This window comes from Cetorhinus maximus, chromosome 16, assembly GCF_964194155.1.
Source record: "Cetorhinus maximus chromosome 16, sCetMax3.hap1.1, whole genome shotgun sequence".
Lineage (NCBI taxonomy): Eukaryota > Metazoa > Chordata > Chondrichthyes > Lamniformes > Cetorhinidae > Cetorhinus > Cetorhinus maximus.
The window spans coordinates 98,214,089-98,286,177 of NC_135894.1; the positions used below are offsets into that span (position 1 = coordinate 98,214,089).

The 72,089-nt window shown below is 45.3% G+C and overlaps 2 protein-coding genes across 2 annotated transcripts; one reads left to right on the top strand and one right to left on the bottom strand.

Moving 5' to 3' along the window:
* The first annotated feature begins 22,742 nt into the window (after positions 1-22,742).
* On the top strand, positions 22,743-42,961 carry hspa13 (heat shock protein 70 family, member 13). The gene is made up of 5 exons (XM_078560397.1): positions 22,743-22,814; positions 29,378-29,718; positions 32,803-33,016; positions 38,260-38,427; positions 41,748-42,961. The coding sequence occupies exons 1-5, from the start codon at positions 22,790-22,792 to the stop codon at positions 42,335-42,337; spliced, it is 1,338 nt and encodes a 445-aa protein (XP_078416523.1). The 5' UTR covers positions 22,743-22,789; the 3' UTR covers positions 42,338-42,961.
* Positions 42,962-49,042: 6,081 nt separating this feature from the next.
* Positions 49,043-54,492, bottom strand: LOC144692000 (lysozyme C, milk isozyme-like). Its single transcript, XM_078560563.1, has 4 exons — positions 54,287-54,492; positions 51,552-51,728; positions 50,008-50,089; positions 49,043-49,221 (listed from the first exon to the last, which is right to left on the bottom strand). The coding sequence occupies exons 1-4, from the start codon at positions 54,414-54,416 to the stop codon at positions 49,155-49,157; spliced, it is 456 nt and encodes a 151-aa protein (XP_078416689.1). The 5' UTR covers positions 54,417-54,492; the 3' UTR covers positions 49,043-49,154.
* Between the last annotated feature and the right edge of the window lie 17,597 nt (positions 54,493-72,089).

Consider the following 72,089-nt stretch of genomic DNA (forward strand, 5'->3'; position numbering starts at 1 on the left):
ATGTAGGCCTTTACAGTGACACCCACATCCCACGGATGAATTAAAAAAATTCACATTGTGTCTTTCACAACTGCAGAACATCCCAAAAGCAGCAGTCGATCTATGTACAGCAAGACCACACATACTGCAATGTGACAATTAGACATAACCGACTGGATACCATGTTTTTAGTGATTTTGTTTGAGGAATATATATTGACCAGGGCACCTGGGAGCTCTTCTATGGAATAGTAGCCTTGGGGTTTTCTACGTCCATTGAGAGGACAGACAGGGCCTCAGTTTAACGCCTCATTCAAAAGACAACACCTGCAATACTGCATCACTCACTCACTACTGGACTAGAAGTGTCAGTCCAGGTTAAGTGGTCAATTATCTTCAGTGAAACTTGAGCTCACAACCTCCTGAATCACAGTGAGTACTAGCCACTGAGCCATGACACTCACACAAAGGCTGTGCTACTTGCTGTGATTTCGGTGATGAGACCACATTGGTGACTGTACTTTCGACCCATAGCTTCACCATTTAGAATTCTATCCTGAAGCCTCTCCATCTCCCTCTCACCCCTTAAATTTTTCTTTAAACCGACCCTGCTTAGGGTCCTCCACTGTCGCTGAATTATTAGTCCAGTACTGGATGGCAAAAATTTCTTCCAATTGAATATTGTTTTCAGTCCCTGTTCCAAACATCATTCCCTAGCTACTGACCCCATCCATCTCCCTGACAACAGACTGAGATTAAGCCAATCTGTTCTCTACCTTGGTTTCGCATTTGGCCCTGGCATGAACTTCCAACCTCATATTCAACTTCTGCTGAAACCCTAATTCGTGCCTTCGCTACTATTCCAATGCGCTCCTGGCTCTCCTCCCACATTCTACCTTCTGCAAACTTGAGGTCATCCAAACTTGAGGTCATCCAATTCCCATTCCCCTATCACCCCTGTACTTGTTGACCTATATTGGCTCCCAGTCAAGCAACATCTTGATTTTAAAATTCTCATCCTTGTTTTCAAATCTCCCCCTCACTTTACCCCTCCCTACCTCTGTAATCTCTTCCAGACCCACAACCCTCCAAGATATCTGCGCTCCTCTAATTCTGGCCTCTTGTGTATTCCCAATTATTAATTGCTCCGGCATTGGTGGCCATGCCTTCAGTTGTCTAGACCCTAAGCTCTGGAATTCCACCCCCTATACCCCTCCGCCTCTCTACCTCACTTTCCTCCTTTAGGACACTCCATAAAGCCTACCTCTTTGACCAAGCCTTTGGTCATCTGTCCTAATATCTCCTTATTGGACTCAGAGTCATACTTTGCTTTATAATGCTCCTACAAAGCACCTTGGGGTGTTTAGGACATTAAAGTTGCTATATAAATGTAAGTTGCTGCTATTGAAAAAGCCTATTTGTTTGACTAAGTCTTTGGTCGCCCCTGCCTGAACATTTCTTTCTTTAACTTGATGTCCACTTTTGCAAGTTAAAGCCACTGAGAAGCCCTTGGGATGCTTTTTTCTCTATCCGAGACATGGGACGAAGGCTAGTAGGTGGCTAGGAAAGCTCCAGCCTTTCAATAAATCTGTCGGGCATGGTTACCAGGCCACTCTCATCTCATCTCACTCCCATTTGGGTTGATTGGCTTGTGATGGGACTTCCACCCCGATCCGAGGGGAAGTCCCACCTCTGGGAGCTGCCAGCAAATCTTAGTCCAGAAGTGCCATCGGAAGCGGTGACCACTCCCACTGGATTCGCAAGGTTGGGGCCCAGCGTCTAATCACTCGCACATTCCAGCTCTCTAACAGGCAACCTCTGCTTGCAGGCTTTTCTTTGCCTCCAACTGCTAGCTTCATGGAGTTACCTATGAGCCATCAACACGATTCTACTCTGGCTACTCTGAGAACAACACCACTTCCCCTGGGCCTCCCTGAGCCCCCAGGTCTCAGCACCACGGAGCTACCGACGGCTCCTGGGGCTTCTCTGATCCCCAGTCCCCTCGGCAGCACAGAGTTAACAGCAGCACTTCAGCAGTGTGGACCCCACCTTCGTTTGCTCCCGACTAACATGACCCTTGAACTGGTCGGTCCTGTTAATATCTCCCACCAGGGTTCCACCCCCTGTTCTGAGGCAGGGGCACATGTAACCATCCTTGTTACATTCTGTTCCTTCGGTGCAAAATTAACAGGGCTCCACATCAAAAACACACGCAAGGCAAAAAATATAGATTTTACCAAAATACCAAAGAGGATCAGGGAGTTTTCCAGGGATCTCAGTCAACGTCCTCTCTCAACCAATACTAACAAAACTACAGAATAACATTTCCAGCATCTTCAATATTTTGCCTTTTTTGTTTCATTGTTTAATTCATTGCCCCTTCTGGTCAAGGCCTGGCCTTCACTCAGTGCGATCCACTCTTCTTCCTGGTGGGGCTTTTGTTTATATCTTTTACCCTGTTGCAACAACAACTTGCACTTATAAAGTGCCTTTAATGTAGTAAAATGTCCCAAGTTGCTTCATAGGAACGTCATCAAATAGAATTTGGAGATATTAGCACAAGAGACCAAAAGCTTGGTCAAGGGGATAGGTTTTAAGGCAGAAAGGGAGGTAGGGGGGGGTGGAGAAGTGCAGGGAGGCAATTCCATGTGGCCGTAGGCTCAGACGCCAATGATCAGAATTTGAGGAGGGCAGATATCTCGGATCGTTGTAGTGACGGAGGAGGTTACAGAGATAGGGAGGAGGTGAGGCCTTGGAGGGGTTCGAACCAAGGATGAGAATTTTAAAATTGATGTAATGCCAGACCGGGAGCCAATGGAGGTCATCAACCACAGGGGATGCTGAGGGAGCTGGACTGGTGCAAGTTAGAATATTGGTAGCACAGTTTTGGATGAGCTGTAGTTTATGGAGTGCACAAGATGGGAGGATGACCAGCAGAGCATTAAGCATTGAAATAGTCAAGTTTTCAGGTAGCAAGGTTATGGATGCTACTTACTTAAAAGCTGTTCTAACATCCTGAAGTTCTGATAATATCATTAACCTAAAGTATTAACTGCTTCTCCCTCCACGAATTCTGACTGACTTGTTGAGTGTTTTTTTAGGATTTACTGTTTCATTAGGGATTTCTGGCATCCGCCATATTTCACTTTTGTTTTGAATCAAATGCCATTTGTGGGATCTTGCTGTGTGTGGGAATGGGCTGTTGCCTTTGCTCACGTAACAAGAGTCTTTGCATTACAAAACAATTCACAGAATCATGGAACGATATGATGCAGAATTAGTCATTTGGTCCATCATGCCTGTTCTATCTCTTTGAAAAGACCTACCCAATACCCCTGTTCTTTCCTCATTGCCCTGCAATTTTTCCTTTTCAATTCTCTTTCAAAAGTGTCAGGATTACGTTACATGTGCATGTAGGATATTAATCTCTAATTTCAGCAGCTGGCCAAGTATATTTTGAGCTACTTTAAAAGGGCTTTTAAAGACACTGACTTAAGATGGCTGCCACAGGTCATTTGACATATCTGGCATTCAAGTTGGTCAGTTTCAGGAAGTTTCCAATGTGGGTTACAATTAGGACATGCCAAGGCAAACCTCCTATGGAATTTCACACCTGCTGATGTCAAGAGTTACTTCAAAGATGAACTGAAATTTGTAATTGGCTCTCACCATTTAAACTTCTATGAAACTACCTTTCAGGCAGAGACTGAAAGTCTACCTGAACAATGGCTGTAAAGAAGCTGTTGATATGTTCTTCCTAGCTCATCACAGGGAAGAATGGTCTATTCAGAAGTGATGGCTGGGACATTAAAGAAATTAATCATCTAGTCCATAACACAATAACCAACGTCTGTCCAGGCATGAGCCAATCAATTACCTTCCCTGGAATACCCAACTCATTGTGGGGAGAGAGGTCATGTGGCTAGAACAACCATTTTATCTTTTATTACAGCACCCTGCTCGCTTTTAGACAGTCATGAAGTCAGCAATGGAGCAGTAACACCATCTTTCTCTCTCCCCTATTCTCAAGTTCGGAGCCCTACCTCTGTTACATTTTTGGAACACATCACAGAGACGGAGAATTCCAATTGAAAGGAACCTCAGACGCAATAGCATCCACTTTTGGAAAATGCGGATAACAGTTGAAGAGACACTTTCCCCAGAAACTGCAGTTTACATCGGCCTCAACCTCAGTGGAATTTCAAGACCAGCTTGTGCCTCAGCCACGAGCAACAGCGAAGGACTCGGAACAGTGGCCTCTTTCCTTTACCTTTTATCATTGAATCTTAATTTGGCCAAGTGTGTGTGTGTGTGCATGTGTGTGCGTGTGTGTGTTTGTGTGTGTGTGCGTGTGTGTTTGTGTGTGTGTGTTTGTGTGTGTGTTTGTGTGTGTGTGCGTGTGTGTTTGTGTGTGTGTGTGTGTGTGTTTGTGCATGTGTGTGTGTGTTTGTGTGTGTGTGCGTGTGTGTTTGTGCGTGTGTGTGTGTGTTTGTGTGTGTGTGCGTGTGTGTGTGTGTTTGTGTGTGTGCGTGTGTGTTTGTGTGTGGTTGTGTGTGTGTGCGTGTGTGTGCGTGTGTGTGTGTTTGTGTGTGTGCATGTGTGTGTTTGTGTGTGTGTGCGTGTGCGTGTGTGTGTGTGTGTTTGTGTTTGTGTGTGTGTGCATGTGTGTGTGTGTATGTGTGTGTGTGTGTCTTGATGTGTTTTAGCACAATAAAAACTCACCTCTTTGCGTTTAAATTCAAGAAAACCTGCCGGACTGAGTTCTTTGTGATCAGTACATAAATGGTTAAGTACAGACACTCAAGGAGGGGGTTAAGAAAGGCTGAGTCCTGACATCCAGTCCTCACTGGTCATAACAAAAGTTATATTTGAATCTGCCTCCAACACCCTTTCAGGCAGTGCATTCCAGATCACAATAACTCACTGTGTTAAAAATAAAATTACTCACCATTTGCCCCCACCCCCCAGCCCCAAACTGGATTTTTAGTCCAATTATCTTAAATGTGTTTCTTCTAGTTACTGACCCTCTTGCCAATGGAAACAATTTTTCATTATTTGCTCCATCAAATTCCTCATAAATTTGAACATCTCTATTAAATCTCCCCTTAACCTTCCCTTCCCCGAGGAGAACAATAGCTTCTCCACTTAACCAAAGTCCCACATCCCCGGTAAAAGGTGGGGGAAGAAATAAATACAATAACTATCACTAGAGAAAAAAATATTAGGGAAACTAATGGGGCAAAAGGCTGATGAGTCCCCTGGACCTGATGGGTTGCATCCTGGGATATTAAAGGAAGTAGCTACAGAGATAGTGGATGCACTGGTTGTAATCTTCCAAGAATCCTTAGATTCTGGAAAAGTCCCAGAGGATTGGAAAACTGCCAATGTAACACCCTTATTCAAAAAGGGAGGGAGACAAAAAACAGGTAACTATTAGCCACTTAGATTAGCATCTGTCATTGGGAAAATATTAGAGTCTATTATAAAGGATGTAATAGCAGAGCATTTAGGATTACATAATCTTATCAAGCAGAGTCAGCATGGCTTCATGTAGGGGAAATTATGCCTAACAAATTTATTAGAATTCTTTGAGCAGGTAACAAGAAGGATAGATAAAGGGGAACCAGTAGATGTAATATATTTGGATTTCCAAAAGGCATTCGATAAGGTACCACACATAAGGCAACTTAATAAGATAAGAGCCCATGGTGTTGGGGGTAGTATATTAGCATGGATAGAGGATTGGCTAACTAATAGAAGGCAGAGAGTTGGGATAAGGGGGTGTTTTCGGGATGGGAACCTGTAACTTTAGTGGAGTGCCACAAGGATCAATGCAGGGGCCACAATTATTTACAATATATATTAATGACTTGGATGAGGGAAATGAATGTACCATCGCCAAGTTTGTGGATGACACAAAAATAGGTGGGAAGGCAAATGTGATGATGACACAAAGAGTCTACAGAGGGATATAGACAGGTTAAGTGAGTGGGCAAAAACGTGGCAGATGGAATATAATGTGGGAAAGTGTGAGGTTATGGAGTTTAGCAGGAAGAATAGAGGAGCTTAATATTATTTAAATGGAGAAAGACTGAAGAAAGCTGCAGCACAGAGGGATTTGGAGTCCTTGTACATGAATCCCAAAAAGCTAACATACAAGTTCAGCAGGTAATAGGGAAGGCAAATGGAATGTTGGCCTTTATTTCAGAGGGAATGGAGTATAAAAATAGGGAAGTCTTGCTAAAACTATACAAGGCACTAGTTAGACCACACGTAGAATACTGTGAACAGTTTTGGTCCCATAATCTAAGGCAAGATATATTGGCATTGATTGGAGGCAGTCCAGAGAATGTTCACTAAATTGATCCCGGGTATGGAGGGATTTTCTTGAGGAGAGGTTGAATCGGTTGGGCCTGTACTCATTGGAGTTTTAAAAAAATGAGAGGTGACCTTATTGAAACATATAAAGTTCACAGGGGGCTTGACAGGGTAGATGCTGAGAGGTTGTTTCCCCTTGTGGGAGAGTCGTGAACCAGAGGGCATAATCTCAGAGTAAGGGGGCGTCCATTTAAAACAGGGATGAGGAGGAATTTCTTCTCTCTGAGGGTAGTTAATCTGTGGAATTATTTACTGCAGAGGGCTGTGGAGACTGGGTCATTAAGTATATTCAAGGCTGAGATAGACAGATTTTTAATCAGTAAGAGAATCAAGGGTTATGGGGAAAAGGCAAGGAAAGTGGAATTGAGGATTATCAGATCAGCCATGATCTTATTGAATGACGGAGCAGACTCGATGGGCCGAATGGCCTACTTCTGCTCCTACATCTTATGGTCTTATTCTGGTAAATCTCCTCTGCAACCTCTCCAAAGCTTTAACATTCTTCTTAAAGTTTGGTGCTTAGAATTAAGTGGTCACAATTCTGTGGCTGAGGTCTAACCAGTGCCGTTTAATAGGGATATGACTCGAAGGAAAACAATGATAAGTAGAGTGGGCTTGTACAACGATGGTTTTTACCCACATTGCAAATATCAATGAGTCATCTGAGGAAAAGTTAAGTCTATACACACTTAACACAGAAACAGGGAGTTCAATGAACAAAGATAGCTCTCTTGCTCCTCCATGTGGTTACTCAGGAAGATGCATCATTCAAAACTTTGCTCTTGTTGCTTTGGCCGGACACTGGTGCATGGATCGTAGAATGGGGGCAGATAAAATACTTTTCATAAAGCTAGACGGACATAGAGCCAGGCAAAAATCTGTAGGACAGAGATAGTAAGAAATCTATAAGGTACAGAGACAGGGAAGAATCCGTATGATGCAGAGGCAGCCTGGAATATATAGGATTCGGGCACAATCAGGAATCTATGCAATACAGGGACTGTCAGGAATGTGCAGGATACATAGGCAGCCAGGGTACATAAAGCATCAGAAATCTGTAGAATACAAACACGGTCAGGAATCTATAGGATTCAATCAATTATGTAGTAATTATGGTTTTATTTAGTGTGTGTTGTCCCTTTAAGGATAATGCTTGTTAGGAAAGATCCCATGATCTGTAGTAACCAATAGGAGAGTAGCGCGGGCTACCTCAGCAGTGTAGAGATAGAGTTGGAGTCGAAAGAACACATGTAGTTGCTGCTGAGTATTTTGTAAATAAACTTAATGTTTCCGCTTAATAAGTGTCTGCAGTTCAACTTTATTACTAATAGTACAACTCGGCCACCCTACAACAAACTGGCAATGAGGATAAAATAGAATTGAGCAGAAGAAATCAAGTTAAAAAGAAATCAGCACCGAACCTCACCCAGTGATTGTAAGTAGCAAGCTCTGTTAGAATTGAAGAAGTTATCCTCTCTTAAAATGGCACAATTTTGGAGAATTAGTCCTTTTGAACCAGCCACAGATGATTGGTCTCAATACATAAAATGCCTCACATTATTTTTTCAAGCGAATGAGATTATGGGGGAAGAGAAGAGGCAAGCGATCCTCTTGAGTACTTGTGGGAGCAAAACCTACAGCTTGATCCAAAGTTTGATGGCATCCAGTGCCCCAAAGTCAAAGAATTTCAGTAAATTGGTGGACCTCATGAAGGGTCATTTTCAACCCAGTCCTATCTCAAGTATGAGGACAAGTGCTACATGGTTGTTCACAGGAGCCCATATCTGATTAAATGAAACTGTACTTCAACAGAAGACATGAAATAACCAGTCAGGATGGCATCTTATTGTGGGGTGCAAGAGTGATAGTTCCTCCAAAGGGAAGGGAACCAATTTTAGTTGAACTACACAATGCCCATCCAGGAATTTCCTGAATGAAGACCATAGCATGCTGCTATTTATGGTAGCCTGGGATGGATGGCAAAATAGAGAGTATGATAAAGCACTGTGTGCAATGTCGGTAACTGCCAAAGTTGCCAGTGACAGCTCCATTACACGTGTCGGAGTGGCCAGGTAGACCCTGGGTGCGGTTACACAATGACTCTGTTGGACCTTTCCTGGGAACAATGTTTCTGCTCATTGTTGATGCCCATTTAAAATGGTTGGACGTATATGAGGTGAAGTCACCAATGCCGGGTGCTACAATTGAGAAACTACATCAGAGTTTTGCCATTCACCAAATACCAGAAGTAGTTGTTTCCGATAATGGCACGGCATTTACAAATGCTGATTTTCAACGGTTTATTAACCTTAATGGTATCACTCATGTAAAAACTGCACCATACCGCCCTTCCTCAAATGGACCGGCCAAAAGGGCAATTCAAACATTCAAGGCAGGCATGAGAAAGCTAACTGGTGATTCCTTGGCAACCAAGGCTAGCACGCTTTCTTTTTCATTACAGGACTACCCCTCACACAACAACAGGTGTCACACCTGTGGAGTTATTGTTGAAACACCGTCTCAGGACGAGATTGAGATTAATAATGCTGAATTTAGAGGGGAAGGTGGAAAAGAGTCAGGGAAGCCAGAAAACTAGGTATGACTGGCATAGTTGTGAGAGGAAATTTACCGTGGGAGAGATGGTATATGTGAAAAACGTCGGGGAAGGGCCAAAGTGGTTACCGGGTGAAATAAGTGCAGTGACTAGACCTCTATCTTACCACATGGAGGTGGAAGGCCGGATCACCTGTAAACACGCGGACCATTTAAGGATGAGAGAGACAAATCATCAAGATATGGTTCCACCAGTGATCATGACCAGTCTGCGTTCCCTGTTGAGGATACTCAACGCAGGGCTGACATGTCTGATGTTCCTGTAAGAGTTGAGGATACAGAACTGCAAGTGCCCACCAAAGCACCTGGTGTTCAGGCAACTCCGGTAAAGGAGATTCCTGACAAAGAATCTGGAGTTATGGAGCTGCGATGTTCCACATGTACCAGGAAACCACCTGGAAGACTGAACTTGTAATTCCTTACCCAGCGTAAATATTATGTTGTCTTGAAAAAATATAAACTGGCAAATATAAGATATATAGCCGAGCTAATGGTGGGGGGTGGGAATGTAATAATAATGGGTTTTTTTTTTAGTGTGTAATGTACCTTTAAGAATAATACTTGTTAGGAAAGATCACATGATCTGTAGTAACCAATAGGAGAGTAGTGTGGGCTGCCTCAGTAGTGTAGCGATAGAGTTGGAGTTGAAAGCACATGTGTAGTTGCTGCTGAGTATATTGTAAATAAACTTACTGGGCAGGATTTTATGTCCTGTGGGCACCGACCCGATCAGGCGTAAAATAGTGGGCGATGAGGTCGGGCAAGCATCCCAGCGTCATCGCGCACTCGCGCGATATTTCGGTTGGCAGGCGTGCACAAGAGTCGGCAGCGCACCCCCCGGCAATTTAGAGGCCTGTTAAGGCCGTTAATCAATGAATTAAAAGCTCTTTGTCGCTGCCCGTCCAGCCTTATGGTTGGCGGGTGGGCAAATCGGCCTAGCGGCCTTTGGATTTTTTGGGAAACCTCTCATCCATGGCAGGATGAGTCTTCCGACGTTAATTTTTTAAAAATAAAAATGTTTTGACATAATTTTTATTACGTTTTTGTTCGTGTGAGTGAGTCCTATGTGGGGACAATCTTTACTTTTGTCTTTACAATTCTTCATCTCCCTGAGGCCTTCGGGGAGCTTTCAGCGCGCCCTCGCTAGGGCAAGCGCAGGCTTTGGCGCTCGCCCTCCTCCCGCCACCCCCCCCCACACCCCGGCAACGCTGAGCTTCTCACAGCACCTCTCACGCTGGATAATTAGCCATGAATCGGCCAACCAGCGTGAAATCGCGGCGGCGGGGGGGGTGGGGGGGGGGCGTCTATCGGAGGTGGCGGAACGTTTCCCCTGGCCGCTCCCGGGCCCGCTCGCCACGCCCGCCCAATGACCCGAAAACCCCGCCCAATGTTTCCGCTTGAGAAGTGTCTGCAGTTCAGCTCTGCTTGCTAGTAAGTAGTACAACTCAGCCACCCTACAACGGATTGGTTCTCGAAAGATTCAAGAACGAGAGGGCACAGGTTTGCAAGAGAGGCAGAAGGGGTATAAAAAGGAACTTTGTCACGCAGCGAGCGGTTAAGGGATTGGAATGCGCCGCGTGAGGCTGTGGTGGAGGCAGGCTCCACGGAGGCTTTAAAAAGGGAATTAGACTGTTCCCTGAAAAGGAACAATGTTCAGGATTGTCGAGAGAGAGGGCGGGAGGATGGCACAAAGGGAGCTGCTCATTTGGAGAGCCGGTACAGACACGATGGGCTGAATGGCCTCCTTGTGTGCTGTAACAATTCTGTGGTGTTGATGTTGTTGTTGTTGACGTTTCTGATCTGGATCATATGTCATCATTTGATCAAGGGGAGATGGTGCTGCGGTGGTAATGTCCAGAGGCCCAGGTTAATGCTCAGGGGACAGGGGTTCAAATTCCACCACGGGCAGCGAGTGGAATTGAAATTCAATGAACAAATCTGGAGTTAAAAGCTAGTCTCAATTATAGTAACGTAGCTGATATTGTAAAAACCCATCAGGTTCAGTATTGCCCTTTAGCAAAGAAATGGCCCTACTTGTGACGCCAGATCCACTGTGATTGACTCTGAAATGGCCCAGCAAGCCACTCGGTTTTATCAAACTGTTACAAACACCGACAGGAATGAAAGGGGATGGATGAGCCGGTATAGACATGGGCACCGGAAACAACAATGGCAAACCCAGCCCTGTCGACTCTGAAAATTCATCGTTACTAACAGCACGGGTCAAACGTGGGGCAGCCATTCCCACAGGCTAGTCAAGCAACAGCCTGACATAGTCACACTCACAGAATCGTACCTTACAGATAATGTCCCAGACACCACCATCAGCATCCCTGGATCTGTCCTGTCCCACCGGCAGGACAGACCCAGCGGAGGTGGCAGTGCAGTGGGTTACAGTCGGGAGGGAGCATGGACGTGGGAGTCCTCAACATTTGCCCTGGACCCCATGAAGCCTCATGGCATCAGCCAAACATGGGCAAGGAAACCTCCTGCTGCACCATTCGTCCCCCTCCACTAACCACACCCCTCATCCTGCCTCAGCTATAAATCAGTACTCTACATGTTGAACCTGAATCGAAAGGAGCACTGATTGTGGCAAGGACGTAGAATGGGTGGGGGACTTAAACGTCCATCATCAAGAGTGGTTCAGCAGCATCAATACTGACCCAGCTGGCTGGGCCTGAAAGGACTTGGCTGTCAGACTGGGTCTGTGGCAGGTGGTGAGGGAACCAACAAGAGGGAGAAACATACTTGACCTTTTTCTCACCAACCTGCCTGCCACAGATGCATCTGTCCATGACAGTGTCAGTAGGAGTGACCACTGCACAGTCGTTGTGGAGATGAAGTCCTGCCTTCACATTGAGGATACCCTCCATCGTGTTGTGTGGCAGTATCACTGTGCTAAAAGGAGTAGATTTCAGACAGATCCAGCAACTCAAGAGGTTCTGTGCACCATCAGCAGCAGCAGAATTGTGTTTGACCGCAATCTATAACCTCATGACCTGGCATATCCTCTACTCTAGCATTACCATTAAGACGGGGATCAACCCTAGTTCAATGAAGAGTACAGGGAGGCATGCAAGGAGCATTGCTAGGCGTACTTAAAAATGTGTCAATCTGGTGCAGCTACAACACAGGACTACTTGTGTGCCAAACAGCATAAGCAGCAAGTGATAGACAAAGCTAAGCAATCCCACAATCAACGGATCAGATCTAAGCTCTGCAGTGTTGCCACATCCGGTCATGAATGGTGGTGGACAATTAAGCAGCTCAATGGAGGAGGAGGCTGCACAAATATCCCCATCTTCAATGATAGAGGAGCCCAGCACATCAGTGCAAAAGATAAGATTGAAGCATTTGCTACAATCTTCTGCCAGAAGTGCTGAGTGGATGATCCATCTCAGCCTCCTCCGGGGGACCCCAGCATCACAGATGCCAGTCTTCAGCCAATTCGACTCACCCCATGTGATATCAAGAAATGACTGAAGGCACTGGATATTGCAAATGCTATGGGCCCTGACAATATTCCAGCAATAGTCCTGAAGACTTGTGCTCCAGAACTTGCCACACTCCAGCCAAACTTTTTCAGTACAGCTACAACACTGGCATCTACCCGGCTTTGTGGAAAATTGCCCAGGTATGTCCTGTACACAAAAAGCAGGACAAATCCAACCCGGCCAATTCCTGCCCCATCAGTCTGCTCTCAATCATCAGCAAAGTGATGGAAAGGGTCATCGACAGTGATGGGAAGTGGCACTTACTCAGTAATGACCTGCTCACTGATGCTCAGTTTGGGTTCTGCCAGGGCCACTCAGCTCTTGACCTCATTACAGGCTTATTTACGAACATATGCATTAGGAGCAGGAGTAGGCCATTCGGCCCCTCGAGCCTGCTCTTCCATTCAATAAGATCATGGCTGATCTGAATGTCACCTCAACCCCACATTCCTGCCTACCCCCAATAACCTTTCATCCCCCTGTTAATCAAGAATCTATCTAACCTTGCCTTAAAAATATTCAATGACTCTGCTTAAACTGCCTTTTGAGGAAGAGAGTTCCAAAGACTCACTACTCTCTGAGAGAAAACATTTCTCCTCATCTCTTTCTTAAATGAGCAACCCCTTATTTTTAAACAGTGACCCCTCATTCTAGATTCTCCCACAAGACGAAACAATCTTTCCACACCCACCCTGTCAAGACCCCTCAGCATCTTAAAGGTTTCGATCAAGTTGTCTCTTACTCTTCTAAATTCCAGTGGATACAAGCCTAGCCTGTCCAACCTTTTTTCATAAGACAACCTGCCTATCCCTGGTATTAGTCTAGTAAACCTTCTCTGAACTGCTTATAATTCATTTATATCTTTCCTTAAATAAGGAGAGCAGTGCTGTACACAGTACATGAGATGTGGTCTCACCATTGCTCTATACAACTGAAGCATAACCTCCTTACTTTATAAATGATAACATTCTATTAGCTTTCCTAATTGCCTGCATGCTAGCCTTTTGTGATTCATACACTATGATACCCAGATCCCTCTGAATCTCAGAGCTCTGAAATCTCTTAACATTTGGATGATTAGCTTCTTTTTTATTCTTCCAGCCAAAATGGAGAATTTTACATTTGCCCACATTATACTCCATTTGCCAGATCTTTGCCCACTCACTCAACCGACCTATGTCCTTTTGTAGCCTCCTTATGTCCTCTTCGCCATTTACTTTCCTATCTTTCTGTCGCCAGAAAATTTAGTAACCGTACCTTTTGTCCCTTCATCCAAGTCATTTATATTAATTGTAAACAGTTGAGACCCCAGCACTGACCTCTGTGGCACACCACTCGTTACATCCTGCCAACCAGATGCCAACTCTCTGCTTCCTGTTAGCTAAACAATCTTCTATCCATGCTAATATGTTGTCCCCTACACCATGAACATATATTTTCCACAATAACCTTTTATGTGGCATCTTATCAAATGCTTTCTGGAAATCTAAGTACAGTGCACCCATCGGTTCCCCTTTATCTACAGCACATGTGACTCCTTCAAAGAACTCCAATAAATTGGTTAAACATGATTTCCCTTTCACAAAACCATGTTGACTCTGCCTGATTACTTTGAATTTTTCTAAGTGACCTGCCATAACATATTTAATAATAGCTTTGAACCTTTTCCCTTTGACAGATGATAGGCTAACTATAGTTTCCTGCTTTCTGTCTCCCTCCCTTTTTGAATAAAAGAGTTACATTTGATATTTTCCAATCTGATGGAACCTTCCCTGAATCTAGGGAATTCTTGAAATTAAAACTAATGCATCAATTTCTTTCACTAGCCATTTCTTTCAAGACCTTAGGGTGAAGTCCATCCAGGCCCAGGGATTTGTCAACACACAGCCCCAACAATTTGCTCAATGCCACTTCCCTGGTGATTGTAATTTCCCTGAGTTCCTCCCTCCCTTCCATTTCCTGAGTTATAGCTATTTCTGGAACGTTACTTCAGTGAAGACTGATGCAAAATACCTGTGCAATTCATCTGCCATCTCCCTACTTTCCATTATCAGCCTTGGTCCAAACATGGACAAAAGAGCTGAACGTTACCGTTGAGGTCAGAGTGACTGCCCTTGACATCAAGGCAACATTTGACTGAATGTGACATGAAGGAGCCCTGGCAAAACTGAGGTCAATGGGAATCAGGGGGGAAACTCTCCGCTGGTTAGAGTCATACCTAGTATAAAAGAAGATGGTTGTGGTTGTTGGAGGTCAGTCATCTCAGCTCCAGGACATCACTGCAGGATTCCTCAGGGTAGTGACCTCAGCCCAACCATCTTCAGCTGTTTCATCAATGACCTTCCTTCCATCATGAGGTCAGAAGTGGGGATGCTCGCTGATGATTGCACAATGTTCAGCACCATTCACGACTCCTCGGATATTGACGCAGTCCATGTCCATACGTAGTAAGATGTAGACAATATTCAGGCTTTGGCTAATAAGTGGCAAGTTATATCCGTGCCACACAAGTGCCAGGCGATGACCATCTCCAGCAAGAGAGAATCCAACCATCGCCCCTTGACATTTGATGGCATTACCATCACTGGATCCCGACTATCAACATTCTGGGGCTTACCAGAAACTGAATGGGGCCAGCCATTTAAATACTGTGGCTACAAGGGCAGTACTTCATTGGTTGTAAAACGCTTTGGGACATTCTGAGGTCATTAAGATCCCTTTGTAATGGATGTTTACCTATGTTTTTCCATTACAATGGGAAAAGAAGGAATTTATGAACACTAAATATCTAGAAATCTATGGATAGAATGGGAAAATAAAGTTCATGCAGAAGATCAGCCATGATCTGAGTGAATTGCAGGGCAGGTTCAAGGGGCCCTATGGCCTACACCTGTTCCCTTTTTAATGTTCTTATGCTTATGAGAAATGAGAATCTCTCGTGCGGTTGGGGTCAAAATGACTCCAATAGCTTCCCTGGCCTGCAGGCTGTCAGGCAAAACTCAAAATGTCTTCCTTCTCCATGTGAACCACTTTTGCTTCATTTATTTCAGTTTAAGGTTGGCCCCTGTCCCACTGTAACACCCAGGAGTTATGTACAGAAATGGCAAAGACCCTTATTTATATTTAAATATACATTTAAGTGTGAAAACTATCCAAGGGCAAGTAGTCCACTAGATTGCCAAATCGATACCTCAAACACTCACTCCCTCCACCACTGTTGCACTGTTGTAGCACAGTGTACCATCCACAAGAGGCTCTGTAGCACATCCCAAACCTGCAACCTCGACCAATTAGGGCACCACCACCTCCAGTTTCCCCCTGTCCTGGCTTGGAAATATAGCTGCCATTCCTTCATTGTGACTGCATCAAATCCTGGAGCTCCCTCCCTAACAGCACTGTGGGAGCACCATTATTACACAGGGCTGCAACAGTTCAAGGCAAAGGCCCAGCATCACCTTCTCTGGGAACTAAGGATGGATAATAAACACTATCCTTACTTTGGATGTCCATATCCCTCCATGGCTTCCCTCTCCCTATCTCTGTAACCTCCTCCAGCCTTAAAAGCCTCCAAAATCTCTGCGCTCCTCCAATTCTGTCCTCTTGAGCATTCCCAATTTTAGCCATTGCACCAATGGTGGCTGTGCCTTCAGCTGCCCAGGCTGGAATTCCCTCCCTGAACCTGTCCGCGTCACCACCTCAGTCCCCTCCTTTTAAGATGCTTTTTAAAACAGTTTTGACCAAACTTTTAGTCACCAATCCTAATGGTGCAAAAACAAAAAGTGCTGGCAATATTCAGCAGGTCAGGCACATTGACAGAGAGAGAAACAAAGTTAGCAATTCAGGTTGATGACTTTTCATCTGAATACTGATGTAGTCACTGACCTGAAACATTAACTCTGTTTCGCATTCCACAGATGCTTCTGGACTTCCTGAGTATTTTCGGCACCTCCACTTTATATTTGAGATTTTCACCATCTTCAGTATTTTCTTTTTGTCCTGAAAACACTTATATGGCTTTGTGTCAAAACTGTGTTTGGTAATGCTCCTGTGAAGCATGTGTTAAGAAAAAGCAGTTTGGTAAAGTTGAGTTATTTCAAAATCCCAGAGGGAAACTTTAAACAACTGTCATAACCTATACTTTATTTTTGTATGTTTGAAATGCAAGTCTAAATTCAGGATTCAGACCATCAGCTCCCAAGAGGTTTTATATTAAACTAAATTAAAGATTTTATTAAGTAACAGCGCATTAAATACATACAAATGGCTACAAATTAGTACTATCAGACAAAGCATTTTCACCGTACAAATTGAAAATGAGGTTCCTTTCACTTTGGTTCCAGTGGAGACAGTTGTAGGCTTACAGGCTTTGATCTTACATTGCCTCTGCCCTGCACACACAAAATTGCTATCAGTTATATCCAACACAGCTCATTGAATGTAAATTCTCATTGTATCACCAGCCTCTTTGAACTCCACTTCTTTTAACAATAAAACCCCTTTCATAGTACCAATTTTATTAGTAATACAAACATATTGCATGGTCTCTGTTAGCTAGGTGCCAGATTTCATCCCATTTCTTGAATGCTCTATTCAAAAAATGCCAATGCACTCAACTTCTCTTACATCTCAAAACTAGCACACATCAAATCACCCAGACTAGCTGCTTTACTCCAATTAAGATGCATCCACAGGCTAAACCTCTATTTTAAAAGAAGTATATTTTCCAATAATAGTATATACATTAATAGTTTCATAACACATGTTTAACTATATTAAGGCTGTATATAAATGTTATTGAGTATATTTAAAAGTATAAATAGGGTAGAATCAGAGAGGTCTCAATGAAGATGGCAAATTATAGGCAGAAACCCTTAACTAATTTAAAAGGTGTCTGGATATGCATGTCAAGTGTCGTAACCTGCAGGGCCATGGACCAAATGCTGGAAAGTGAGATTAGGCTGGGTGGCTCACTTTTCAACCAGTGTGGAAACAATGGGCCAAGTGGGCTCTTTCTATGCTTTGGTTCTATGACCTTTATGAAGTGTAAACTCCACAGTTTAGTCCTCTCATTCTTCTGTTCTTTACCCAAGGGCAGGTCCAACCTACAACACCAAGATCTCCACCATGGGTAGGCAAGGATGTAGGTCCTGGGTCCACCCCAGCTTGAACAGGAATTGAACCCTGTACTATTGGCATCAATCTGAACCACACCAGCCATCCAGCTGAGCCACCCCAAGAAGTCTGAGTTGCTGTAGTGACTTTTACACACATGTTGTAGTCTGGAGCTATGGATAGTGATGGTAGATGGTTTCATTTGTTGCCCTTTACTTGTGTTGTCCATTTTGGCAGGAAGAATAAAAGAGAAGCATATTATCTAAGTGATGAGAGGTCGCAGAGCTCTGAGATACAAAGGGATCTGGGTGTCCTAGTGCATGAATTGCAAAAGGTTAATATGCAGGTACAGCAAGTAATTAGGAAAATTAATAGAATGGTATTGTTTATTGCGAGGGCAATTCAATACAAAAGTAGGGAGATTATGCTCAATTATACAGGGCATTGGTGAGACCACATCTGGAGTACTGTGTACAGTGTTGGTCTCCTTATTTAAGGAAGATGTAAATGCAGTTCAGAGAAGCTTTATTAGATTAATACCTGTAATGAGCAGGTTGTTTTATGAGGAAATGTTGGACAGGCTAGGCTTGCATCACTGGAGTTGAGAAGAATAAGAGGCAGCTTGATTGAACTATATAAGATTCTGAGGAGACTTGACAGGGTGGATGTTGAAAGGATGTTTTGCCTTGTGGGAGAACCTAGAACTAGGGGTTACTGTTTAAAAATAAGGGGTTACCCTTTTAAAACAGGGATGAGGAGAAGCTTTTTCTCTCAGAGGGTCATGAGTATTTGGTGGTGGTGGAAGCAGAATCTTTGAATGTTTTTAAGGCAGAGGTAGACAGGTTCTTGGTAAGGGGCTGAAAGGTTATCGGGGGTAGGTAGAAATGTAGAGTTTAGGTTACAATCAGATCAGGCTTGAGGGTTGAGTGGCTTACTCTTAATTTGCATGTTCATAGTTCTTCTGGCTCAATGAGATTTCACGATTCGGAGTGACTTGGAGATAGTCAGTATTTAGTTTTTCTCAAAACTATTTATTTACACCCAAGACCTCTTGGTAAGTACATTGTTCCCTGGACACAGGCTGATGTGTATCTTGGCTCTTGGTCATCTGACTCTAATGTCATGCTTACATCATCATCTAATTAATAAAACCATTAACCCTTTACTCTACAGTAGAGGCTCCAATTTCTTTCCATCACATGGCTGACCAGGAATCTCTTTCCACCTGCCATAGGTGCATGTTGGAAGGATTTACAAATTGATACTCAGCCTACTTGGTTGCACTATGACTGCACCTTCCATGGTTCTTCAAGTCCTAGAGTGGGACTTGAACCCAGAACCTCTGGTTTGAGGAGGAAGGGACACTACCCACTGCACCACAAGACCCCCACAGCCATAGTACAAACGTTATAAATGAACAAGCGGATTGATACAGTGCCCCAGATGCCCAGGAAACACCAAATTAAGAATTTGAGTTAGATGCTGTGTAATGCCTTCCTTGAAGAAGTATCGCTCTGTTCTCCGACAGGATTTCCGCCTGTCTCTTCTGCCTTGTTCACCTTCATTGCTTTCCATTTCTCTCCCGGTGTTTGAGAAGGTGTTTACTAAAACCCGCTTTCACAGCCATATTTCCTTTCTCAGTGACTGTCTCCGTCTCTGACTCACCCCACGTGGATTTCAACTGGAATTCCATCCCTCTTGTTTCGAACCCACCCAGGATTACAGGTATCTCCGGGACATAAAACGTTTCTCGGACTGCTGTTCCCGTCGCATTCTGAGATCCACACTCAGTGCCATGCGCCGCACCCTTTGAACCCTATGAACACACTCGACCTCTCCCTCCAGCAGCACCGCCGCACCCTTTTTCAAAGCTGCACGTGCCCCCAGTTTCATTTTATTCTTCGCCTCATCCGACGCCTCAACAAGAAACTTTTTCTCTTTCTCTCAAGTGCTAAGGAACGCAAGCTCCAACAACTCATCGACACCAACACCCATCTGGGACCCTCCACCTCTGCTTGTCCCTCCGTCCCCACCTCATCTTCCAATCCCAGCCCCAGCCGTGTATTCACTATACCCCCTGACCTTCCCCTCTCCGATGCTGAACGTTCAGTGCTCAGCAAAGGACTTAGTTTCATACCCTTACGCCCTCATCTCAATGAATTTCGGGCTCGGCATGATGCTGAACTCTTCTTCCGCCGTCTTCGTCTCCGTGCTCACTTCTTTGGGCAGGAGTCCTCTCCCCGTTCAATGGATCCTTTTACCCACCTCCAATATTCTCCCTCCACCTGGACCCCTCCCTCTGGATTCTTACCTTCTCTTGAACTTTTCATTGAGAACTGTCGGCGTGACATTAGCCGTCTCAATTTCTCTGCTCCTCTCACCCATTCTAATCTGTCTCTCTCTGAACTTACTGCACTCCGTTCTCTCAGGTCCAACCCCAACATTGTCATCAAACCCGCTGACAAGGGTGGTGCTGTTGTTGTCTGGTGCACTGACCTCTACCTCGCGGAGGCTAAGCGTCAACTCGCAGACACTTCCTCCTACCTCTCCCTGGACCATGACCCCACCACAGAACATCAAGCCATTGTTTCCAGGACTGTCACTGACCTCATCTCCTCTGGAGATCTTCCTCCCACAGCTTCCAACCTGATAGTCGCCCAACCTCGGACGGCCCGCTTCTACCTCCTACCCAAAATCCACAAACAGAACTGTCCCGGCAGACCGATCGTGTCAGCCTGTTCCTGCCCCACGGAACTCATTTCTCGTTATCTTGACTCCCTTCTCTCTCCCCTTGTCCAGTCCCTTCCCACCTACATCCGTGATTCCTCTGACACCTTACGTCACATCAACAATTTCCAGTTCCCTGGTCCCAACCGCTTCCTCTTCACCATGGATGTCCAATCCCTCTACACCTCCATCCCCCACCAGGATGGTCTGAGGGCCCTTAGCTTCTTCCTTGAACAGAGGCCCGAACAATCCCCATCCACCACTACTCTCCTCTGTCTGGCTGAACTTGTTCTCACACTGAACAATTTCTCCTTTAACTCCTCTCACTTCCTCCAAATAAAAGGTGTGGCTATGGGTACCTGCATGGGCCCCAGCTATGCCTGTCTCTTTATGGGGTATGTGGAACTTTCCTTGTTTCGGTCCTACTCCGGCCCCCTCCCACAAATCTTTCTCCGGTACATCGATGATTACTTCGGTGCTGCTTCATGCTCTCGTCGGGACCTGGAAAAATTTATTAATTTTGCTTCCAATCTCCACCCCTCCATCATTTTCACATGGTCCATCTCTGACACTTCCCTTCCCTTCCTTGACCTCTCTGTCTCAATTTCTGGTGCTAGACTGTCCACCAATATCCATTACAAGCCTAACGACTCCCACAGCTACCTCGACTACAGCTCCTCACACCCCGCTTCCTGTAAGGACTCCATCCCATTCTCTCAGTTCCTTCGCCTCCGTCGCATCTGTTCTGATGACGCTACCTTCAAAAACAGTTCCTCTGACATGTCCTCCTTCTTCCTTAACTGAGGTTTTCCACCCACGGTCGTTGACAGGGCCCTCAACCGTGTCCGGCCCATCTCCCGCGCATCCGCCCTCACGCCTTCTCCTCCCTCTCAGAAACATGATAGGGTCCCCCTTGTCCTCACTTATCACCCCACCAGCCTCCGCATTCAAAGGATCATCCTCCGCCATTTCCGCCAACTCCAGCATGATGCCACCACCAAACACATCTTCCCTTCACCCCCCCTGGCGGCATTCCATAGGGATCGTTCCCTCTGGGACACCCTGATCCACTCCTCCATCACCCCCTACTCCTCAACCCCCACCTATGGCACCTCCCCATGCCCACGCAGAAGATGCAACACCTACTCCTTCACTTCCTCTCTCCTCACCGTCCAAGGGCCCAAACACTCCTTTCAAGTGAAGCAGCATTTCACTTGCATTCCCCCTAACTTAGTCTACTGCATTCGTTGCTCCCAATGCGGTCTCCTCTACGTTGGAGAGACCAAACGCAAACTGGGTGACCGCTTTGCAGAACACCTGCGGTCTGTCCGCGAGGAAGACCCAAACCTCCCTGTCGCTTGCCATTTTAACACTCCACCCTGCTCTCTTGCCCACATGTCTGTCCTTGGCTTGCTGCATTGTTCCAGTGAAGCCCAACGCAAACTGGAGGAACAGCACCTCATCTTCCGACTAGGCACTTTACAGCCTTCCGGGCTGAATATTGAATTCAACAACTTTAGATCTTAAACTCCCCATCCCCATCCGTTTCCTCCCCCTCCCTTTTGTTTTTTTCAATAATTTATATAGATTTTTCTTTTCCCACCTATTTCCATTATTTTTAAATCTACAACTAATACCTTGTCAGTCTTTCCACCCCACCCCCACTAGAGCTGTACCTTGAGTGTCCTGCCATCCATTCTTAATTAGCACATTCTCTTAGATAATATCACCACCTTCAACACCTCTTTGATCCTTTTGTCTGTGACATCTTTTGATTATCTGCTCCTATCACTGTTGCTTGTCCCTACAACCACCCCACCCTCAACTTCTCTCCCCCTCGCACCCCACCTTAAACCAGCTTATATTTCACCCCTCTCCTAACTATACTCAGTTCTGCTGAAGGGTCGTGAGGACTCGAAACGTCAACTCTTTTATTCTCCACCGATGCTGCCAGACCTGCTGAGTTTTTCCAGGTAATTCTGTTTTTGTTTTGGATTTCCAGCATCCGCAGTAGTTTTTTGTTTTTATCGCTGTGTTCCTCCTCCGATCTGTAGGTGCCAGTGTCAGTAACGCAGCCTGGGAGGGGCTGCTCTTGCCTCCTTCGGATCCTCGTCAGCTCTCCTTCCCCAGCGCCCACCGCCGTGGGCTCGCGGGGCACGCCGGGAGTTGCTGTCCCAAAAAACCCGGATGTCGTGGGAAAGGCAGAACAGGAAAGGCGGGGAAGACTACAAGTCCCGGCATCCCCTGGGTGCCGCTAGGGACAGTCAGCCTTGTGAGGAGAGTCGGTTTCTGGAGCCTCGGTGGCGGTGGCGGAATCAGAGCGGGATCAGTGCGCGTCACCACCCGGATCACAGCGGGACCAAAGAGGGACCAAAGCGGGTCACCACCGGGATCACAGCGGGACCAAAGAGGGATCAAAGCGGGTCACCACCGGGATCACAGCGGGACCAAAGCGGGCGTAGCGCTCTGAGCAGCTGTCACACTATGGCCGGGGCGATGGCCATCCTGGGTGAGTGTCCCCCGTCTCCGGGATCAGTCTGTGTCCACAGGGCATCTTACACAACAATCTCCTATTATATACATTGATCATATATCCCTATAGTCTCACAGCCTATAGACCTATCTCCCATTATATACATTGATCATATATTCCTATAATCTCACTGCCGATAGACCTATCTCCCATAATATACATTGATCATATATTCCTATAATCTCACTGCCGATAGACCTATCTCCCATAATATACATTGGTCATATATCCCCATAGTCTCACAGCCTATAGACCTATCTCCCATTATATATGTTAATCATATATCCCTATAGTCTCACAGCCTATGGACCTATCTCCCATTATATACATTGATCATATATTCCTATAGTCTCACAGCCTATGGACCGATCTCCCATTATATACATTGGCCATATATCCCTATAGTCTCACTGTCTATAGACCTATCTCCCATTATATACATTGACCATATATCCCAATAGTCTCACAGCCTATAGACCTATCTCCCATTATATATGTTAATCACATATCCCTATAGTCTCAAAGCCTATGGACCTATCTCCCATTATATATGTTGATCATATATTCCTATAGTCTCACAGCCTATAGACATATCTCCCATTATTTATGTTAATCACATACCCCTACAGTCTCTCAGCTGATGGACCTATCTCCCATTATATACATTGATTATATATTCCTATAGTCTCACTGCCTATAGACCTATCTCCCATTATATACATTGGCCATATATCCCTATAGTCTCCCACCTATAGACCTATTTCCCATTATATACATTGATCATATATCCCTATAGTCTCACTGCCTTTAGACCTATCTCCCATCATATACATTGATCATATATCTCTATATTCTCACTGCCTATAGACCTGTCTCCCATTATATATGTTGATTGTATATCCCTATAATCACACTGCTTACAGAGCAGCACAGCATCTGTTCGATATATACTAACATCTCTGGTAACCACACACTAGGAAGAATATGAAGGCTTTAGAAAGAGTGCAGAAAAGATTCATGCGCATGATTCCAGGAATGGGGAACTTCAGTTACATGGATAGATTGGGGAAGCCGGGACTGTTTTAATTGGAGAAGAGAAGGCTGAGAGGAGATTTGATAGAGGTGCTCAAAATCATGAGGTGTCTGGATAGACTAGATAGGGAAAAACTGTTCCCATTGGAGGAAGGATCGAGAACCAGAGGTCTCAGATTTAAGATAATTGACAAAAGAACCAGAGGTGACAGGAGGAAAAACATTTTTTACCCAGCAAGTGGTTAGGATCTGGAATGCACTGCCTGAGTGTGTGGTGGAGGCAGATTCAATCATGGTTTTCAAAAGGGAACTGGATAAGCGTCTTGATGAGAAAAAAAATTGCAAGGCTATGGGGAAAAGGCAGAGATGTGGGACTAGCTAAATTGCCCTTGCCAAGCTGAATAGCCTCCTGTGAATAACCATGCTATGATGTCCCATTATATATGTCTATCATATATTCCTCTCTTAACATAGAGCAATATAGCATCTCCTAGAGATGTACCAGCATCTTCCATTATATACAGACATCTATCATGTATCCCTACAATAACACGACTTAGAGAAATGTAATGCTGCTTGTTACCTCCTATCATCTTATTTTAGATGTCCTCATAGTAACTTTGTACTTATGGAGCAGTATTTGCTTGTATTTATTTGATATAAACCTGTCATCTTGTATATATAATTCTTAGCTGTAGGAAATAAATATATCGATCTGTATGATATTTCCCGGTGTATAAAATAAATATGTACATATATAGATGTGTATATAATCTCTTCCTGTGCATGCTGTGTGTTTATAAATATCCAAAATATGTAATTTTTGCATATAATTTATTTATTTGTGTAGATATATGTTTTATGCATATTCTATGTGTATACCCTGCCTTTGCTTTTGGGTTAATGCTCAGCTGTGTTGCCCGCATGATCACATGGCCTGCTGACGCTCATGGTGTCGGGTCACATGAGGCTAGTGGCCACTTGGCTGCCTACTGAAGGGCCCTTGTGGAGATGGGGGGTAAGGTCCCTGGTTAAAAGGGCACCTTCAGAAAGAGCGGGGGAGAAGTTCCAGTGAAGTTAGCGTCATTGTTGAACATGTTCTGGAAGGTCATCGTGCACATGTTGACGTGTGATTTCGGTACTGGGTGTTACAGTATTTTTAACTGTGCCCTGAATATCCTTCAATCCCAATCTGTGCTCCTGAAAACAAACCAAACATTAGATGTATTTTTGTCGAGATAAGATCCAAAGCATTTGGTGCAGGAGGTATTTTTTGGAGAGCTGGCGTTTGTTGATTAAAGAGGTGACATTTTTGTTGGCAGTGCAAAGCCTTCTGAGAAAAATAACTTTGTATTAATTTGAACTTGAAAGGATGCGTGTTACTCATTGGGATGTCAGTGTTACTGTACTGGACACTGAATATGACTACCTCTTACTGTGCCAGACAATATATGTATACAGGGGAGTATGGTAGTGCAGTGGCTATGTCACTGGGCTAGTAATCTAGGGGGATAAAATTCCTGAACTTTGTATTTAGATTCAGTTTTAAAAGAATAGATAAACCTGCAAGCAAAAAGCTGGCTTCAGTAAAAGTAACTATGATGCTGTTCGATTGACATAAAACTTAGCTGGCAAGAAAATCTTCCATCCTTATCCTGTCTGGCCTTTGTGACTCCAATCCCACATGGTTTTTAACTGCTTCTGAAATGACCGCTCAACTGTGTCAATACAGGGCATCCAGGGATGAGCAATAACTGTTGACCTTTCCAGTGAAGCCCACATCTTGGCGATGAATTATGTTCTAAAATTATTACTGTAGCAGGCATTGTGTTAGTGAGCTGGGGAATTGAGCAGAATTGCATCAGTAAACTCTCATCCAGTGAAGGTTGCACTGAGGCACATAGCTCTGCATCCAAAATCCTAGGCAGATTGAGAGCTATGTTTTTAGTATTGGGCTGTGATGTTCCCCTCTAATTTTCCCCTTTTGTTGATTGAGGAAGGAGTGTTAGCCAGGGTTCCAGGAGAGATCTGTTTTCTTTTGGACAGTAGTCCAGGAGCTTACTGGGGTGGCAGTTGTTCCTTGCTGAGTGAACCCTATAGCGAAGACTTCAATTGACAGCAGGATCAGGCTCATCTGCGATGCATCTCTGGTCAGTCAGCCTCCAGACACTCAGTATCCAGGGCACATCACGTAAAGTGTGACTCTTGTATAAATGCGATTGGATTGTGGAACAATACTGCCACAAGTATCATAGGAACATAGAAAATAGGAGCAGGAGTAGGCCATTCGGCCCTTCGAGCCTGCTCCACCATTCATTATGATCATGGCTGATCATCCAACTCAATAGCTTGCTCCTGCTTTCTCCCCATATCCTTTGATCCCTTTTGCCCCAAGAACTATATCTAACTCCTTCTTGAAAACATACACTGTTTTGACCTCAACTACTTTCTGTGGTAGCGAATTCCACAGACTCACCACTCTCTGGGTGAAGAAATTTCTCCTCATCTCAGTCCTAAACGGTCTACCCCGTATCCTTAGACTGTGACCCCTGGTTCTGGACTCCCCCACCTTCGGGAACATCCTTCTTGCATCTACCCTGTCTAGTCCTGTTATAATTTTATAGGTTTCTATGAAATCCCTCCTCATTCTTCTGAACTCCAGCGAATATAATCCTAACCGACTCAATCTCTCCTCATATGTCAGTCCCGCCATCCCAGGAATCAGTGTGGTAAACCTTCGCTGCACTCCCTCTATAGCATGAACATCCTTCCTCAGATAAGGAGACCAAAACTGCACACAATATTCCAGGTGTGGTCTCACCAAGGCCCTATATAATTGCAGCAAGACACCCCTGCTCCTGAACTCAAATTCTCTGGCTATGAAGGCCAACATACCATCTGCCTTCTTTATCACCTGCTGCACCTGCATGCTTACCTTCAGCGACTGGTGTACGAGGACACCCAGGTCTCGATGCACATTACCCTCTCTCAATTTATAGCCATTCAGATCATAATCTGCCTTGCTGTTTTTGCTACCAAAGTGGATAACCTCACATTTATCCACATTATACTGCATCTGCCATACATTTACCCACTCACTCAGCTTGTCCAAATCACACTGAAGCATCTCTGCATTCTCCTCACAGCTCACCCTCCCACCCAGCTTTGTGTCAGTTGCAAATTTGGAGATACTATATTTAGTTCCCTCATCTAAATCATTAATATATATTGTGAGTAGCTGGGGTCCCAGTACCAATCCCTGCGGCACCCCACTAGTCACTGTCTGCCATTCGGAAAAAGACCCGTTTATTCCTACTCTTTGTTTTCTGTCTACCAACCAGTTTTCTATCCATCTCAATACACTACCCCCAATCCATGCGCTTTAATTTTACACACTAATCTCTTATGTGGGACTTTGTCAAAAGCCTTCTGAAAGTCCAAATAAACCACATTCACTGGCTCCCCCTCATCAACTCTACTAGTTACATCCTCGAAAAATTCCAGTAGATTTGTCAAGTGTGATTTCCTTTTCATAAATCCATGTTGACTCTGTCCGATTCTGCCACTGTTTTCCACACGCTCAGCTATTAAATCTTTAATAATGGACTCTAGAATTTTCCCTACTACCGACGTCAGGCTGACTGGTCTATAATTCCCTGTTTTCTCTCTACCTCCCTTTTTAAATAGTGGGGTTACATTAGCTATCCTCCAATTTGTGGGAACTGTTCCAGAGTCTATAGGATCTATGAAACTCAAACTGAGTGTCAGTGAACAGGTTGTTGCTGAGTAAGTGCCTTTGATAGCACTGTTAATGACAGCTACCACCATTGTGAGCACTTTCCAAACTGGAGAAATAAATAAAGGACTTGCATTTATATAGCATTTTTCACAATCTCCGGACATCCCAAGCCTCTTCACAGCCAATGAAATACTTTTTGAAATATAGTCACTGTCGTAGGAAACACAGCAGCCAATTTGCACACAACAAGCTCCCACAAACAACGATGTGTTAATGACCATTTTTATTTAATGGTGTTGATTGAAGGATAAATATTGGTCAGGACATTGGGAAGCACTCACCTACTTTTCCTAGAATAGAACCTTGGGATCTTTTACATGCACCTAAGAGGACAGACATGGCCTTGGGTTAACATTTCATCTTCAAGATGGCACCTCCAACAATGCAGCACTCCCTCAATACTACACTGGAAGAGTCAGCCTAGAACATGGGCTCGTGTCTATAGAGTGGAGACTTGAACCCACTAGATTCTGACTCCGAGGTGAGGATGATATCGCTGAACCACTGACATAAGTACAAATGAGATTACCGCACACTTTTTTTTCCTCTCCTTCCCTGATATTATTTTAGTGAACGGTGTGATGCGCTGATCAGGTGAAAAAAGACAGTTTAAAAATGTCTCTACGGTGATTAAATGCAAAATGCCCAATGTCAAGCTTGCTTCTCCTCAGTAGCTGTAGTGATTTAAATTAACTCGTAGAGTGCTCATAGCAATGCATACAAATGTGAAATCTCATCCCAGTTGGTTTGTTTTTCCTCCCTGTTCTGTGTCTTTCTCTCTCTCTTCCTCTTTCTCTCTCTTCCATCCCTCTCCCTCTTTCTCTCCTCTCTCTCTCGCCCTCTCTGTCTCACCTCCCACCCCCTCTCCTACCCCCTCTCTATCTCTCTCACCCTCTCTCTCTCTGTCTCTGTCTCTCACCCTCTCTCTCTCTCTCTCTCTCTCTCTCTCTCTCGCGCACTCCCTTTCTCTCTCTCACTCTCCTGGGCATGGATGCCATATGCCCTCTGGAACCCCATATGCCCACCTTTCATGTGAATCTGGACTGTGAGCTGTTCAACTAATAAACCATAACAGTCTCTATTTAACATTCCTGCCACACTCTCAGTACTGGCACCAGGGGTGTCAGCCTGGATTTTGAGCTCAAGATTCCCGACAGGGGCTCGAACCCACAATCTTCTGACTCTAATGAAAATGCTATGGCTAATGTCAAAGGTATTATTCCTTATCCAGAGTTCCTGTGTGTACCTTTACCCAGTGTACTAGTTCCTCATTGGTGAATCTATGGCCACAAAAACCAATGAGATAATGACCAGGTGTTTTTTTAACGGAAGTTCGTTGAGAGAGAATTGGCCTGGACACCGGAGAGAATTCCCTAATTTTATTCCAGTTGTGTTGTGGGCCTTTTACTAAGGGGGCAGGTGGACTCAGTTTATAAATGTCATCTCTGACAATGCAGTGCTCCCTCAGTACTGCACTGGAGTGTCAGTCTAGATTTTGTGCTCAAGCCTCTGGAGTGGGATTTAAACCCAGAACCTTCGGACTTAAAGGGAGTGTTTTGTCCATTGAGTAACAGTTGGGTTTTTGTTGGGTTTTTGGTTGAGTGAGCAGGAGGCACTCAAAGAGAAAGACACCGCACTATAGCTTCGCTCGAGTTTCGTCTTGTCTGGTTTGAAGTGGTCTCTCACTCGGGTTCTTGTATTTCCCCAGGCTCCTCTATCCTGGCCCTCCTATTGGCTGGGTACTTGGCACAGCAGTACCTGCCCCCACCCAAACCGAAGGTGATCGGCGTGGACCTTGGCACCACCTACTGCTCGGTTGGCGTTTTCCAGCCTGGCACTGGCAAGGTGGAGGTGATTGCAGACAAGGCTGGGCGGAAGAGTTTGCCAAGTGTGGTGTTGTTCACCGACCAAGGGATACTGGTAGGGTACGAGGCGCAGGAACTGGCAGATGCCAACCCACTGAACACTGTGTACGATGCTAAACGCTTCATAGGGAAGCGCTTCACACCGGAGGAACTGAGGACTGAAAGCAGCCGCTACCAGTTTAAGGTAATGATGGAAGTGTTTTGATCATTTATTCCAACTCTGGGCGCAGCACAATTTTTAGGAAGGGGCTGGCCAATGCCTTGGAGGGAGCGCAGAAGCAATTTACTGAAATGGTACCAGGGATGAGAGAAACAAAGGTTGTTCCACATGGAGTAGAGATGGATAAGAGAAAACTTCAGGAGGACATAGACAGTGAATAAAATATAGCACAGAAACCTGAAGTGATCGATTTTGGACGGAAGAATGAGAAGAGGCAATCCTTAAAGCAAGAAGGTTAAGACAGAGATGAGGAAGAATTTCTTCTTGCAGGAGGTTACTGTTTGGAATGCACTTCTTTAGAGAGTGGTGGAGGCCGGGTCATTGAATATATTCAAAGCTGAGTTAGACAGATTTTTGATTGACATGGGAGCCCAGGATTATGAAGGGACAGACAGGAAAGCGGAGCTGACACCAGGACCAGTTAAACCGTGATCTTATCGAATGGCTGAGCAGGGTTGGATGGCCTACTCCTGCTCCTCTTTCCTATGTTCTTACGTTAAGGGGAGATTGACAGAGTTATGAATAAAATTGTGAAGGATTTTGATGGGGTAAATATGGAGAAACTGTTACCAGTGGCAGATGAGTCGGTTACCAGAGGACATAGATTTAAGATATTTAGCAAAAGAATGAGCGAGGCTGGGAGAAAAGAAGTTAGTAGGTGCGACTTCCCTGAAAGGTTGGTGGAGGCAGATTCAATAGTAACTCTCACAGGATGTTAGATATGTACTTGAAAAGGAGAAATTTATAGGGTGTTGGGAAAGAGCAAGGAAGCATTAATTGGACAGTTTTTATTTCAAAGAACCAGCACTGGCACAATGTGCCAAATGGCCTCCTTCTGGGTCATGTAGCTCAAAATGGGTTTTCTACCTGTACGTGTTATAAAGTCTAGTGTGTATGTCACTCCTCAATAAATATCCCTGAGAAGTACAGTACTGATGGGTACTCACTGTATTACGCTGGTGCAATGCTGGTGGGGAGAAGTCTGTCACTTGTTATGATCCCAGCTGATGTTAATCCTGGACTAGCCAGATCCCAGAGTGAAACCTGGCTTGCTGGATCCTAACTTTGTTTTTTTTAAAAAGCGTGGAGCTCAGTTACATTGTTACATCTGACACATTCACAAGAGTCTGCCAGTTAAAAAAGAATAATTTTTACTTTTGTATTATTCATGCATGGGATGTGCCCAGTATTTATTGCCCATCCCTAATTGCCCTGGAGAACTGCATGGCTTGCTAGGCCATTTAAGAGTTAACCATGTTGCTGTGGGTCTGGAGCTACACGTAGGCCAGACCAGGTAAGGATGGCAGATTTCCTTCCCTTTTACGATAATCGACAATAGTTTCATGGTCATTATTAGACTTTTAATTCCAGATTTTTTTATTGAATCTGGAGCATTGGTCTAGTAACAATACCACTCAGCCACTATATTACCACTATACCAATACCACTATATTACACGAGACAAAAACAGTTGGAAAGATTTCAATACAGTTAACAGAAAATGATTCAAACTCACACTATTCCTTTTATCGCAGCAACCTTTACAGACACAAAACTCCAGTGACGATTTATCACTGTCTCAACACCGAGGTTTCTTGCTTGGGTTAGCTCAACTTCAAACAGTTTTCTTCCAGTCGACTTCTGAGTTTTCACTAGATGCTTTTCTTCAGCTGGTATCTCTCCCTGAGACACCCAAAAGCTGAAATCTAAACTCACTATTACTTCAACTTCAGGGCAAACACATGAGTTTCCTAAACTCAGTTCCCCAGCAGGCTTGCAGGATTTCTTATGAGAAAGATTAGATGTTCTGCCTGCACTCTCTGGTATACACACATTAACTGACCGCCCTTCTGTGGTTCCCTGTCTCTCTCTGTGTCTGGACCCCTCTCGCTAGGCAACAGCACAGTTTTTCTACTTTATTTTTTTAAACTTCATTAAACTACTAACTCCTTGGTAACCCATCTCTTCACATCAGGGGTTAAAAACCTTCATTTAAAATACAAACAGGGCCCCAGACTTCCTGGCAGCCAGCTCACAAAAACTTCAAAATGAAACGAAATCCAGGTTTCACCTTTCTTGACACCCAAGTACAAAATATAATTTAAACTTAAAGGTACACATTGTTCCTAACACACTATATAACACTGGGGTACAGTATTGGTGGGGACAGATCTGTCACTGTAAAACACTGGGTTACAGTACTGGTGGGGACAGGTCTGTCACTGTATGACACTCGGGTACAGTACTGGTGGGGACAGATCTGTCACTGTAAAACACTGGGTTACAGCACTGGTGGTGACAGATCTGTCACTGTAAAACACTGGGGTACAGTACTGGTGGGGACAGATCTGTCACTATAAAACACTGGGTTACAGTACTGGTGGGGACAGATCTGTCACTGTATGGCACTGGGGTACAGTACTGGTGGGGACAGGTCCGTTACTGTAAAACACTGGGGTACAGGACTGGTGGGGACAGATCTGTCACTGTATAACACTGGGTTACAGTACTGGTGGGGACAGATCTGTCACTATGTGACACTCGGGTACAGTACTGGTGGGGACAGGTCTGTCACTATGACACTGGGGTATAGTACTGGTGGGGACACATCTGTCACTGTAAAATACTGGGTTACAGTACTGGTGGGGACAGATCTGTCACTGTATAACACTGGGTTACAGTACTGGTGGGGACAGATCTGTCACTGTAAAACACTGGGTTACAGTACTGGTGGGGACAGATCTGTCACTGTGTGACACTCAGGTACAGTACTGGTGGGGACAGGTCTGTCACTATGACACTGGGGTATAGTACTGGTGGGGACAGATCTGTCACTGTATAACACTGGGGTACAGTACTGGTGGGGACAGGTCTGTCACAATTTAACACTGAGGTACAGTGGCGGGGACAGGTCTGTCACTATGACACTCGGGTACAATACTGGTGGGGACAGGTCTGGCATTGTTGATGGAGTAGGAGCATTTGGAGAGTTTTGGTATTCTTTGTTTCTGTAGCATATTGAGAAATTTGTATATTTTCATTTTACAGATCTTGTACAACAAGGGTGATGCTCAGTTCTCTGTTTTTGCTAATGAATCGTTGCATGTCACGCCTGAGTACATCGGTTCCCAGTTGCTGTTAGAATTGAAGAAGATGGCAGAGCAATACCTGGGGGCACCCGTGAGCAAAGCTGTCATCTCGGTACCAGCAGAGTTTGACGAGAGGCAGAGGAACCACACAGTGAAAGCTGCACAACTGGCAGGTAAGCAGGCTGCTTGCCATCTCGTGGTGACATCGCATCAGGTTCCTTTCATCTCTGGTTGGCATCTTTGCCTAATTTGTGGCAGGTTAATTGGCTCAGGGCACTGAGGAGAACTCTTCTATTAAATAGTGGCCATGGGATCTTATGCATTCCCTTGAGAAGGGGAGTTGGAGCCTCAATGTAAAGCCTCATTGAAAAAATGGCACCTCTGATAGTGCAGCATTGACTCAGCACTGCAAGTGTCAGCCTGGATTACGTGCTCAAGTCTCTGCAGTGAGATAACATTAATTCAACCTCGATAACACCATTAGTGACAGACCAGTACCACATCCTAGTGTTATACGGTGACAGACCCATACACAACAGTGTTGTATGTACCCTAGTGTTATACAGTGACAGACCTTTCCACACCAGTACTGTACCCCGGTGTTATGTTATACAGTGATAGACCTGTACCCATTAGTATTATACCCTAGTGTTATAGTGACAGACCTGTTCCCACCAGTACTGTAACCCAGTGTTCTACAATGACAGACCTACCCCCACAAACACTGAACCCCAGTGTTATACAGTGACTGACCATTCCCCACCAGCACTGTATCCCAGAATTATACAGTAACAGACCTGTCCCCACCAGCAATGTACCCCAGTGTTATACAGTGACAGACCTGTCCCCACCAGCACTGTAACCTGGTGTTATACAGTGACAGACCTGCACCCACAAGCACTGTACCCAGTGCATACAGTGACAAATCTGTACCCACCAGCACTGTACCCAGTGTATACAGTGACAAACCTGCACCCACAAGCACTGTACCCAGTGTATACAGTGACAGACCTGTACCCACCAGTACTGTACCCCAGTGTTATACAGTGACAGACCTGTCCCCACCAGCAGTGTATCCAGGGTATACAGTGACAGACCTGTCCCCACCAGCAGTGTATCCAGGGTATACAGTGACAGACCTGTCCCCACCAGTACTGTACCCCAGTGTTATACAGTGACAGACCTGTCCCCACCAGCAGTGTATCCAGGGTATACAGTGACGGACCTGTCCCCACCAGTACTGCACCCCAGTGTTATACAGTGACAGACCTGTCCCCACCAGTACTGTACCCCAGTGTTATACAGTGACAGACCTGTCCCCACCAGTACTGTACCCCAGTGTTATACAGTGACAGACCTGTCCCCACCAGTACTGTACCCCAGTGTTATACAGTGACAGACCTGTCCCCACCAGTACTGTACCCCAGTGTTATACAGTGATAGACCTGTCCCCACCAGTACTGTACCCCAGTGTTATACAGTGACGGACCTGTCCCCACCAGTACTGTACCCCAGTGTTATACAGTGACGGACCTGTCCCCACCAGTACTGTACCCCAGTGTTATACAGTGACGGACCTGTCCCCAGGGGTACTGCACCCAGTGTTATACAGTGACGGACCTGTACCCACCAGCACTGTACCCCAGCATGAAACGGTGACAAACCTGTCCCCACCAGTACTGTACCCCAGTGTTATACAATGATAGTCCTGTCTCCACCAGTACTGTACCCCAGTGTTATACAGTGACAGACCCGACCCCACCAGTACTGCACCCACCGTTATACAGTGACAGACCCGTCCCCACTAGCACTGTACCCCAGTGTTATACAGTGACAGTACTGTACCCCAGTGTTATACAGTGACAGACCTGTCCCCACCAGCACTGTACCCCAGCGTTATACTGTGACTGACCTGTCCCCACCAGCACTGTACCCCAGCGTTATACAGTGACAGACCCGTCCCCACTAGCACTGTACCCCAGTGTTATACAGTGACAGTCCTGTCCACACCAGTACTGTACCCCAATGATATGCTGAACAATCTGCTGACATACAAGAGTGATATCACTGAGCCAAGATTGACTCTGTACTTTATTGAAGTGTAGTTGTTATTGTCAGGTGAGAAACTCGGCAGCCAAACTCTACACAACAAGATTCCGCTACAATAACTGAGCGTGCAGCTCATTTGCTTTTTTTAACCTGTGTTGAGGTGGAGGTGATTGAACATGAAGTCCATAGAATTCCCTGCACCAATCTAGAAGCAGGCAGGTGGAGACCCAATTTAACATCTCATCTGCAACTAGCATTGAAGCACACGTTACTCCTGTCCAAGTCTGAGAATAGGGCTTCAGCTGCCAACACCTGAAGCGTTATGCCAAGTGAGCCAAGCTGAAAGATTTTGAGGTTTGCTTGCTTTTGGTCAGGAGCAGGAGCACGGTAACCTGGATACACAGTGTCCCTTCACCATCCACAGAGCAGCATGGTCCCAGCATTAACTGTTCTCTTTAATCATTGCACTCATCAAAGTGAGGAACGCTACTTCTGTGGAGTAGCTCACTTAACATTAAACACTCCCAGGGCAGGTAGAGCACAGGTCAGATACAGTATAAAGCTCCTTGTGCCGTACAGATCGACATTCTGACCCTTCACTTACATGGTTCAGCTTCCCACACAGTGATGCTGTGCTCGGGGTCGTTCATTTCCTGCCACACTACAGTTGGCCTTGTTCTGTGAAGGTCCATTCCCTACAGGAACTGACTTGTGACGGTCTAAAGTGATGTCATATTTTATCCTTATAGCCAGTGGAGATGCACCCATCACTTTGAACTGATTTCAAGCCCACCAGGGAGATGAAATCTCTGAACTTGCTGCCTCAGTTCATATAGGATGCACTTGATGTTTTGATGTGTGAAAATGTCTAGATGGTTAAAGTAACTGCAGGAGGTGGAAATAAATCGCCCTCATAGACAGCTGGCTGCCATGAGGTGAACAGTACTTCATGTAGAAATGAGGGAGATGAGGTTATAGCTGTAATGTACAGACTGATTTCAGCATGACAATTTCAGACTTTGACTGCGAATACAATAAGTAACAATGCCTTTGCCTACTGTTGAAGAGAATTGAGAAGAGGATTCTTGAACATCAGAATGTGTGTTAGAAACAAGAAAACATAGCTCAACCTTCCTTTCCTATGGATCAGCACACCAGTCCACCCTCACACCGCATCCCTCAATCCTTCCTGTCCACCCTCTCACCACATCCCTCAACCCCTCCTATCCACCCTCTCACCACATCCCTCAACCCCTCCTACCCACCCTCTCACCACATCCCTCAATCCCCCCGTCCACCCTCTCACCGCATCCCTCAATCCCTCCTACCCACCCTCTCACCACATCCCTCAATCCCTCCTACCCACCCTCTCACCGCATCCCTCAACCCCTCCTACCCACCCTCTCACCGCATCCCTCAATCCCCCTGTCCACCCTCACACCGCATCCCTCAACCCCTCCTACCCACCCTCTCACCGCATCCCTCAATCCCCCCTGTCCACCCTCTCACCACATCCCTCAAACCCTCCTACCCACCCTCTCACCACATCCCTCAATCCCTCCCACCCACCCTCTCACCGCATCCCTCAATCCCTCCTACCCACCCTCTCACCACATCCCTCAATCCCTCCTACCCACCCTCTCACCACATCCCTCAAACCCTCCCACCCACCCTCTCACCATATCCCTCAATCCCTCCCACGCACCCTCTCACCATATCCCTCACTCCCTCCTACCCACCCTCTCACCGCATCCATCAATCCCTCCTACCCACCCTCTCACCGCATCCCTCAATCCCTCCCACCCACCCTCTCACCGCATCCCTCAATCCCTCCTACCCACCCTCTCACCGCATCCCTCAATCCCTCCTACCCACCCTCTCACCACATCCCTCAATCCCTCCCACCCACCCTCTCACCATATCCCTCAATCCGTCCCACGCACCCTCTCACCACATCCCCCAATCCCTCCTACCCACCCTCTCACCACATCGCTGAATCCCTCCTACCCACCCTCTCACCACATCCCTCAATCCCTCCTACCCACCCTCTCACCACATCCCTCAATCTCTCCTACCCACCCTCTCACCACATCCCTCAATCCCTCCCACCCACCCTCTCACCATATCCCTCAATCCGTCCCACGCACCCTCTCACCACATCCCCCAATCCCTCCTACCCACCCTCTCACCACATCGCTGAATCCCTCCTACCCACCCTCTCACCACATCCCTCAATCCCTCCTACCCACCCTCTCACCACATCCCTCAATCTCTCCTACCCACCCTCTCACCACATCCCTCAATCCCTCCTACCCACCCTCTCACCGCATCCCTCAATCCCTCCTACCCACCCTCTCACCGCATCCCTCAATCCCTCCTACCTGCCCTCTCACCACATCCCTCAATCCCTCCGACCCACCTCCTGCCCTCAGCCTGGCCGCCACCTCGCACCCCCCCCAGTCCGGCCGCCACCTCGCGCCCCCCAGTCCGGCCGCCACCTCGCGCCCCCCAGTCCGGCCGCCACCTCGCGCCCCCCAGTCCGGCCGCCACCTCGCGCCCCCCAGTCCGGCCGCCACCTCGCGCCCCCCAGTCCGGCCGCCACCTCGCGCCCCCCAGTCCGGCCGCCACCTCGCGCCCCCCAGTCCGGCCGCCACCTCGCGCCCCCCAGTCCGGCCGCCACCTCGCGCCCCCCAGTCCGGCCGCCACCTCGCGCCCCCCAGTCCGGCCGCCACCTCGCGCCCCCCAGTCCGGCCGCCACCTCGCGCCCCCCAGTCCGGCCGCCACCTCGCGCCCCCCAGTCCGGCCGCCACCTCGCACCCCCCAGTCCCATCGCCACCTCGCACCCCCCAGTCCGGCCGCCACCTCGCACCCCCCAGTCCGGCCGCCACCTCGCAACCCCCAGTCCGGTCGCCACCTCGCACCCCCCAGTCCCACCGATACCTGGCACCCCCCAGCCTGGCCGCCACCTCACACCCCCCAGTCCAGCCGCCACCTCACACCCCCCAGTCCGGCCGCCACCTCACACATCCCAGTCCCACCGCTACCTGGCACCCCCCAGTCCGGCTGCCACCCTGCGTCCCTTAATTGTTGCTGCTCCCAGTAGCACATCAGTCATCCCTCGACACCATTTACACTGTTTATAGTGTCCTTTCCTGGTAACTTAATCCACAGATTGATTACACTTGGTGGGGATAGGGAGGTAAGTTCCACCTGAGCTCTCTTTTGAAAATGTTTTTTGTGTATGTGCATGTAAACGTACTATAATTTTCTCACTCCAGCGGGCGAGTCGTGTTAGCGCCACCCCAGCCACTATTAGTGCCTCGAGGGCTGCGAATCAGTTTAGTGAGACTGACTGTTTGTGTTGCAGGATTGGACATTCTGCGAGTGATCAATGAGCCAACAGCAGCTGCCATGGCCTACGGGCTTCACAAGGTGGACGTTTCCAACGTGCTAGTGGTGGACTTGGGGGGTGGCACCTTGGATGTATCCCTGCTGAACAAACAAGGAGGAATGTTCCTGACCAGAGCAATGGCAGGTAAAGGAGTCATGGTATATGGTTCTGGGTACTGTCACTTCTTTTTGGGAAGGATATATTGACCTTAGAAGGAGCACGATGTAGATTGGCCAGAGTGTTACCCGGGTTCCAAGAGTAAGATTATATGAGGAGAGATTACATAAACTGGATTTGTATTCTCATGAATGTAGAAGATTAATAGGTGACTTAATTTGATTTAAATCAATAGAGTCAATAGAGAGAAACTTCTTTTCTACTGGTGGGGGAAGTTTAGAATGAACATAAGAAAAGGGAGCTGAAGGAGGCTGTTCAATCCTTCAACTCTGCTCTGCCGTTCAATAAGATCAAGGTTGATCTTCTACTTCACATTCCTGCACTGTCCCCATACCTCTGAGTTCCCATATTACCCAAATATCTATCTGTCTTGAATTCCTGCCTTGAACATACTCAATGACTGTGCATCCACAGCTTGCTGGAGTAGAAAATTCCAAAGACAAGGGTATGTTCAGGAGACTTTATTTTTGTTTATTCATTCACTGGATGTGATGTCATGGGCTCGGCCAGCATCTATTGCCCATCCTTTGAGTCACCCCAAGGTGGTGTCTGAAGGTGGTGGTGAGCTGCCTTCTTGAACCGCTTCAGTCCATGCGGCGTAGGGACACCCACAGTGCTGTTAGGGAGGAAGTTCCATGATTTTGACCCAGCGACAGTGAGGGGACGGTGATATATTTCCAAGTCAGGATGGTGAGTGGCTTGGAGGGGAACTTGCAGGTGGTCGGTGTTCCCATGCATCTGCTTTCCTCGTCTTTCTCAGTGGTAGAGGTCACGGGCTTGGAAGGTGCTGTTGTAGGAACCCCCTCGCTGAGCAGCTGCAGTGCATCTTGTAGATGGAACACACTTGCTGCCAGAGATGGTTAGGTTAGGAAAGACTTCATGCAAGGGCTGATAGAAGTGTGGAACTCCCTCCCACAATGACCAGGAGATCTTAGTTCAACTAATAGTTTTAATTCTGGAAGGCGATGGATTTTTGCTAGACAAACATTTTAAGGCGTTAGCATACAAATCAGCCATGAGCTTATTGAATGGCAGAAGGGGCACAGAGGGCAGAATGGCCTCCGAGGGCAGAATGGCCTCTTCCAGTCCCTGTATTCCTAACTGGGATAGCACTCGCCCAAGTATTTGTCGCTTAATAGGATGAAGGATGCTTGTGTTGGGGAACAGAGCTCCTTCCATTCATGTTCCCAGCACCAGCCGCACCTCAGACCAGGGCACCCAGGTCTTTAGACTTTCTAACATGGTAACAGTTTGCGTTATGGTGGTTAATATTCCAGTGCAAAGTTTAAATCCTGTTCCTATATCAATTTTAGCTAATACTAAGGGATAAAGAAAGAAAGACTTGCATTTCTATCACACCTTTCACACTCTCTGAAATATATAAAGTGCTTTACAACCAGTGAAGCTCTTTTGAAGTGAGGTCATTTTGTAGTGTAGATCTTAGTATTCTGATTTAAAACTTATCCACTAATAAGGCAAAATCCTTTTCCAAATCTCCAAATTTTAAATGGGTCACGTCAACAGATACAACAGATATGAAAATAGAGTACTTGTCTCCGTTTCAAAGAGGACTGGGAAATGGAACTCTGTGTCAACATGACCCATGGCCTCAGATTGGATTCTCCCAAGAAGAAGGGCAGAAAAAGCATGGGCAGAAATTTCCCCTTGTTGGGGGGGGGAAGTTTAAGAGCGGGCGCGCAGAGGTGCGCATCTGATCGCTGCCATTTTACATGGGCGGGCCAATTGTGGGAGATTCCCTGAGCTGAGAGTGCACTCTTTCGCGCACTGATCTCCCTAAGGCTAAGCCCTGTCTCAGGGAGATTGGCTCTACAATAAAAAATCTGAAAAATGGAAAAAAAATTCCCTGACATGTCCCCCCTCATGTGACACTGTCACATGAGTTGGGACATGTCCATCACTTTTAAATACACTTTAATTGTATGTTGTAAAACTTACATGAAACCTCATCCCGCCTGTGGTTGAGGTTTTATGCTTTTCCTAATTCCCGCTAGTGCTCCCGGCCTGCCCACCAACCTAAAGGTTGGACGGGCAGGTCCATTAATTAGTTTAAATACTTTGTCAATGGCCTCAATTGGCCTCAGGTAGCACAGCTGATTCTGCTGAGCACCCAATACCTGAAAATTTAAATAGGGCGGGATGACGTCGGGAGTACTGCCCGACGCCATCCCGGGTCATTTTACCCAGCGGCGAGCGAGCCCCGCCCCCTGCTTGCCGGCCGGGAAATCCTGGCCCATGGGTTAAATGCAGAGTAAAGCTCCCTCTACACTGTCCCCATCAAACACTCCCAGGACAGGTACAGCATGGGGTTAGATACAGAGTAAAGCTCCCTCTACACTGTCCCCATCAAACACTCCCAGGACAGGTACAGCACGGGGTTAGATACAGAGTAAAGCTCCCTCTACACTGTCCCCATCAAACACTCCCAGGACAGGTACAGCACAGGGTTAAATGCAGAGTGAAGCTCCCTCTACACTACCCAATCAAACTCTTGCAGAGCAGGTACAGCACAGGGTTAGATACAGAGTGAAGATTTTTATGTTTGAAATATTATAGGGATAGAGCAGTGAGAGGACCACCACTAATTGGATAACTCTTTCAAAAAGCCAACACAGGCACAATGGGCCGAATGGCCTCACTTTTTTATTCATTTATGGGATGTGGGTGTTGTTGGCTAGGCTAGCTTTTATTTTCCATCCCTAATTGCCCTTGAGATGCTGGTGGTGTGTTGCCTTCTTGAACCGCTGCAGTCCCTGTGGCGTAGGTACACCCACAGCGCTGTTAGAGAGGGTGTTCCAGCGTTTTGACCCAGCGACAGTGAAGGAACAGTGATATATTTCCACGTCATGATGGAGGGTGCCTTGGAGAGTGGTGGTGCTCCCATGCTGCCCTTATCCTTCTAGATGGCAGTGGTCATGGGTTTGGAAGGTGCTGTTTAAGGAGGATTGGTGAGTTCCTGCAGTGCATCTTGTAGATGGTACACACTGCTGCTACTGTGCATCGGCGGTGGAGGGAATGAATGTTTGTGGAAGGGGTGCCAATCAAGCGACCTGCTTTGTCCTGGATGGTGTCAGGCTTCCTGAGTGTTGTGGGAGCTGTGCTCATCCAGGCAAGTGGAGAGTATTCCATCACACTCCTGACCTGTGCTTTGTAGATTATGGACAGGCTTTTAGGAATCAGGTGGTGAGTTACTCGTCGCAGCATTCCTAGCTTCTGACCTGCTCATGTGGTGCAAGATTCTAATCTGTCCAAGCTATTTATTTATGCAGGCAATAACCAGTTGGGCGGCCAGGATTTCAACCAGCGGTTGCTGCAGTTCCTGTTTAACCAGATACACCGGCAGTATGGAACTGTGCCGACCCAAAAGCAAGATGTGCACCACCTGCGCCAAGCCGTGGAAGCAGCCAAACTGAACCTGACCCTCTACGACTCGGTGCTAATCCAGGTGCCGCTATCACTGCCGGACCCCAGGCATCCCACTGAAGGAGGAGATGAGGACAGTGGCAGAAGCAGCAACGTTTTGTTTAAAGAAATAGTGACCAGGGATCTGTTTGAGGAGCTGAACCGAGACCTGTTCGAGAAGATCCTGGACCCCGTGGAGGACGTGCTGTCCCGTGGTCACCTGGGACGGTACGAGGTGGACGAGATCGTGCTTGTCGGCGGCTCCACCCGCATTCCTCGAATACGCCAGGTTATCCGCGAGTTCTTCGGCAAGGAGCCAAACACCTCGGTGGATCCTGACCTGGCGGTGGTGATTGGTGTTGCCATACAGGCAGGGATCATGGGAGGCTCTTGGCCCCTGCAGGTCAGTGCCCTAGAGATTCCCAACAGGCATTTACAGAAAGTGAACTTCAACTAATGGATTCCCATTACCGTCCCCCCTCCCCCTACATTGAACTTAATCCTAAAGGATTGAAAGACGATTATTTTTGTGCGATGGTATGGATCAGAGGTGGGTGAAAGAGCTGTTAGTGTTAACTCACCATTCTCTTCAGATCAACCTCCCAGTCTTCTGTTAAATCATTCCACAAGGTTAGTCATTGTTAATTTTGGGAGCTTTGCTTTTTCAGCACTTTGGAGTCCCATGTTCCTTTTTTTTTAAAACGTGGTTTTTGAGTGAACTGGGTCTGATTAATACTTGGACTGCATTGCACATTGTTTTGAGCCAGTCACCAATGTTGCTGCTTGCTGAAACATTTGTAGAATCTGGGCTTTCGCGATTTGCACCATTTTGTTTTCCTTTCTCACCTCGTTGATGGCTCTCTATGCCAACGTGACTCATCATGTTCCATCAAGCCCAGAGGACTGGGAGAAGTTTGTGGATTTCGGCCACGACCCACACTGTTTCTGTTCTTGACTGATTTGGGCTTTCCTGTAGGATCGGGCTCAGTTGTCACAGGGACAGGTGACGGGAAAAGGCAGGTTGGGTTCCTGTCTCTGCTTGCTCCCCTGTGTTGGGCATTGGACATCGAGTCAAGACAACACTCACTTGTCTTAAACTGGCACTCGAAGAATGAGCAGCCTTCGGAGAGGTACAGAAGTGGGCGGTTGATTCTCGATGGTGATGCCTTCAGGGGAGAGGGGGCGTTAGCGATAAAAGACTGTGGAGTTTAAATATGTCCTGTAAATAGCCTGATGATAGGTTGGATGATGAAGGTACTGACTGTGTGATTGAAGTTCTGAGAGGATTGAGAAGATCTTCTCCAGAAGATTCACCCAAAGAACGGGGGGGGAGTGGGGGAAAAGAATCACTGCTTCTAATCTGAGGGAAGGTTTATTTACTTAAAAGTAATTTTTATACTTTTGTTTATTTAGTGCCGTAAGCCAAATGTGAAGGTAGAATAAATTTATTAAATATATATTTATATATATATATTTTTAAAATTTTATAGATTAAGCAAATTGTCTTTATGAATTGAACCTGGTTTGAAGACCTTTTTTTGTCCTTGGTGCAAAAATGAGTTAGAAATTCATAGCAACGTGTAAGCATTTAATAAATTATCCACAGTGTGCTTCTCTGGGGGGGTTCACTCATGCTCAGACCTCTTTTTTAAAAATTAATTCTTGGGAAGTGGCCATCACTGGGAAGATTGGCATTTGTTGCCCATCCCTAAATTGCCCTTGAGGTGGTGGTGGTGGTGGTGGTGGGCCACCTTCTTGAACCGCTGCAGTCCATGTTGTGTAGGTACTGACCTGGTTGGGCATAAGTTCCCAGGAATTTTGGCCCAATGACGCTGAAGGCACGGTGATGTAGTTCCAAGTCACGATGGTGTGTCTAATTGGGAGGGGAACTTGCAAATTGGTGGTGTTTCCATGTGCCTTGGCGAATTGCTGCGGCGCACCTTGTAGATGGTACACACTGCAACCATGGTGTGCTGATGGTGGAGGTTTCAACTGGTAGACAGGCTGCTGATCAGTGGAACTGCTTTCCCCCCGCCCCCGGATGGTGTTGAGTTTCTTGGGCGTTGTTGCAACTGCACGCATCCAGGCAAATGCAGAGTATTCCATCAAACTCCTTAACCTGACTGGCTCATGTTGCCTAGCTGATAGCAGCACGGCTTTCAGGGTTCCAGTCCATTTGCGGGGTTAATCTGCCGCAGCCACACTGTGTCGTGCAGGAGCACTCTCTGCGCGTGGGGTCACAGCGGAAGAGAGAAGGGAAACGGGTTCGAGGCTCTTCTGAAAGTGCGGAATGGGGAAAGAATATTCCTGAAAGAAGCTTTTTGTTTTGTACCTACCAACACGTCGCAAAGTTGTGATAAGTAAAATACTATTTTTAAAGCGAAGTGTTTTGAATGAGACAGTCCTTCCCAGTTAGGGATTTAAATGGTGAAGGGTAACTACAAGCCCGTTTGTACATGTACGCTTTACAAAATTCTGAGCCATTCCTGTAGCCAACAGTACCAGCTCTGATGCAGTTTCGGACCTCCCCTCAACATTGTGTTGGAAGCATCTTGCGCTTCCAGTATTTTCTCAGCCAACCCTCACTGCTCTCTGTCCTTGGCTCTGGGTACTTACAGCACTATGGAACAGCTGGTAATAGGAGGAGATACAGAGGCAAGGATGGCAAAAAAAAGCCCAAAGCCCCAATGAGATATGTGTGCGTCATTGCTGTAACCTGTCTGCCTGCCAGCTGCATCCCACTCCTTCCCGGTGTTAACATGACATCTTGTTGTGTGAATTGAAGCCCCACAACATAATCTGGTTATGGCTGTAACAAGAGGTATGAGCTGTGTCTCTTTGTGTTTTTTTTTTAAATTGACGGAGGATTCTTCAAAGATCGAAACAAAGCTATGAGCGGGAGAAATATTTTGGGGGGAGTGTTTTTAAAGCTCAGGGTTTGTGTAGCTGCTTTACTTTATTCGTCTAAATCAATTTCATTTGATCATTAAAAATGTTTGTAGTCTGTATACAATGAGGATCAACTCAGTTTTGTTTGGCGTATCAGTGCCAGTCTCCACAGGGAAAGCCACCCCCCCGCCCCATAGCCCCGTGACGGGCACTGTTCTTAACCCATCCCCTCAAATGATTCCTACCAGTGTCAATCCTGTAAGCACCTAATTTGCATAGTAATTACAGCAGGAAGTGGCCATTTGGCCAAACAGGTCCGTGTCAGTGTTTACACTCCGTACAAACCTCCTCCCACTCAGTTGGGCCCTATTGACATATCCTCTGTCCTTCTACCTTCCCCTTAAATGTTTCTATGCTGTTTGCCCCTATAATACCATGTGGTAGCGAGTTTCACATTCTCACCATTCTGCTTAAAGAGGTTTTTTTCCTCAATTCCTTATTGGGTTTATTACCGTTGAGGGGTCTAACATTCTATCCTGGTATTAGCTGCCTCAAGAAAAGCCACAATGTGGAACAGTATTATTTTGCAAAGAACCATATGACAGGGAAGAAGGCCATTCAGCCCATCAGCCTGTGTCAGCTCTTTGAAAGAGCCATGCAATTAGCCCCACTCCTTCCCTGCTCTCCTCACAGCTCTGCAAATGTTTTGCCTTCATTTATCAATTAAGTATTTACCCAATTCATTTTTTGAAAGTTAAATTGAATCTGCTTCCACCATCATTTCCAGGCAGCAGATTCCTTATCACAATAGCTTACTACTTAAAAATTCTAGTTCATACTTGAAGTGAGATATGGAAAAGTTAACATGCCTTTCACTGAAATCTTAGTGACACTGATTTCTTCTCTCTCCCCCTCCTCTTGCCCCCGCCTTTCCTCCCCAATTCCTTCACCAACTGTAATGAAGGGATAGACCTGGTCTCTTCCCATTCTGGTAGCTGAAATCAACAAACTCTGGATCTAGTGAAGTGGTGTCTTTTGTGTTTTTAACTTTCCTCCAACCCCTTTCAACTAATACAATCCACTGAGTGGTTTCCCCCCCCCCCCCCCGAAAAACTGAACCCTCCCTCCCCCAAATGCCAGGCCATACGGCCACAGTGCTGGCGATCGAGTCCTGCATTCTACCGATGGAGCTCTGCCAATGTGTTTCTAGCCTGCGGGATGGTCTAAATCACAGGTGTACATTGTTTGGACCTACAGGCTGGGAATTTATCTTGACCTGGTTGCAGTAAATTTGTGACTGCACCCCACCACAACACCTCAACCCCCAACTCCCCCCTGCTCACAAGTGCCCATGGATGGGAATTTCTTTCAATTTTCCACCAATGGCTACGGTAGATGATTGCAAGGAATCAGTAACTTTCCCACATCTCTTCTCTCTCTCTCTCTCTCTCTCTTTCCCCCCCCCCCACCCCAACCACATTCCAGCCCCAGCCACACCTGGAGGAAATTTACGGCACTGAAATTAGTCACAGGAAGCCAAGCATCTAGTTACTGATTTGATCACTGACCGAGGTTCCTCCAATCCTGTGGAACATGTTATACAGTATCTGTATGAGAAAATACTGTAGTGTTTAATTTATTGTACTTTATGTGACTACTGTCATTGCCCTTGTACTTTACTACAGCCTCAACTGGAGAAAATATTAAAATGTGCCTCTATTGGAACTGACTTCTGAATTGTGTCTTAATTTGTGGCAATTTTGTCCTCTGCTGGTGACCAGGAGATTGTCTTTTCGAAGAATAAGGAAATCTGCCACCCTCACCTGGTCTGACCTACATGTGACTCCAGACTCTCAGCAATGTGATTGACTCTGAACTGCCCTCTGAAATGGCCTAGCAAGCCACTCAGGGCCTTGCCGATGATGCCCACGTCCCGTAACGGAGTAAATAAAAAGAAAAGATCAAATTACCTAAGATTTTCTTCATCTGAATGATTTGCCTAAGTTTGTAAGAAAACTTGCATTTCTATAGCACCTTTCACAACCTCAGGACACAAGTGTTTTACAGCCAATGAAGTAGTGAAGTGCAGCCACCAATGTAATGTAGGAAGCAGGGTAGCCAGTCTCTGCACAGCAAACTGCCACAAACAGCAGTGTGGTAATGACAGCATGTTGTCCTGGAAATTGGATTGCGTAGCATTGCGGTGCGTTACGTGACCACCTAAGGATCCAAAATGGCGCGATCAATATTACCAAGCGGAAGGACACTGATTACCCTTTCGGGAGGGGAGGTGGAACTTGTGTTGCGGTTTTACACACTGCCAGCACTTGGAATCAAAAATAGTTTATTCAGATGTGGTCACCTGCTGCTTGCAGGGGGCACTCATGATTTTGGACCACCCCCGCTGATTGTCTTTGCTGACAGGGCATTTCTGTCCTGTTTTCCTGACCTAGCTCAGGACAACAGAACAGAAATGGCATGAAGGCTCTTCTCCTCCACACCCTTGCAAGCATTATTTAAAAGGTGTACAGGGCTTAACAGGTTAGTTGCCCACTCATTCTTCTGGCTACTGTTTTGCTTCTGGCCTGTGTTTTTCCACTTTTCAGACTTCACTTTCTCTACATTGAGAGAGGTTTGGTTGCCTTTGGAGTGCTGTTGCTGTTAGCCTCACAAGAACATAAAAAAATAGGAGCAGGAGTAGACCATTTCCCCCCCCCCTTGAGCCTGTTCCATCATTCAATATGATCATGGCTGATCTCGGCCTCAACTCCACTTTCCTGCCCTCTCCCTGTATCCCTTGGTTCCCTGAGAGATCTAACATCTGTCTATCTCAGCTTTGAATTTACTCAATGGAGGATCCACAATCATCTGGGGTAGAGAATTATAAAGATTCACAACCCTCTGAGTAAATAAATTTCTCATCATCTCAACCCTTGATGATCAGCCACTTATCCATATTGAAGTTCATTTGCCAATTACGTGCAAGTTTATTAATCTCTTGCTGTATTTTATCTCAGTTGTCCACTGTATTGACTCTACTCCCTTATTTGGTGTCACCTGTAAAATTTGATACTGTGCTTTCAATTCCCAAGTTAAAATCCTTTATGGAAATAGTGAACATCACTGATCCAGTAAAACATCACTTCCCACCTTTTGCCAGCCCGAGTAACTTCCTTTAACCCCTTTGTCACTTGAATACTTTCAGTTTGGGAACCAGTGTCAGTTTTTGGGATGGTATTCGAGTTTATTGCTGCATGTCTTTAATTAAAGAGATTTATTTAAAAATGAATCAGGAAAGCAAAATAAAACTATGAAATGAAGCTATCAAGAAATATAAAACGACACAAATAACAGAAAGAAGTTGGATAGAGTAGGGCTATTAAGGGATAAATACGATAATAGGGTATGTACCCAGTTACGATGTAATCACAGGTAATGACGATTTAATGGCAGAAATGCTAACTAATAACTTAGTTTCCCTGATAAATATTGAAGCAATCACGGTGGACATGACAGAAGAAGTGATCAAGAGGGATATAAAGACATTTACAATCGTAAAAGGGGAGATAATAGATAAATTAATCAATCTTAGGATAAAACTCCTGGTCTGGATGGATTACATCCATATATATTAATAGAATTTAGAGAAGAGATGGCAGAGGCACTATTACATATAGGTAAAAACGCATTGGAAAAGGGAAAGGTGCCAGAGGATTGGCAGACAGCTAATGTGATTCCCATATATAAACCGAGAGATAGAACAAGTCCAAGAACATTAGCTTAATATTGATGGCTGGAAAGGTAATGGAATCATTAATCACAGATGTCATAGAAAAACATTGAGAAACTGAAAGCATAGTAAAGAGTCGGCAGCATGGATACCAAAAGGGAAGACAAAGTTTTTTCAAGTTTATTGAATTCTTTCAACAAGTAACATTAAGGGTAATGTAGCAAATGTAATCATTTAATATTTCTAGCAGGGTGTTTGATAAGTTTCCACATGACTAAGGTCAGAACATGTGGAGAAGCAGAATCAGTAAGTTTTTTTTAAACTTCTTCCCTAATCTTTTCACGTTCCCTTTTGTCTTCCTCTCCATTATTGTCCAGGTACTTAGCGATTGCTTTTTTACTTTCGTTTCAATTTTCTTTCTCACGCTCCTTAACTTAAAATTAACAGGTCTACTGTTTACCCTGATGCACAATGGCAATGAAACACTTGAGATTTTGATATTTTCTTGTGTTTATTTTTAATGAATTATGACAGCGAGAGATGAACCTTCGCTTATTCCTAACAGCCTCAGTAATGCAGAGCTAGCAGCTACAGGCGTTTCACACTACGACGTATCGCAAGTGAGTGGAGTTGATCAACAGGATGGCATCCTTCCTTACAAGAAGCAAAAGTAGGTGTAATATTTGATCCATCTCCCCTTGCAGTTCTCGACCCAACTTTTCCTGCAAAACCAGAACGTCAGAAACAAGAGATCAGGCAGAGAGAATCACAAGAGCTCCAGCAACAGATATAGTGACATGAGATACTGAGGTCATCCGCAACCCACTCCCCCTTCCTTCCCAAGTTTTTATCCCTCCTCTCATGAAGCCGCTGATCCCTGCCAGGGTACAGCAGTACTTAACCCACACAGGAGCCTGCATATGTGCCTATTACAATGTTTTTGCCCTGCAAATTCCCCTGTACTGTATTTTGCTGGATTCTCTCATTATAAAATGAGTGCAGCACGCGCCAACAGTAGTTGAAAAAGTCAGTGGGCACAAGGAGGCTAGAAAGAAGTCTGCAAAAAATTGGTTCTGTTCAATTTACAGACTGCTTATGTGATCATTAATGTTGATTTCAATTGTTGTAATACATACTATAACAAATCACTCACTGTCACACTCTCTACAATACACACCCCTTACTGTAACACTATCTATACCATATCCCTTACTATAACCCTCTCTATAACACACCCTTCACTGTTACACTCTCCATAACACACTCACTATAACACTCTATAACACACTCACTGTAACATTCTCAATGACACACTGTAATTCTATCTATAACATTCATCTCACTGATCCCTGAAATGTCTGTTTATAGTGAGATGTTTGTGTGTGCCCACAATGTCATTGCATTATTTGTAACCTGGATATAGAAACCAGCAGCATTCCATCACTCAATTACAACCTCAACATTTAAATACAAAGTAAGAGAGAAAAAAGATGGAGACTTTAACATACCAGGCCTCCATGCCTTGTTGGTTCACTATTAGTGCTGCACAAGCAATGTCAGATTGTATGTTCTTACTATCTTTCAGGAAAACTGCAAAATAAAAAGAATGTGATATTAGAATCAATGTTTATATCTGAGGTGTGTTTTGGTACAGAATTAGAAAGCTCTAGGTTGAGAGGTCCCAGGGGTGCAGGTTACTGGGTGCTTTCAATGTTGTTGCTTGTGGCAGATTTGGAAAGCCCTAGGATGGAAGATATTTGGTATTCAATATTTTACAACATGGTGGAATTAGGGTCTAAATTCACCAACTCAGCAGTGAGTGGAGAGGACACGAACATCTATAGAAAAGGTCAGGTTTTTTTATTATTAACAAGGTTCCACGAGAACCAATGAGATGGAGGCCAGTTAATTGTTGGATGATTGAGGAATGTTGGCCGGGATACCAAGGCGGTGTCATTTTCACTTTTATTAAGTGGCAAAAACCGGATGATTTTGAATCGGCAGTCCATATTACACCACGTTAGAAGTCATTCCCTATTTAAGTCATGGAAATGTATATTGGATAAGGTGTAAAATAATCTTCCCGCTTGACAATCACCCATTCTTTTCCTATAACTGACGAGAAAATTTCCCCCCTGGAAAATGTCACTCCTTATCACATGGTAACATGGAAACTTTAACATCCACCTGAACAAGTTCATTCAAAGATTAGATTCTCACATAGCGGTTATGTTACTGGGCTAGAAATCCAGACACTGGGCATAATGATCTTAGATATGGTTTGAAATCCCACCATGGCTACTGGGGCATTTAAATTCAACTAATTAAATAAAACCTGAACAAAAAGTTGGTGTCAGTAAATGACCATGAAACTGATGGGATTGTCATAAAAACCCATCTGGTTCACTTATGTCCCTTTAGGGAAGAAAATCTGTTGTTCTTACCTGGTCCGGCCTCGATGCGACTCCAATGGGACGAAGTAAAGTAGCAAGTGATATTAGGAGGCAGGCAAACCAAAGGCAAGCATCAGCTAGGTTTAGGATGTGGAATAATGTCAAAAAGACAAAGTTAAGGCACCCTACCTGAATGCATGCAGCATTGTGGTTCACTCTTAACTGCCCTTTGAAATGGCCTAGCAAGCTTACCGCCACCTACTCATGAGTAATAAATGCTGGCTTTACCAGTGTTGCCCTTTCCCGTGAACAAATGGAAGCAAAATTTGAATTTATTGGTGCCCCACAGATGGCCTGTGGATTTGCTCTTCCCCACAAGTTAGTACGAGAGCCTCTATTATACATCTAATAGATCACCCCTCAGCTTTCTCTTTTCAACCAAAAAGAGACCCAGTCTATTCACCCTTTCCTGATAGTTGTAGCCTCACAGTTTTATTATACTCGAAAATCTCCTGTTTGTTTTGCACCCTCTCCACTGCCTCTGAATCCATTTTGTGAAATGGCAACCAGAACTGTGCACAGCACTCCGACTGCACATTCCTTATATACAAAGGAAAGAAAACTCAAATTTGAGATTAACATTGTATTGGTTCACCCACCGTTACAGTTCATTTTACAGGTATTTGGACCATTCGGAAACTGTTCATCTGCACACCACCATTTACTGTCGATCTGAAAGATTCCATAGTCTGCTGACCGGATCTTTCCAGAATTGCCTCTCTCGTAGTATACTGCGAGTGTGTTATATCGACTTGCGTGGTCGGCCATACATACCCCTAGAATGAGAATGAACACAAGATGCTGTAGTTTAGAACATGGAAAACACAAATGTGATTCACACTGCACCTCATAGACTGGGGACAGTCTCCAGTAAACTTTGTCTTTGCTGTAACCAGGTGAATTTCCATCGTGCTCAATCACCACAACTTAAGTACAAGTGGGGGAACCAGATTGAAAGAAGGAATGAAAAATAGCAGCACAGGACAGGATACTGGCCCTCTCTTATCTGCAGTCTGTTTACCTGAAGGCAGTCATTGTGGGAACTGGAGCAGTGTATGAGATGGCAATTTATTTTGCTGACTCTGTCTCCTGTTCTTCTGACGATGGTGATCCTCACAAGGGTTCTGTTCATGGATACTTGTAACTATTACCTTGATTGAGGCTAGACTTTTAGAATTGAAAAGTTATTAACTTTCATGCAGTCTCACTGCCAAACCAATCCAACCCTTGTTCAAGGTAAAATACTGCAGATGCTAGATAAGAAATACAAACAGAAAATACTTGAAATACTCAGAGACGCTGCCTGACCTGCTGCAAATTTCCAACATTTCACCCTTGTTAAATATCTATACACACACGTATCCCTGACAAAGCTGAAGCAGTTCCTATCCTGTTTTGGCCTCGTAACTATCCCTCAGACAAAATGCATGAGAGATTTAAGATCCATCTACACAGCCTTAGCCTATATTAGCTTTTCGAAATTGTGTGGGGTGGGGTGGGGTGTGGTGGGTGGCCTGATGTGATATCGATGTCGAGAGACCAGTCTCTTAACAGGTAGAAATTATTCCAAAGCGGAAAAAATCAACTGCTTGGAAGTTTTTTAATTAGCTGCCCTGGGCGTGTTATTAATTGTTTAAATCGCAAATCTATTGAAAGAATAAAGAATTGGGAATCATTAAGAAATTGACCTCAAGCATTAGAGTAAAAGTAAATCAAAGGAAATTTCCTAAAGCATAATGCAACCAGAGTCGGAGGGCAGTGAGAACAAGCTGCCCTTTTCCTGCCCTATTCCTGTGGCCAATTGTAGTTCTGTGCCTAGGATGAAAGCAAAATACTGCAGATGCTGGAAATCTGAAACCTAAACAGAAAATGCTGGAAAAACTCAGCAGGTCTAACAGCAACTGTGGAGAGAAAAACAGAGTTAACGTTTCGAGTCCATACGGACTGCTGTTAGACCTGCTGAATTTTTTCCAGCAATTTCTGTTTTTGTTGTAGTTCTGTCTCTGTTGGCTTTGCTGAGATACATATGACCATACAAAATAAATGGACTGGGAAGGACTGGCCGGTCCATCAGATCTGTCTCACACCAGGATGACTAATCCAGCATGACTAAACAATCCTTCCCCACTTCTTCACCACTCCCTCACCATCCCCCATCACACCCATGACCACTGCAGGCATCTCTGTGGAGAGACAGAAAGCCAGAGACAATGAGGGGAAAAATACTTGGACAACATCCTCCTCAATCCCCTCAGGCGATCAAAACCAGTTTAGGAGATCACAGGGACTAAGTGTTATCTATAAAGAATATATCTATGTTACCTTCTAAATAACATGATCCCTGCCCCAGTCAGGAGCCAATCCAGCTCTTTCTTGACGGCAGAGAGTCAGAATCCAGCACACCAGCCACAATATATCCCAGGAGCTCATTACTTTCTGCAAAAAGAGCTGTCCAAATCCAGTCTATTCCTACTCTTGCATAGTTTACATGAAAGACCAATTTACACAGGTCCAGACCAGGCTCAGACACTGCCTGGCCTCACCAATGTAACATACGCTCACCCACTGACTGACAGAGCTTACACGAGCAAAACACAATCACAATCCGCAAGTGCATTCGGCCCCGTTACTTAGCGAATGCAAACTCCCGAAGCCGGGTGATAGCTTCCTTAGTTGGTGAGTTTAAGGTGATTGTTCTGCCACTTAAACCTGTTGAGGGGACACTCCTCGGGTGACGTGCAGCATTGTTTTTGCGTCTCCATGGTGCATAAGGGGTTTGTACTGAGGCTCCAGCAGTGGAGATTGGCTGCACAGGGTCCTGGGCATATTTAGCAAGGACTATTGTTGCTGTGGTAGCTCATAGCCTGATGGGGTTTGTCACAAGGAACTTGTTAGTGGCCTCCCTTGTTCCCCAGCCCTTGATCCAAAGGGTGTCTGCTGGTTGATCTTGCTCAGGAAGCTTGCTCCATCTAGGGCGCCGAGATGGAAGGTGGGCAAGCGGTGGGTTGAACAGCTCACCATGGGAGTGGTATGTGAGGTTCAGCACAGATGGTTTCAACCCGTCAGTGCCCAGGTCGCCCTGGGGGACGCGAATGATGCCACCAGCAGACTGAATTCAAAAAGAAACTTACCAGTCTCTGAAAGAGCCCCCTTGCGGAATCCCAGTGCCCCCCCAGAACTGGCAGCCTTAACGCTGAGCAGCCCTTCAGCCTTATGACCGAGGGACATGCTCTCCGAATCTCCGAACCTTACAACTTAATGTCGATGGCCTGTCAGCTGGGCCATCGAAACCTCATTTGGCTGTGCCTAAACAGAACAGAGAAATGATACTCACAGTCTGCCAAGCTGTATTGGGTGAACGTAGACAGGATAGAATTCTTTACAGCTTGAGCAACTTCACACCGTGTAAGGATTTTAGCGCTGGAGACCGCGAGGAGGATGCTGACAACAATAAGGGTCTTCATCTTGTCAGCAGGAGATGTGCCTGGGTCTGGTAATGGCTGCACTTTTATACAGGATTGTGCCTGTGGTTATCAGTTCCACAAATCTAATCAAACAAGAACCTGGGGAAAAAAAATAAAGGTAAGCTAACAACCAGACAAGATTCCTGAATGGCGTGCTGTGCCTTAACAAATATTTTGCAATACAAGGGGAGGGACACAAGCAGTCATGTTTTGCGGTGAGGTATACTGCTTGCTACATCCCAGAAGGAATGTCAGCCCTGAACGAATCCGAATCTGATTGGCTGGCAGCTCTAGCAGCCTCAGCAGTGCCAGAACTCAGTAGTGGGCGCTTCCAGGACTGCGGGCATCTCCGCGAAGAAGACAGCATGGAGACCGGAATGAGGTAAGTCCTGGGCTTTTAGGGCAGGAAGGGATCGTTCTGGGTTGGGGGGTGGAAGGTTGTTGGGGGGTGGGGGGGGGGGGGGTGGGGGGAGCTGGGTGGGTGGGTTGGGGGTTTTGAAGGCCAGGCCCGGAGGAAAGAAAGGGGTTGACGTCTTGGGGGTGGGGTGCCTCCAATGTAAACAAGGCATGCCCAGATTAATGTGCACCCCGCCCACTTCTCACCTTTTTAAAAAAGCTGTTTTAAAAATGGCCTCTGCACTCTCGCTGCACAGCATTTTTATGGCAGTAGAGGCAGACTGAGGCCATTAATTGCCACTTAATTGGGTAGTTAAGAGCCTTAATGGGCCTAAGGGCGGGAAACCTAGTGGCTGCCTCACCCACCCTGCGTATTATGAGAAACAGGTCAGAAGTGGGCTAGCCACCCGACATATTTTAGGTGCCTCATCTGCTGAAAATGCAGCTAGTGGGGCATAAAATTCAGCCAGATAACAGAGGAATAAAGGGCAGGAATAGGTCATTCGGTCCCTTGAGCCTGCTCCATCATTCAATAAGATCATGGTTGATCTAACTGTGGTCTCAATTCCACATTCCTGTCTGTCCCCTATAACCCTTGACTCACTTGTCAATCTAACTCGGGCTTGAATATTTTCAGTGACCCAGCCTCCTCTGCTCTCTGGGAAAGGACATTCTACAGCTGAATGACCCTATGAGAGAAAAAAATATTCTCCTCATCTCAGTCCTAAATGGGAGATGCCTAATTTTTAAACTGTGTTCCCTAGTCCTGGTCTCCCCCACAAAGGGAAACATCCTTTCAGTATCCACCCTGTCAAGTCCCCTCGGGATCTTATATGTTTCAATAAATCACCTCTCATTCTTCTAAACTCCAATGGGTACAGGCCCAACCTGTTCAACCTTTCCTCATGAGCGAATCCTTTCGTCCCAGGAATCAGTCAAGTGAACCCATTCTGAGCTGTTTCTAATGTATTTATATCCTTCCTTAAGTAAAGGGGCCCAAGCTGTACACAGTGCTACAGGTATGGTCTCACTAAGGCCCGGTATAGTTGTAGCAACGCTTCACTACCTTTATACCTGATTCCCCCTGCAACAAACATCACATTTCATTTTCCTCCCTAATCACTTGCTGTACCTGTATGCTAACTTTTTAACATGTTAACATGCCAAATTTATCTACCTTACGTTCAGTCCCTTCATCCAAGTCACCTGATATGGACTGTAAATGGTTAAGAACCCAGCACTGATCTACTAGTAACAACTTGCCAAACCAAAAGTGATGCATTTATTCAAACTCTCTGCTTTCTGTTAGCTAGCGAATCCCCTATACATGCTAATGTGTCACCCCTACACCATGAGCTACACTTTGTGCAATAACTTTTGATGCAGCTCCTCATCGAATGCCTGTTGGGAATCCAAGTACACCGTGGGCTGAATTTAATGCACCGAGTTCAGGCGCGCGCTTCAACCTGAGTACACGTAAAATTGCGCGAAATGACGTCGGGCGTGCGATATTGAGGCCGGCGGGCGCGTGGGGGAGTCAGAGCTGAGCCCGCCAACAATGAAAGGGCCAATTAAGGCCATTGAAAACTTATTGAGCAAGATTTTACGTTGCCCGTGCGATTTTGCGCTCACTGCACGGGCAGGCGGGCAGCACGTTGTTATCAAATTGACACCCAAGGGTGGGATAAAATGCCCCCGGAGCACAAGCACTTTCATTTTATTTGTGATTTCGCTGCTGTCGTATTTCTGAGTTTTGCCAGATTTCCTTCTGATTGCGCTGGCTTTCTAAGCTGGTTCACCTATAAACCTGTGCCAAAGTCCCAACAAAACAGATCAGTCTGTACAAACCACGGGGAACATTTACAAAAGAATTTGGCCTCAGAAATCCATGGCCATTTGGCATTTGCCGTGTAATTTTATGGGGAAGGAGGGTGGTTGAGCTGAGGGCTAGGGGCTCTCTGAACATCAGACTGCCCATGACTCAGGCCTTCATTATGACCCAGCACTCAGATACTGCCGATTTGTCACTGGAGGTGCTCCGACTCACCCAGCAGTAGATGTGGAATATGACCCTATCCCTGCATAATTAAAAACAGTTTTTTAAAAAGGATTTTCCCACAAAAAGGAACAATACCACACTTTGTTTGCAGCCCCCAGCAGCCTCTCCCTCACTTCATCCCCCACCTTGGCCACCAGCCCGAGCTGCACCACCTCAGCCGGGCAGTCCAGAGCTGCTGCAATTGCAGGTAGCCCAGATGCACCCTAATGGCACGGGCATCTACCACGTTGGAGCATTCTGCTCTCTGGAGATCTGAAGGTCATGGGTTCAAGTCCCACTCCAGAGAATTGAGTACATGATCTTACAGTTCCAGTGCACCCCTGAGAGAGTGCTGCATTATCTGTGCTGCCAGTGTTCAGGTGAAACATTAATCTGAGACCACCTCTGCCCTCTCAGATGGATGTAAAAGATCCAACATTGCTGTCTATGGGAGCTTGCTGTGTGCAAATTGGTTGGCCTGCACATTCTCCACATTATAGCAGTGAGCACACTTCAAAAAGCAGTGAGGCACTCTGGGACATCCTGAAGTCATGAAAGGTGCTGGAGAAATGCTTATTCCTTAATTTTTCTTTCTCTATTGATGTGAGTGGATGAAGGGAACCCCCTCCCCATCTCTTTCCCCCCTTCCCCCCAGCCATAACTTCCTCACTGCTGACACAAAGTTTAGTTGGGTCAGTGGCAGATGCTGGGCATGACCTGTCGATTTTCAAATAAATGACTATATGCAAATACATTGAGTCAGTGAAACGTTTTAGCCGGGATCACTTCATAGCCGAAAAGCCGCGGTATTAACACCAAATCAGTTCCCGTGTTGTAGGACTGGTCTATTTTTCCACTGGAAGTTTAATTGAAGTTACCAAAGTCAAGGGGGGGATACCAATGGACCCGGCGCCCGACTCGTTCCCACCCCCCGCCCGCACTATCAGGCCAACTGGAAGACAAGTTTCATGCTGGGTGGGCCTTAATTGACCGCCCAGCGTGAGATCACGTTGAGAACGCGACCTCGTCTGGGAGCGTATCCTACATCCACTTCCGGGCGCGTGGCAAGTGTGAAATTCAGGCCCATACCTACAGGCCCCCTTTATCCACATTGCTTGTTACTTCCTCAAAGAACTCTAAGACTTAGTCAAACACGATTCCTCTTTTCTAAAACCATGTTGACTCTGCCTGATTGTGTTGTGATTTTCTAAACATTCTGTTACTACCTCCTTAATAATGGGTTCTAATCTTTTCCCTGTGACAGATGTTAACCCAATTGGCCTATAGGTTCCTTCTTTCTGTCTCCACCCTTTCTTGAGTAGAGGTGCCACATTTGCAGCTTTCCAATCTGCTGGGGCCTTTCCAGAATCTGGGGAATTTTGGAAGGTCACAACCAATGCAACGACAATCTCAGCAGCCATTTCTTTTAAGACCCTAGGATGCAGGCCATGAGGCCCAGGGACCTTGTCAGCCTTTATTCTAATGGTTTTCCTAGTACCTTTTCTCTAGTGATTGTGATTATTTTAAGTTTGTCCATCCCTTTTATCTCTTTATTTTCAAGTGTTCTTGGGATTTTTTTGTCATCTGCATTGAGAGAAAATTCCTTTTCAACACATCTGCCTTTTCCTTGGCTTCCCATCATTCTCACCAGTCTCGAGCTCTAAGGGACCAACACTCACTTTAGCTAAAAACAAAAAACTGTGGATGCTGGAAATCCAAAACAAAAACAGAAATACCTGGAAAAACTCAGCAGGTCTGGCAGCATCGGCGGAGAAGAACAAAGTTGACGTTTCGAGTCCTCATGACCCTTCAACAGAACAAACCCTTAAACCAGCTTATATTTCACCCCTCTCCTATTTTTACTTAGTTCTGTTGAAGGGTCATGAGGACTCGAAACGTCAACTTTGTTCTTCTCCGCCGATGCTGCCAGACCTGCTGAGTTTTTCCAGGTAATTCTGTTTTTGTACTCACTTTAGCTACTCTGTTCCTTTTAAAATATTTGTAGAAACACTTATCAACTGTTGTTATATTTCTAGCTGGCTTTCACACAGCCCCTAATTTCTCACTCCTTATTCTTTTTTAGTCTTCCTTTGCTGGTCTCTAAAATCTGTCCAATCTTCTGACCTACCACTAATATTCGCAGTATTGTATGCTTTTTCTTTCAAGTTAATAATGTCCTTAACTATCTTAGTTAGCCATGGATGGTGCATCCTTCTCACAGAGCCTTTCTTTCTTAATGTAATATAGGGAGAAAAGAGTTTTAGGGCTGACTTCACTAATTTTAGGATAAAAGCAAAATACTGTGGATGCTGGAAATCTGAAACAAAAGCAGAAAATGCTGGAAAAACTCAGCAGGTCTAACAGCATCTGTGGCCCTTTTGAGCCTTACAAGTCATACGGACTCGAAATGTCAACTCGGTTTCTCTCTCCACAGATGCTGTCAGACCTGCTGAGTTTTTCCAGCATCTTCTGTTTTTGTTTCACTAATTTTAGTTCTGGCGTAGGAGTGAGGAGAAAGTGTGAGGCATGAATGCTTCAGATATCCACAGTAATTTCAGTCATGTTACAGGGAGGGCACCCTGCAAGATACAAATGTGACACATTGGCCAGAAAAGCCTGGCTGTGAGTGCACTGATACCGTGAGAGAGAGAGAGGATTGAAGATGAGGAAAAGGCCTGGGCTTATAGTGAAGACTAAGTCCTGTCTTCCGAAGACCTGGCAGGGTAGATGCTGAGAGACTGGTTCTCCTGGCTGGAGAATCTGGTTCTATGGGTCATAGTGTCAGGGTAAGGGGTTGGCCATTTATAGAATCATGGAGTGGTTACAGCACAGAGGGAGGCCATTCGGCCAATCGTGTCCATGTGGCTCTCAAAGAGTTACTCAGCTAGTCCCGCTCCCCTACCTGTTCCCTGTAGCCCTCCAAATGTTTTCGCTTTCGATAATTATCCAATTCCCTTTTCAAAACCATGATTGAATCTGCCTCCATCACAGTCTCAGGCAGTGAATTCCAGACCCTAACCACTCACTGTGTGAAACTGTTTCTCTTCATTGTTGCCATTGGTTCTTTTGCCAATGACCTTAAATCAGTGTCCTCTGGTTTTTGACCTTTCTACCATTGGGAACAGTTTCTATCTACTCTGTCCAGACACCTTACGATTTTGAACACCTTTATTAAATCTCCTCTCAAACTTCTCTTTAAAGAGAAAACCCCAGCTTCTCCAATCTATCCTCATAACTGAAGCCCCTCAACCCCAAAACCATTCTCATAAATCTTTTCTGCATTCTCTCCAGTGCCTTCACATCCTTCCTAAAATGTGGTGCCCAGAACTGGACACAATAATCCAATTTGAGGCTAAACCAGTTTTTATGAGGGTTCATCATAGCTTTTTGTTTTGTTCTCTATGCCTGTATTTACAAAGCCCAAGACCCTGTTTGCTTTATGAGCCACTTTCTCAATCTACTCTACCACCATCAGCAATTTGTACACATATATACCCAGGCCCTCTGTTTCTGCACCTCTTTGAGAATTGTATCTTTATGTGATATTGTTTCTCTTTGTCCTTCTGGCTACAATTCGATGCATTCAATTTCATCTGTCATGTCTCTACCTATCACTGTTCAGCGTACTGTAGTTCCAAGCTTTGTGTCATCTGCAAATGTTGGATTTGTGCCCTGTACACCCAGGTCTGGATCATTTAGGACTGAGATGAGGAGAAATTTCTTCACTCAGAAGTTTGCGAATCTTTGGAAATCTCTCCCCCCCCCAGAGAGCTGTGGATGCTCAGTTGTTGAGTATATTCAGGATTGAGATCAATAGATTTTTTTGGACGCTGAGGGAATCATTTGGTATGGGGATGAGGTGAGAATGTGGAATTGAGATAAAAGATCAGCCATGATCTTTCTGAATGACGGAGCTGCTTATCGCCCATTTGGACATCTCCTTCTATTTCTTATGTTCTTCTGGTTAGTGAGTTTTCTGAGGCCATTTCGAATAGCAGAGAGCCCTGCATTAGTGTTATCAAAAGGTACTATATGAATGGAAGTTATTTTTTTCCCTGTACCTCCTTTAGAACAGGGCACAAGAAGATAAGAAATAGGAGCAGGGGCTGTTTCTGGAGCAAACGAGATTAAGTGGAGATGTGATAGAAGTGCACAAAATCATGGCAGGTCTGAATAAGAGAGACAAGGAGGAACTTTTCCCATTAGCTGATGGTACAAGGACAGGGCGATACAGATTTAAGGTTTTGGACAGGTGACACAGGGTGGGTGTGAGGAAGAACCTTTTTATGCAGCAAGCGGTAATGACTTGGAACTCAATGATTTCAAAAAGGAACCTGGTTCAAAACTTGAGGGAAATAAGCTTGAAGGGCTACGGGGCTAAAGTGGAGGAATGGGAATGAACGGATTGCTCTACAGGGAGCTGGCATGGAGTTGATTGGCCGAATGCCTCCTCTGCATTGTAATGACCATAACTCTATAAACATATCCCATTGCATATTGATGCTTGTTTCAAAAAACTTAGTCATTTGCCAATGGTTTTGGAAAGGAAAGCAGTTGTGCATAATGTAGAGTTCAATTGCTCTGTTTCTGTTGACTGATCTGTGCTCACTATGCTTGACTGGTTAAGCCTGGGCATGGACTCCAAAAACCAAACAAAGCTGCAGAAAGAGCTGGAAGCCTGAGCTCGAAGCACGTAGTAGACATTTAAAAGCACTGTAAATAAACCTGTTGCACTCAAAGAAACTAGTGTCATCTCTGCCTAGAACCAAGATATAAAATATACAACAAATACATCATCCTTTTTAATTGGTACTGAATAATACAGAACAAAAACAATTCTGTAATTTAAGTTTCCACTTGGTGGAAAAGCAATTATATGGAACAAGGGCGAAACTATTGCTAAGACAACAAAGGGAGTTATACGGTACTTATTAGCTCAAAGAAAATGTGTTTGTTAAGTAAAGAAAGCTGAATGTATTGATAAGTTTATGTCAGCTGAATATGCCTTTTAGGGAGTTGCATTTATTTGTAATTTGCAATCAGGGATGGGCAATAAATTCTGGTATAGCCAAAAACACCCACACCCTGTGAAAGATATTTTTAAAAATTATATATTTGCATAATGTAGAAAAATATGGATTGTCACGCAAAAGAGGTGAGAGTGATGATTAATAGAGCAGCGATTGGATTTATAAGCCCTTTGGAATGGTGTAATATATTAAAAGTACTACATACATTCAAATTGTTGTAAAGACCTAAGATAATGATCTGAGAAGTGTAACAGATTTGAATTCCCAAACAACAACCATTATATATGGATGTTAAGTATTACCTTTTTAAGTGTTGGGTCACAGCCTGATTTCTCTAAATGTAGGGTTAGTGCTTAAAGCCATCTACCAACTTTCAGTAAAGTACAGCAAACACAGTAAACCCTTTCAGAATTAAAATCTAACCTTGACAAGATGTGAAGGGCTTTGGGGAGGTGCAGAGATTTACCAGAATGGCCCCAGGAATGAGGGGATTTTAGCTACAAGGTTAAGTTGGAGAAGCTGGTGTTATATTCCTTAGAGGGGAGATCTGACAGAGGTGTAGAAGATTATGACAGGTTTAGGTAAGGTAGACTAGGAAAAACTGTTCCCATTGGCTGATGGTACAAGGGCCAGGGAACACAGATTTAAGGTTTTGGGCAAGAGTTTCAGGGGGATGTGAGGAAGAACATTTTTACGCAGTGAGTGGTAATGAGCTGGAACTCATGCCCATGAGAGTGGTGGAAGCAGAAACGATTAATGATTTAAAATGGAAATCATTTGAAGGAAATAAACTTTCAGGGCTACATGGTTAGGGTGGATTACACCACAAAGAGCCAGCATGGATTCTATGGGCCAAATAGTCTCCTTCTATGCTGTAAGTGATGCTATGATTCTAAGGGTAAGAAACAGAATTTAGTTAAATTTTGGAAAGTGATGATTAAAAATAACTCATTCTGTTCAGGAAACAGTTTGCTGATTAAAAACTCAGCAAACAGAAATAGCATGGCTCTGAACAGTGCCCTGACCTCAGACAGAAGAAGATCTCCTTTAATAGTTGTCAGAACACACAAGACTAAGACAAAGAAAACACTTTAAAAAAAATTATGGATCAAACTTGTCAGAAAACTGTGTAAAAGGAGAAGGAACTGTGCTGTAATCAGGAGAAACAATCATTGTGGAAAACCAACATGAAGGAGAGGCAGTAGACAAAGATGAGGAAGAATCACTTTGATAGACACCACAGGCTTTCTCCACTATTGGGAAGATAATGCAGAGAGTTATATGGTAATTACAAGCTCATAGAAAAAGAGTTTGTTCAGTAACTGTTATAGAGTTGATCTTCCAGGCAACTTTTCTTGGTGGACACATTTAAGTTTATTTACAAGGCAGCAGCAGCAACTACACGTGCGCATCAAGCTCCATAACTAAAGAAGAACTCTCTCCGGGATGTTCCCCGTGCTGCTAACTCATTGGTTTATACAGATCATGTGATCTTACAGCACAGGATTATTCTTAAAACTACATTCCTATGTTTATCAAGAATATAATTACTAGCTTTCCCCCTCCCCCCCTTTAACTTTTCTATACATTTTATATTTACAAGGATATTTATCACATGACATTACAATCTGTTCATGAAATTCATCAGGTCATGAAATTACAAGTTCAGTCTTTCAGAGGTTTCCTGATCCGTGTGGAATGTCACAGCTCCATGACTTCAGATTCCTTGGCAGGAAACACATTCTCTGGAACTGCATTAACATCAGGTACTACATTAGGCACAGGCAGTTCAGTGTCTTCCATTTCGACAGAGACACCGGGCATGTCTGTGCTTGGTTGAGCAACTTCAACAGGAACCACAGGGTCAGTAATGTTTACAGGTGGAACATCATTTTGTTGGGGTATCTCCCTTTTTCTTAAATGAACCACATGCTGATGGGTGATCTGGCTCTCCAATTCCACATGGTACAACAATGGTCCGGTTACAGAGCTTACTTTACCAGCTAACCACTTCGGTCCTTCACTGAATTTCTTATACTACTTCTCCAACAGTAAATTGTCCCTCATGGCTATGCAAATCATGAGTTGCTTTTTGGTTCCCTTGACTTTTTTCCACCTTCCCCTCCAAATTGGGGAGTATCAGGCTTAGTCTTGACCGAAGATGGCGCCTCATCAGTAATTCTACATCCTCTTCCTGTGTGTCTTATTCTTCTTCCCACAGAGTTTAGTCTCAGCCTTCTTTCTGAATTCACTGCTGGCCAGACTTCTCTCAGGTGAAATCTGAACTTGTCTTAGTTCAGTAGTTGAGCTACGTATGACTTCATTATCTACTCACATCTTGGAAAGTTCTACACCTTTTGCTTTCAAAGCCTCTTTATCCTCATTCAGCTGATTCTTCAGCTTTTCTGTCTCCCTCCTTGTATCTGTTGGCTTCCTCCTGGAACCTTGAACATTGCTGCATCTTCTCTGCCAACTGGTTCTTTAGTTTGTTCAGAGTGACATTAAATTCTTCCTGTTTCTCTTTGTAATTTTCCAGAGGTACAAACTTTGACCTGAGGGATCCTTGTAGTGTGTGTGAAGGTCTCTCAACAGGTTTTCCTTTTCTTTGTGAAGCTCACTCACTTCATCTTGAATTTTGTCATTCAGCAGAGACCCCTTGGGTTTCTTCTGCTGTTCTTCCATGTCATTGCTTAAGACAGTCTTCATTTCTTCAGGTTACTGAGTGGCTACACACTCCTTTTTCAACCTGTTGCAGTCCTTGGTCTCTCCAGGCTCTTTCTGAAATACCTTGCCTTTCAACTCAGGAACTCTTCCAGCTTCCTTTTGAAATCTCACTGGCCAATCAAGGTTAATTTCGCTCAACCAATTTTGACCTAGAAGGCTTGGTCCTCTGCCTTCAAATACTATTATTTGTAGATGTGCAGTTTGGTTCTATAATGAACTGTTACTCAGGTGATACCTTTTCCTTGTATTTCATCGCCTGTGTATATTTTTAACTTGGCAGATGTTTGTTCCACATTTAATTGTTGATCACCTTTATTTAGATATCCGAAAGTGTGTTCCCCTGTTACAGAGGTAGAAGCACCCGTGTCTACTTCCATTTTTAAGGGTTTACCATTCACTTGCACTGTGACAATAATTGGCTCTGTCTTCCCAACTTTCATGTTGAATAATGAATAAATGTCAGAATTGGCTGTTTCTGGCTCTTCTACACTGTAGACTTCATTGGATTTCGATTGTTGCCTGGAAGCCTGTTTAAATCCCACTTTGCAATGTTTCAAAATGTGTCCACTTCTGTGACAAAAATAACGCTCTGCCTTTTTAAATTGCCAGTCGTTAGGAGTATGATTGTATCCATGTTGATAAAAATTAGTTTTCGACTTTGCTTCTACACCGTTTCCTCTATGTTTTCGAGTAGTGGGGGCTGTTTCCCGCTTCACGGTGGAGCCTCAACTTTTCGCCCCACTTTTGGCTGACTGTTCTGGCCCAACTAGGGAAATGGTACCGTTTTGTGCACCTTGAATTGCCTGAGAATCCCTTACAGCGCTTTCCATCACAGGCGCTATTTCTAACGCTTTCTTAAAATCAAGATCCACTTCAGCCAGCAATCTTTGCTGAATAGCATCCTCCTGCACGCCACATACCAAACGATCTCTGAGCATGTTATTCAGGGTTTCACCAAAATCACAATATTCCGTTTGTTTTTTTAATTTCGCCATGTGGGTAGCAATGGTCTCTCCTGGGGCTCTATTCCGTGAATTGAACCCGAACCTCTGCTTTGTGACTGAGGGCTTGGGTTGAAAATGTCCTTTAACGAGGTCTACTAATTCACTGAAGGTCTTTGAATCTGGGGCACTGGGGGCCATCAAGCTTCGAATTAAACTGTGGTTTTGCTCCCACAAATACTCAGGAGAATCGATCTCCTCTTTTCCTTCCCCGTAATTTTGTCAACTTGAAAGTAGAACACAAGACATTCTATATATTGAGACCAGTCATCTGTGGCTGGCTCAAAGGGATCGATTCTGCCAAACTGTGGCATCTCGGATGAGTATATCTTCCTTTCTTTTTAATTGTCCCAGATACTCACAATTTCTGGGCAAGGGACAGTACTGGATCTGATTTATCCTCATCGCCAGTTTGTTGTAGAGTTGATTTTCCAGACAACTTTTCCTGGTGGACACATTTAACTTTATTTACAAGACAGCATCAGCAACTACATGCGTACATCCCACTCTATAGCTAAAGAAGAACTCTCCCTTAGAGGTTCCCTGCGCTGCTAACTCATTGGTTTACACAGATCATGTGATTTTACAACACAGGACTATTCTTAAAGCTACAGTCCAATGTTTATCAAAACTATAATGACTACATTAACGAAACCCACAGATATTGATAAGGTTATGTCAACTGCATTTGCCTTATAGGGAATTGTATTTTAAAGGAGCGACAGTGACATACTGTTATAGCGAAAATATCACTGGCCTAGTAACCCAGAGATGCAGGCTAATGATCTGGGGACATGGGTTAAAATCCCACCAAATCCCAAATTCCATAGCTGGTGGAATTTAAATTCAATTAATAAATTTGGAATTGAAAGCTAATCTCAATAATGGTGACCATGAAATGGTTCATTAATGCCCCTTTAGGGAACAAAATCTGCCATCCTTGCCCTGGTCTGGCCTCCATGTGATTCTGGATCCACAGCAATGTGGTTGATTCTTAACTGCCCTCTGAACTGGCCTAGCAAGCCACTCAGTTCAAGGGCAATTAGGGCTGACAAACAAATACTGGCACATTCCATGAAAGAATAAAAAAGTTCTTATATAATTGTATAATGGAGAAATGTGTGGGTTGTCATGCAAAGGAGGTGAAAGTAATGAATCTTAAGATCAAGGTGATCTGATTAACCTGCAATTGTTTCCTTAAATTTTAGGCCCTCTAGTCCTCACCCCTCACATTCCATCACCCCCCCACCCCCCCGCCACTCCTGACCTAATTCCCATGTCTGCTCCATACCCACATGCCAACCCATGCCCCAGAGCCACCCCATGGCCCCTTAAATTCCCTACGAAACTTAATGCCAATCCTTGTCCCCCCCACCTCCCACCCACCACACTTTGCCCTTACACTTACCATGCGAATTCACCCAGTATTGACCATGGACAAACTTCAGGAGCCATGTTGATATGAAATAGAATAAATGTCAAAGTATCTATTACAGCCTTTACTATTGAAAAATACTCCCATTCATGAAAGCTCATTCAAAACTTTTAAATCCACTCAGGTACTTAATCCTTTAAAAAAGCAATTGACTTGTATTCATAACTCCACATCAAAGACAGTTAATCTTTTCGTAACGCCTTTGATCTTTCAGTCAAATTGTGAACTCAGGACCCCATGCTAAGATAATTATAAGTTGAGGAAAGCAGCCAAGCATTAATAATTAAATAATTATAGCCCTTGGGAAAATGTCAACAAATTGATATTGCAAATGCTCTAACAATTTTTTTCAACTCTCATTGACATAGGCAGCCTTTTTTAATTTTTAAAGGGCTGTGGATTTAAATAACTTCACACCTTGAGTTTTTTTTAAACCTTTCACTGACACAGGCAACGTATTTAAAAAAAATTTAAAGACCTAGGGATTTAAATAACTTCACAGATTGACAGATGTAACTCCTGGTTTTGATTTAGCAAAGAATATTTGCCTAGCATCAAATATCGGAGGAATTGAAATGTATTTTGTCTCATTTGAGAAAGCTGCTACAAAATTACAATGGCCACAAGTAATCTGGACAATCCTATTACAAAGTATTTTGGTAGGAAATGCACTGGAGGTTTATTCAACTCTTTCAGATGAACAGCCTGCAGATTCTTTATACATGAATAGGATGGGAATAGAGGGATACGGACCCCGGAAGTGCAAACTGTTTTAGTTTGACAGGCAATATGATAGGCGCAGGCTTGGAGGGCCAAAGGGCCTGTTCCTGTGCTGTACTTTTCTTTGTTCTTTGTTCTTTGTTCTTTATTATGACGCAGTTCAGACTGCTGTGCTTAATGCAGTCTGAATAATCCAGTTCCAGAGGTTTATGGACAAAACATTAGAAACCTGAGGAAGCGACAGGATCACACCTAGTCTTTGATCGATGGTATAGGTCGATGAAGATCAAACAGAACTTTAAAAACCTTAGAGAGGTGTTCTAATGGAGGAATTTAAAAACAGTATGCCTTTAGGGATTAAGTCCCACCTAGGAGATTGTAACGTTTCTAATATAAGGGGACCAGCTGTTTTAGGTGATAGCCGCGTCTTATCCCACAAACACAGAGGTGGCAGCAAAAACCTTTAACGGCGCAATTGTCTGTCATTTTACGCAGCCCGTCCAGCCCTTACGGTCGGCGGACGGACGAATCGGCCAGGCAGCCTTTACATTTTTCATCAAGCCCCATCCACGGGTGGGATAAGGTTTCATTGTTGAATAAAATAAATATGGAAATCTGTGGACAGCATTTTTATAATCTATATGTTCAGGCGCCTGATTGTGATGCATGGGTATTTTTTTTCCTGGTTTTAAAAACTTTATTTCCTAGGTTTAGGGCCTTCAGCTTCCCCGGGGAAGGGAGCCTTCTCTCAGCGCTCGCCCGCGCCTGCATTGATGTCATCGCCCACCCTCCACCCGCCCCCCCCCACCCCCAGCAGCGCTGCGTTATTCAGCGCGCACTTCACGCTGGCTGGCTGTTAATTGGCCAGCCAGTGTGAAATGGCGGTTGGGGGCTGATTGCAGTCGGCGGTCCGTTTCCTGACCGCTCCTGGGCCCGCCAATCGTGCCCGCCCGCCAAGCTGAAAATTCAGGCCTTTGTTTGCAAACCCAAGCAGAAACTTGCAGATAAATGACTTGATGGTGAACACGATACTCGTGACCACGCAGGGGAGAGGGGGGGGGGTAGGACTGAAAAGGCAAAATACCAAAAGAGACTATATTGAGGATAAGGATCCTATATTGAGAGATAAGGAGACCGACATGTTTTTATTGTCATAAGACATGGCATGCAAAAGCAGATTGCTGTAAGATGTTAAGACCAAAGCCAATAGCTGTTGTGAGTGTGTCTAGTGTTTCTGAAGAGAGTGCTGCACTAGTAGATGGAGCTGGTGAAAAACCTATCCCATCTAATGTATTCACAGTGGGTGTAAATCTGAGCATACAAAATTGTGGAAGGTTTATATTTAAGGATGTAGTAGCTTCACTTTTGCTTAATAAATGACCCAGAAAGATTATTATCCTTAGGGATACAAGGTCGCCTCAAAGTTGATTTTTAAAAGTTCTTTCACGGGATGCTAATCCAGCATTTATTGTCTAATTCCCTACTTGTCCTTGAGAAGGTGGTGGTGAGCTGCCTTCTTGAACTGCTGCAGTCCATGTGGTGTAGGTACACCTACAGTGCTGTTAGGGAGGGAGCTCCAGGATTTTGACCCAGCGACAGTGAAGGAACGGCGATATATTTCCAAGTCAGGATGGTGTGTGGCTTGGAGGGGAACTTGCTGGTTGTGGTGTTCCCAAGACCATAAGACATAGGAGCAGAAATTAGGCCAATCGGCCCATCGAGTCTGCTCCGCCATTCAATCATGGCTGATAAGTTTCTCAACCCCATTCTCCCGCCTTCTCCCCGTAACCTTTCCTGTATGTCTGCTGCTTTTGATTTCCTCAAAGTTGCCCATGATCAATATATTTGTATGTGGATGTGAATTTCTTACCCCTGGAATAAGTGAGCGAGTTTAAAATTAGCCCTTCAGCAAAGCCTTTTGTACTTAAAAGGAAAGGTTATTTTATTTCCACACTCTTGCTTTGGAAGTTATTTAAGAAAAGAGAGTCACGAACACATACACACACACAAAACTTAATCACAAATGAAAATAAAAACAATACTTAGAAACATGAATGAAGTTCAGTTTCTATTGTTCGGTGCAGTCCTGGGGTAGAATTTTTGTCTCGGCGAGCGGGGGAAGGGCCCGCTCGCCGAGGTGTAAAATGACGCGTGGTGATGTCGGGCGTGCATCCCGAAGTCACCGCGCGTCATTTCGATTTTCAGTTCAGCGGGCGCACACCAGAGTCGGCTGCGCATCTGCCGAACTGTCGAAGGCCTATTAAGGCCATTTAAAAAGCCAATAAAGCAATTAGCTGAGCTGCCCGTCCAACCTTAAGGTTGGCGGGGGGCAGGCGAAGAGCCTAGGCGGCCTTTGCATTTTTCATGGAACCTCATCCACGGGCGGGATGAGGTTTCATGAACGATTTTAAAGTGTTTGAAAAATTTTAAATAAAATTAATGGACATGTGCTCATGTGACAGTTTCGCACGAGGGGACACGTCCTTAAATTTTTTTTTTTAACCTTTATTCAATGTTTTACAAGTGAAAGTAATCTCCTTGAGGCACCTCTGTGCATCAGAGAGATGTCGCGCACACTCCCTGACTCAAGCAGCCCCTCCCCGCCCACACAGGGAGTGCTCAGCGCTTCGGGGCGCGTGTCACACCGGGCCAGCCTCCATTGGCCCGCTCAGGTAAAATGGCGGCGCCCAGCCGATCGGCTGCACGCCCACCCGTGCCCTGCCCCCTGCACAACCTCCCCGACGGGGAGAAAATTCTCCCCCTGGCGTTCTCAAGTGGAGGTATTACGTCGCCTGACATGCAGGATTTGAGGCTGTAGGATTGTTTCTGCAGCTGTGACGTCTCCCTCTGTCGAATGGCCAGAGGTTGCTTTCACATGTGAGCTTAGTAGATGGAACAGGACTCAGGGAAGAGAGGGGTTCCTCGCTTCTCTGGTTCTGCAGGTGCGGCACTTTCAAAACTGCCCAGTTACTTACAGCAGAACCGTTGGCTGTTTTTGATCCCTTTCCCTATCTCTTCCTGTTGAGAAGCAGTTTCTGTTTAAGATGTCTCCCGTTTCAAGATGGTTCGCCTCTAGGCAGCTTCCTGTCTTTTAATAAAGTGTGAAGCCAAAGATGGCCATTGGTAAGTCAACCACCTCATCACTCAACTGACGCTCCCAAACCCATCACACATCCACAGGGATCTCATGGACAGAATTTTCTGCCTGCCTGTCGGGCGGGCCTGACTCAATCTCCGGCGGGCGGAGAGCCAATCCCCGCTGGAGAAGCGGGCCTCACCGCCATTTTACGTGGGCGGGCCAATTAAGGCCCACCCAGCGTGATGTCCGGCGGGAAGCGCTATGCAGGCCAGGGGAGGGGGGGGGCATTCCCTAAAAGCGAGAGTGCGCTCTTTCGCGCATGCGCATGAAAGAGCGCACATCTCCCTGAGGCTAAGTGCAGCCTCAGGGAGATCGCCTGGACTTTGAAAAATATTAAAAATAGAAAAAAAAAATCCCTTACATGTCCCCCTCATGTGACAATGTCACATGAGTTGGGACATGTTCATAATTTACAGAATAACTTTATTAAAATTTTTAAAACCCTACATGAAACCTCATCCCGCTGGTGGATGAGGTTTCATGTTTTTTCTATTTGCCGCCGGGGCTCCTGGCCGACCCGCCAACCTTAAGGTTGGACCGGCAGGTCCTTCAGTTGGTTAAATGATCCTGTCAATGGCCCCAATTGGCCCTTGACAGGTCGACGGGCCCGCAGCTGATTTTACTGCGCCCCCGCCTTCCTGAAAATTTAAATGGGGTGGGATGACATCGGGGGTTCCGCCCGACGTCACCGCGCGTCATTTTGCGCGTTAGCGAGTGGGCCCCGCCCCCTTCTCGCCGACGGCATAATTCTGCCTCACCCCTCAAGGGACAACATGACTAACTCTCACACACACACCCTCACATCTCCCACCAGGCTCATATCCTCTGGAGCTTGTATCCTCAGCACTGCGTCAAACTGCAGAATCGCGCTCCCAAATAAGGAAACCGGTTAGCCCATGCCTGCGGCTTAACTTAGTCTTTGTCATTTTAGCCAAAGTAGTTAATTTTTATAAGTCCTAGCCATTAACTTGAATGGACTAATTCTTCCATGTTTGATGAGATAGCAAGAGGCTGTCCACGCCTCCAGGGAGAACCATTGGGTGGAATTTTATGCCCCTCCCATTGTTGGGATTTTCCGGTCCCGCCACAGCCAATGGAATTTGAATCCCTCGCCGTGTTTCCCGACTCACCCCTGCCGCGCCAGAACCATAAAATTCTGCCCATTGTCTGTTTGAGGACTCATTACACTT

Excerpts from the sequence above, each read along its gene's own strand:
- hspa13 (XM_078560397.1), top strand. The coding sequence starts at position 22,790 with ATGGCCGGGGCGATGGCCATCCTGG. Across the intron at positions 33,017-38,259 it reads GAAAGCTGCACAACTGGCAG|GATTGGACATTCTGCGAGTG; the intron begins GTAAGCAGGCTG and ends TTTGTGTTGCAG. Across the intron at positions 38,428-41,747 it reads CCTGACCAGAGCAATGGCAG|GCAATAACCAGTTGGGCGGC; the intron begins GTAAAGGAGTCA and ends TTATTTATGCAG.
- LOC144692000 (XM_078560563.1), bottom strand. The coding sequence starts at position 54,416 with ATGAAGACCCTTATTGTTGTCAGCATCCTCCTCGCGGTCTCCAGCGCT. Across the intron at positions 50,090-51,551 it reads CTGTAAAATGAACTGTAACG|TTTTCCTGAAAGATAGTAAG; the intron begins GTGGGTGAACCA and ends TTTATTTTGCAG. Across the intron at positions 49,222-50,007 it reads CAACAAGGCATGGAGGCCTG|GAAAAGTTGGGTCGAGAACT; the intron begins GTATGTTAAAGT and ends CTGGTTTTGCAG.